We start from the raw sequence: 72,089 nt of genomic DNA on the forward strand, positions 1-72,089 counted from the left end.
TTATCAAGACTTCTTCATGTATTATCAGGAATATTTCTATTTAAAGACAGTTCCCTAGCGAACCATTTGGTTAATCCAAGGAGCAGTTCTTAAGGGGCAAATGCCCTTCACTAGCTTTCAAAATAATGAGTGGTGTTCCTTAGCATTCTCTAAAGGTTATCATTTAAAAAAGATATAATTTACATACCATCAAAATCACCATTTTAAGGTGGTGAACCCAACAGAGAGTGCCTATAATCCAGGAGGTAAAAGCAGGCAGGTCGTGAGTTCCAGGCTAGCCTAGGCTATATAATGGAACCCTATTTCAAAAAAACCAGGAGCTGGGGGAGTAGCTCAATTGTAGAGGGCTTGCCTGAGGATCTAGGTTTGAGACCTGTCACCGAAAAAGAAAACAATCCCCCTAACCTTACCTAGAGTTTACTAGTTCTTAACACTTTTGCTGAGTTGTAAGGCCTCATAAATTCATAAATATATCTGTAACAAGTTTTTTTTCCTGTCCCGCCAGCCAGCTTGCAAATAATGACACAGAGACTTATTAATTATAAATATTGGCCTATATTTTAGGCTTGTTCCTAACTAGCTCTTATAACTTAATGCATTTCTATTAATTTATGTTTTAACACATGGCACGACCTTTCATATCCAGTATATTTCAATCCATAGAAGTTATTATTCTTTTGGTGTTTGAATTTTCTGAACCTTAGCCAGCTGGCCCCTGAGACTTTTCTCTACAGCGTTTTTAAAGCCTGGACACTTTCTTTTCTTGTTTTTCCGGTAGAAGATGTTCCTGGCTCATCCTGTGCTTTTCTATTCTTCAGTCATTTCTCTGAGAAACCCTGATTTCTCCAGTGGAAAATAATAGCGGCTGAAATCTGGGCACGGGGCTGCTGCCAATTACTGCCTTTTGTTTTTAGGCCACTGTATTGATTTTTCCATCTTCAGTGGAGCTAGTTGGTTTGGCATGCCCTATAATTTATTATCCATGAGGTAGAATTGGTGAGTTTCAAGAATTATACAATGTTTTAGTTAACTAATGATTCTTATGAAAAATATTGCTTGAAACATTACCTGCTTGTCAATCATTATTTTAAAATTCTGTTCCCTGGGGTAGGCACGAAGTTTGGAGATTTAAAAATTCTTACTTGGCACTGATTATAGCCAATTGAACTCCTACAGAAGATGTCACTTGCTCGTTAAGTATAAGGATAGTATAAGTAGTTTTAAGGATCTAGTGTCAGACAAGCAGTTAATTTTCATAGGGCCTAATCAGATAAAATATAGCTTTTCTCAAGGAAATTAAAAACTTAAACATTGGAAGCCAGCCGTGGTGGTGCTTGACTTTAATCCCAGCACTTGGGAGGCAGAGGCAGGTGGATCTCTGTGAGTTCAAGGCCAGCCTGGTCTACAAGATCTAGTTCCAGGACAGCCTCCAAAGTCACAGAGAAACCCTGTCTCAAAAAAACCAACTAGCCAAGCAAACAAACAAAAAACCCTAAACATTGGGATACAAAATAAATGTATCTCATAATTTATTCAAGCAAGTCTATATTTGCTCATAAGTCAGTAATATATCATCTTCTGTTTGGGTTTCCATTAGTGACAGATATGAGGTGAATATCAACCACTTCTTTTTGCTCTAATCTTTCGTGGGAGAAATGTTCAAAAGGCCAGAATTTGTATGATTAAAACAGCTGCAAAACATTGACTGGATTAACATACATGAACAGCTCTGAAGGAACAAATAGGTGTTAGGTAGCACACCATCCAAATTCTTTTGACTGCTTTGGAATCAGCCATTTTTGTATTTGTAGTATAGGTTTTGAAATAGTCTGCTCTCCCGTTTCTCCAGATAAAATTTCCTCTTCTTTTGTGTTTACTTAGCTAAGAAAAATGAAAGCACTTTAAGACTGTGTTTTTGTTAGTTGTTTGAGACAGGGTCTGTCTAGCTATGTATCTTATTCCCCACCTTCCTGCCTCAGCCTCTGCAGTTCTTGAGATTACAAGCCTCTACCACCAAGCTGGGCTTTCCAGGAGTGTTTTTATCGTTCCACAGAGCCTTCTTTTGAAAAGTTCTGCAAGGGTAACCACTGCATCCTTGTTGTTCTCTTTCACCAAGATCCCATTCATCTTAGCCAGAGGGCAGAGAAGTGATGCAGAAGATTCTATAGTCAATAACACTATTAGAAATTAAGTACAAGGTGTCTGGTGCTTAATCACCCGAGGCTTGATTGACACAGTAACCTTAGGTACATTCAAGGTTCCAGTGTAGTTTCATAAGTGATGTCATTTTTAATGAAATCTCACCTCCTCCTCCTTTTTGGGTGCAGTTCTAGCTACCAAATCCAGGACCTTGCACATAATAGGCAAGTAAGTACTTTGCCATTGAGTTATACCCCTGCTACTTTTCCTGTTTTGAAAATTAAAAAAAAAAAATAGTTGACTTTATTTGTACAATCATTAATAGGATTTTCATTGCACTTTAATAGAAGTATATCTAATTTAAGCAATAGAACTAGACCATCCTTTCCCTTTTCCTATCAAATTTAATTTTCTTTATATATGCCAAGAAATCACAAAGGGCGCTTTGACACTGTCAATACCCAATAATTTGTTGATCTTATAAATTGAGGTGGCATCTTTTTTTTCTTTAGTCTCCTTGAACGCTCTTTTCTTAAGTGCTTAGCCACTGATAGAGTAGTTGGTGGTAATAATGGAAAAACTGACAAGAATGCTGACATTCCATCTTTCTGTTCTGAACGTGCTGTTTATGGTTGTGTGGCTGATGTAGAGATTCCCGTCTGGGCAAACCTAGTATTAAAGGGAGGCCCATATAAAGTACTTTAAACACTGGTTACCATTTAAATAACTGTATTAATGTGACTACATAAGCTACCTTATCCCCCCCCACACACACACCCTGAGATGAAGTCTCACTATATTGATGAGGCTAGCCTCCAAGACTTATACTGAAAGAATCCTTCCTTCTCAGTTTCCGGAACATCTGGAAATGCAGTGCCTGCCTGCCAACTTTTTTTCCCCAAACCTTTTCAGATTGTTTTCCTGTGTAGTCCAGGATGGCCTGAACTTTTGCTTTTCCTGCTTCAAACTCCTGAGTGCTGAGGTTAAAGGTGTGTGCCACACCTGAACCTTTCTCATTTCTTTACTTGAAGTAATCTTGCTTAGTTTTATTTTATGCGGATACAGCTTGTATCATTGCCTGAAGGAACTATCTATCTACAAATGATGAAGATAGTGTAATTTATATTTGAAAGAAAATTTGTTTGGTGGCAGGAAGCTAACCCCCCCAGAAGAAAGTTACTATCTGGTTATTAGATAGACTTACTAGATTCCAGTAGATCCTTAGGGGGAAAATGATAAAAGAGTTCATAATGTATGCCATTCTTGCCCAGGGTCCATGCTAATTTGTTCCAATCTTAGTGTAGATTCTACCTAAGAGAGTCCCCCACCAATAGCCTTGTCTGGCCAAAATTGTCTTGCATTTCACACCAGTATGCTATTTGCTTTATCATTTTTGTGTGCTTATATGAAAATGTCTTAACTAGGGTAAAAGCTATCAACAATGTCATTGCCAGTATGTCAAACTGGGTGTAGTGGGGGCACTGGGGAAGCTGAGGCAAATTCACTGTCAGCCTGGACTATATACCCATTCTTACCTCTCCCAGTACTCCATAAAAAAGTTATAGCATGTTAGATTCTACATTAATGTACATTATGTATAAAATACACCATTTAATGTGTTCCTGGTAATGTTAAAGTATCGTTTTGGTCTCTTATTCAGTATAGGACTGTAACATAGACTGGTGTGGTGGGACATGCCTTTAATCCTAGTGCTCAGGAGGCAGAGGCTGGCGAAGCTGAGTTCGAGGCCAGCTTCGTCTATAGAGTGAGTTCCAGGACAGTCAGGGCTACACAGAGAAAGCCTGTCTTGAAGGGGAAAAAAGAAAAAGAAAGAAAGGTAACGTAGTAAGCTGGACTGAGGAAAAGACAAAATTCTGATTTTTTTAAGTTCATATTTTGTTGACTCACATTTTCCCTTCTCTATCTTCTTAAACTTTAAGAGACTTGTTTAAGAATTTTATTTTAAAAAATCTTGTTTTCTAGATATTTATGGAAGAATGTATAACATGATTACTGATACATACATAAAAGTTAAAATTTACACACGCCAAACAATGTTAATACACGTGTCTAGAAAGTATACCACTAAAAAAATTCCTGTTCACTGCAGTGTGATAGTCTTTAAAATGTACCCCTACCAGACCTATTTGACCTGACAGCTTATTTATGTAAAAATTTTTAAAGGGTTCGGTAGTTGTTCTAGAGACCCCCCCCCACACACACACCATTCAAATTGGCAAGCCCATTTTCATTTTGTTTGAAAGTTGTTTTTTTAAAAGGAAGACAGGAGACGGCGGGGGTTGCTAAATTTATCTTCTTCCCCAGGCACCGGGGATGAAAAAAAAACACACACATTTACGGCGGGAGGGGGTCTGAGGGCCTGCAAACCACTGGAGCCACCGCCTCAGGCCAGGACCCTCGCAGAGAGGCGGTAGGTCTCCCTGGAGGCCCCCAGGGGGTGGTTGCGGCCCACAAACATGGTGGGGGGCGGCCCGGGCCTCCCGCCTCTCGACGGGGTCGGCGGACCACGGCCTCGTGCGGACTTTACAGCCGAGGCGGCGGTGGCAGCGGTGTGTGTGTGGCGGCGGTGGCGGGCGGGAGCGCGGAGGTGGAAAGAAGGGGGGCGCTGTCACGGAAACTCGGGCCGCCGGAGACCCCGCCGCAGCGAGGCCACTGGGCTCCCCGGTTGCGGGGCGTGAACGGCGCCAACCCGGGGCGTCAGGAGGACCCACCGGGCGGAGGAGGGGGCCCATCTATCCTTCCGCATTTTCCTGGGTCTCTCTCCCCGGCGGTGACGTGACGTGCTGACGGCGGGCCCGTGCCGGGGAGCTGGGCCGCTTTTTGTCAGCTCCGAGCTCGGCCCCTCCTCCCTCCCTCCGCCCGCCCCACCAGCCGGAGCCCGGCCCAGTGCTCCAGAGAAAGGCCGGCCTGCAGCACCCGCCACCGTCGCCGACCGCCGCACGCCCGTCCGGTAAGTCTGGGGTGCCGCTGCGGCCGTGGGGCCTGGTGCGCGCGCGGCGGCCTGGTCCCGGCCTGGTCGGCGGCCCGTAAGGCGCCCTCCCGCGCTAGGCCGGGCGGCGTGGCGCGCGACGCCGTGCAGGCCCCGAGGAGGCCGCAGTTAGGCCTGGGGTGGCGCCCGGGCGTTCAGAACGACGGTTAAGGCGCTCTCTGTAAACGGGCGGGGGCCGGGGCAGTGTTGCCCGGAGGTTGGGGAGGCGGTTGAGGGGTCTTGGGTGGACGACGCAGCCGACCCGGGGCACCGTGAGGGGGCGAGGCCTGGCGAGGAGGCTAAGGCTGCAGGCATGAGGTGAAGGCCGCAGGCCGGCCCGGCCGATTTTCGCTATGTAAATATGGGCGAGGGGGGGGAAAGAGGGACGGGGGACAAGATGGCGGCCGATCGGCGCCTGCTGCAGGGGACGACTGAGGGGGTTGCCGGGAGGGGGAGCCGCCATCTTGAAGGCGGCGTCTGAGGAGAAAATTCCGCTACAGCCCGTGAGGGGGGGTGTGAGAGCGGGCAGCGGCCGCGGCGGCGCTGGCGACAGGCACCGGAGCCCGGGCGCGGCGTCGAGTGTGCGCGGAGGGGCGTGTTCGCTCCCCATGGCGGCCATTGCCCTCGCCGCCATGATGAGCACTTGGATTCCAGGCGCTTGGCGGCAGCGCCACCTTCCTGCCCAGCCTCCCACAGCCCCGTGACTCGCTGCTGTTTCCGCTGCATTTCAGCCTAGCAGCCGCAGGCGGCCATCGCGGCCGTCCTGGCGCCAGAGCCACCTCATCTGTATTGCCCCGGGGCTTCGAGCCTTTCCCAGGCGCTTGCTGCCTCTTCAGGGTGATCCGCACCGGTGGCAGTGGTAGAACCGGAGACATTTTATTATCTTTTTTCCTCAGAGAAAGTAAGACATGGCCGTTAGGGTGACCCTGATGCGGTTGTTTTCCGCCAATCGTTGCTTTCACGAGTCTGTGAATAAAGACAGAAAAATGATGGGAAAGTTCTCACCACTCTTTTGACCAATAGGGGAAAAAGGCATCCTACGAAAGCGGAAGACTAACTATCGGAGGGAAGTTTTTTTTGTATTTCTTTCTGTCGAAACCAGTTTCTTGGGAGGCTGCATTTAAATTTTGGTATATACTTTTTTTTAAATTGAGGAAAACAAAAGGGAAGGGAAGTTATTTTCGTAACGAACAACGAAATGTGATGTATTATTACCTAGCGTACATTGGTCTGCTGTGGTAGATTATTTCTGAAGTTTGAAAGTGGAATTCTACCCCGTGAAAGTTGTCTTGATTGCACCGCGCACAACTTCACTGGTGAACTCGGAGTCCCGTGTTAGCGGTGCTTGGTACTAGGTGCTAAGAAAGATGAAGGAGGTTCTTGTACGTGCTGGCTGCAGGTTTGTTCCGAGGCAGATGAGCGAAGGCTGAAATGCACCAAGTGCTGCGAAGGCTCCGTCCGAGCGCTGTGGGTTTCAGAGAAGGCATGGTTTCCATTTGAAGCATCAGGAAAGGGTTCCTGAAATAGTTGGTATTTTGAGGTTACAGACCGGGGCGTTTTTAGGTGGTGGCCGGGACAGGCAAAGGGCATTTCAAGGGTGAAGTTTGTTCAGAGAACTGCAAGTATTTACTGTTTGGCTGAGATGTGGACAGCATAGGTAGGAAGTGAGGAATCAAGGCTTGGAAAGGTGGTTTGCTTTGTGACAGGCGAAAGGGTTTTCTGTTTGTGGGGGACGCAGCAGGGGAGCCTTCAGACTGGCAAGCTGAACACACCCGGATCTCTGCTCGATAGCTATCACATCGGCTAGGATAAGTTTGAGAGAAGTAGGTTGTAGGTTGGCCAGTGTTTTCATCGAGATGACGATTACAAAGAGTGGTCAGAGCCAGATTTTATTACCTTTTTAAAAAGAATTTCATTACATTTTGAATGATCTGTTTTCATTAGACAGCTGCTCCCTTTTTCTGTACTCGCTGTAAATAACGTTTTGCTCAGGGTTAATATTTCTGTGGTAAATAGAGAAGGGTTTGCTATAATTTAATTCACCATCGTTGAAAATTAAGACTGGTGAAACTTGAAGATGAGAAATGAACCTACAAGTGTTTCCATGGTAATTTTTTAGGAAGTCAGTTTTGGAAAGTAGTTTGGAAGGATGATTATTAAAAAAAAAACAACAAAGCAGTGGCCTTCTGATGCCCTTTGCAATTTGTTTTTCTCCTTGGTGAGAATAACCACCGTTTTGTTTGAGAGGCTAACTAAGGTTATTTGCTAATCCAAGCCTTCCTTCATTTTATTTTTCTCTTTGATTAATATTTGACTTATCTAGATGCACATGTGGGAAATGTGTTTTAGAATTTTATAATACAAACCTGTGAGTTATGTAGTTATTCATTGTTAATGTTTATACTTTTGTAGGCAGCAACAGGTTGGAAATAGTGCTCCCAGAGAGCATGGAGGGACTGGGAGAGTTTTTCATAGAGGCCATACCAAACTTTAAGACGTTCTCTTAAGCCTGGCATGCCATTTGCCCCAGCACTGGGAGGCAGAGGCAGGTGGAGATTTGTGAGCTAGAGGCCAGCCTGGTCTACATAGTGAGCTCCAGGACAGCCCGAGATACATAGTGAGACCCTGTCTCAAAAATTTTTTTGAAAAAATTTTTCCTAAAAAATGCTTTTAAGATGCAGTTCTTGGGTGTGTGTGTGGGGGGGGGGGGTAAGAACAGTCACAATGCATAATATATAGTGTGAAATTACTAAGTTTAATTAGTACAGTTAAGCAGTTCTTTATAAAAATCTAGATAGTGTGTGTTCAAGATTGAGATGAAATTAGATTTAAATTGTAAAAGTAGGAAGATTGGTCGGTATATAGTTTCTATCAGGAATGGTTACATACAAAATTCTTTTTACCTTAAAGGGCAGACCCTGCTAGTCTGGAGAACTGACTGGTGGAACACGATTGCTAGTTTTTTTTTTTTTTTTTAATTTATATGTACTTCGCAGATAGATGCCTATTTCCTTTCTTTTTTCTTTCCTTCTTTTTTTTGATTTCCTTTTTTAAAAAATGTGCTCGTGTGTGCTTTCAAAGACATTTTCCCCTCTATTGCTTGCTGTAAATGTTTAGTCTCCATCATTTAGACTTACACTGTCACTGATAATGTATTGTTTATGCTTGTGCACAGGGACAATTCATTTTTTAAAACTTAAAAAGCCTTTAACAGGCTCCTGAAATCCTTCATCCTCATGAAAGATCTAATTTTTGTTTGTTTTGAAACCCAGTGTCATTAAGTAGCCTGGCTATCCTCAATCTCTTAAATCTCCTGCCTCAGCCTCCCGAGAGCTGGGATTCAGACATGTGTATTGCCATAAGTGGCTTAGATTATTTCTTTTTTTTTTTTTAAACCTAACTGAAAAGCCTAACCCAGTTATCTGGTTGACAGTAGCTCTGTTTGTGATTTTTTTTCTCTGTTGTAGGCTTTTCTCTTTGCCTTTTGTCTCTATAAGGATTGCCCCACCTCTGTCCAGCCTTGCTGCCTGCATGCACCTTGGCCTGCCTTCTTGGGATGGAGCTCTCTTGATTCAGTGTCTTTTTGGTTTATTTTATCCTGTTTGTTTGTTTGTTTGTTTGTTTGAGACAGAGTCTCTCTATGTAGCCCTGGCTGTCCTGGAACTTAGTATGATAGACCAGGGTGGCCTCAATCACAGAGACCCACCTGCCTCTCCCTCCCAGTTCAGGAATTAGCCTTGCCTGATTCAGTCTCCTTCAACTTAGCTGGTGCCTTTCCCTGTCCTTACAAGTACTCTTGTTTTTGCTAACTGTACAGAAACCTCATGTCTTCTCTTTCTTTGCTTTAACGAGTACTTTTCACTTCACCTTTTCCTAAATCCAGTAATTCCCAAGTCAGAAAGTTTCTACCATATGCTAATGGGCTGTCAGATAAAAGTCTTCTGTTTCACATACTCCTTTGTTTTCTTTGTCTCTCACCCATGGTGGGATTTTCCTCAAGGTTTATCTGCTAGCTTCTCTTTGGAATCTTCTCTGCTACTTCAGTGTCTCTTACTATGCCCACATATCTAGTTTCTCATCCAGCATTTGAAGTATCTAATGTGTCTTAACATAGCTGAGACCAAACTTATCTAGCACATAGATAATCAATACTATTTATAGGATTTTTTTTAAAGCTCAGGGCCTCCAAACAACTATTTCTTACTTTTTTCCCCCTCAAGACAGGGTTTCTCTGTGTAGTCCTGGAACTCTGTAGACCAAGCTGGCCTCAAAGATCTGCTTGCTTCTGCATTCTGGATTAAAGGCATGTACCACTACCTCCTGCCCTTCTTACTCTTTCTGTTAACACCACCAGTTTTCCTGAGTTGTTGCTTTGTTCCATAGAACAATGTGGACATCTTTAATTTAGCAGTTAGTCTTTCATGTTTTAACAGTGTGTTTGTATGTATGTATGTCTTCTAAATTGTCTTCTAAATAGAATGTAGAGACAGTTTTTATTTGTCTTTGTCCCCAAGCAGTACCTGGCATATGATCATTATCTCCCCAAATAATTATCTGAATTATTGGGTGCAGGAAATTTGGTTTAAGTTGAATAGTTCCCAGCTATTCAAATTCAATTATCTGTCTACTATTTTCTTTGACCAAGGGATATTCATTTTAAGGCACACCTATCTTGTTAGGACAGCAGGTCAAACCCAGGTGCTGAGTAACCTCTATCCCTATCCCATATCTGATTGGAGTATGGCCAGCCTGCTCTTACTCCTTCCAAATTGTTTTTCCAGACAGCATTTTTAAAATCCATGTAATCTTAAAACTTTTTTTTGCTCAGCTGGAAGTACACTTTAATGAAACTATATGGTCTGGATGCATGAAGTTTTAAATTATGAAATATTTCAAAATTACTAAAAGTAAATATTAATGAGAGTTAACACATTTTAGTGTATTGTGATGTGTGATATATGCACACACATACATTTTTTGGTTAGTGAAATTATTTAACTGATTCAAGGGTGTGCCTCCCTTTATCCCCATTCCTCTTTTCTACTCGTAATCATTGGTCTAATATTTTTGTAATGAAAACAATGTCAAATACTATGTGTTTTAACTATCTATTATGCATTGTTCTATATATTATTACTGTTTTTTGTTTTTTCGAGACCAGGTTTCTCTGTAGCCTTGTCTGTCCTGGAACTCTAGACCAGGCTGGCCTCAAACTCAGAGAGATCCACCTGACTCTGCCTCCTGAGTACTGGGATTAAAGGTATTACCCACTACACCTACATATTGAACATAATTTTTCAGGTTCAATTTATTGCTTTTTCAGTATGCTGCAGGGATTCCCATCGATTCCCAGTGGTCTTATAGGAGGTCCATGAAGTCAGAATTATTTTCATAATACCATTATTTGCTCTTTTCATCCACATTCACCTGTACATTATGTAAGTATCAGAATATATGATTCACAATTTCATAATGGAATAAGTACAGTTGGGATTCATCTTTCCTCTGTGAAGTGAGTCATTAAAGAGATTTGCAGAATTGTAAAAGCAGTTTCATTTTTACTTAAAAACTTAACATTCTAAAATATTATTCATACTTATATATAATAAGATTATTTTTATGAATTACTTTTTAAATCTCGATCTCCTAGGTGGTGCTGCACACCTAATCCCAGCACTCAAGAGACAGAGACAGTTGGATCAGAATCAAGGCCAGCCTGGTCTACGGATCGAGTTCCAGGACAGCCTGGGCTACACAGAGAAACCCAGTCTCCCCCCAAAAAAAGAAAGAAAGAAAAAAGAAAAGAAAATCTCACTTCCATTTCAGAGGTGCCTGAAACGTAGCAGTCCTGCTTTTTAACCTTTCAAGTGCTTAGGTGCCACCATGCTAGATGGGCTCTTAATTTAATTTTTTTTAGTATGAATGACATAATAAATTTCTTGTGGTCCTATATTTTTGAAAACTTAAAAGAGTCCTGAAACCAAAAATTTTGAAAAGTACTGTTATAGTTCATTCTTACTATTTGGGGAGTAAGGCATTCTGGGTATCAGAGCCAGGTCTTTTTGGATGCTAGGCAAGCCCTCCATCATACTGTATGTCAATTTATGAAAACACTGTGATCTGTTTAATATAGTGGGGGCTCAGTAGGCTGTTTGTAGTTTCCAGCAATTTCTAACAGTGCTATTGTGACCATCCTCAAATATCTCTTGAGATTGTATTATAAGTACAGTGCTGTATTGAAGAAGTCTGTGCATTGTCAGTTTTTCTGGGAATTGCCAAAATGACAGATTGCATTTGACAGCTTTACCTGTGTTTCTGAGCATGTTTCTGCAGATCATTGCTAAAAGTTTAGATTTTGCTATTTTCCTGAATCTGTTGGGTATAAATGCAATCTCCTTGCTGTGTTTATTTTGCATTTCTTTGGTTATTATTGGGGTTGGCTGGACTGCCCTCTCCAAATTTAGTGGCCATTTGAGTTTTCTGGGAGTCATTTGTATATACATACATCCTTTTATCAACTTTTATGTTGGACTGTTGCCCCCCTCTCTTTTCTGAGATAAGATTTCTCTGTATAACAGTCCTGGTTGTCCTGCAACTCACTCCAAAGAACAGGCTGGCTGTGAACTCACAGAGATCCACCTGCCAGTGCATCCTAACTTCGGGGATTAAAGGAGTGGAGTGCACCACCACTGCCCTGCATGAAGATTTTGTTGTTGTTGTTGCCTTTTTCTTATAGTTTATGGGAATTTTTGTATTCTGGATCTTAAAGATTTGTGATTATATACGATGAAAATATTTTCCTACTCTGACTTTTCTTGTAGTTTTGTTTACTTTTATTGTAGGTCCTAATGTGGTTGCTGAGAATTGAACTCAGGTCCTCTGGAAGAGCAGCCAGTGCTCTGAGCCATCTCTCCAGCCTTGCTTTTTCTTACATACAATTCATTTGGAAAATTTTTCTCTAGTTTGTGATACAGGGATCTTATTTATGTTTGCATTTGAATTTATCAGATAGTTCAGTCTGTTTCCCCAACTCCGGAGGTATACCATATTCCACACAGCTGTTTTTATTTGTTTAAATTTTAATTACATTATTTATGTGTGTGTGTGTGGGGGGGGTACATCTGGAGATCAGATGACAACCTCCAAGAGTCGGTTCTCTATTATGTGGGTCCTGGGGATTGAATTTAGGTTGTCAGATTTGATGGCAAGTTCCTTTATCCTCAGAGCCACCTCATTGGCTCCACATCTGTTTTTAGTTTCTCTTTCTGTTTGTTGGCCTGTTTGGCTAGTCTATCATTGCCACATCGATTTAATGATGACAGCTTTATAATTAAGTCTTAGTATGGTCCTTCTTTCTTAAGGATTGTTTTAGCTACTTACTTTAGGGTTTGTTTTTCAATTTCTGAGAATAATGATTGGATTTTTATTGGATTTGCATCTACCTCTAATGAAAAGTATAATCTTGGTTGTCATTTTAAGTCAGGTCTTTTAGTTTGTTCTCTGCCATTCTCACTCCTTCCCTTTTCTCTTCCTCTTTTTTTGGCACCAGAGGTTAAACTCAGTGATTCATACATGTTAGACCAGTGCTCTTCTGCCAAACTGTGTCTCTTCTCTTTTCTTCCCTCATGTATCTCAAGCTGTTCCCAAATTAACTGTTTGTAACCAGTGATAACCTTGAACTTCTGTCTTCCAGCCTCCTCTAAACTGCTAGAATTAATAGACATGTACCATTATGCTCAGTTCCTTGGTAGCCTTTTAGATAGCACAGTGTATGGGATGCTGGGGATTGAACCTAGGACATCCATGCATGTTAGGCAAGCAAACTGACTACATCCTCATTTTTTCACTTATTTTTTAGCCCAGGCTGGGCTAGAACTTGAGATTTTCTACCACAGCTTCTGGAATTAGGGACTCTGCTCCTAGCTTCCCTCAGTGGTGCTGAGGATTGAATTCAGAACCTTGTGCATGACAGCTAGACAAATTACTCTGCAACTGAGCTAGCTATACCAGTCTTTTATATTCTATTTCTTTTTCCTAAGCAGCGTGGTGAATTGATCTTACATTGCTGAACTCTTGCCATGGATGTCATGGATTCTGAGATATACTTTTCCTTTCTACATTTTAACATCTTAAAGTAAAAATAGAGCCCCAGTTGATAGTATTGTATAATTATTTTTGTCCAGGCAGGTGTCACCATATAGTTAAAATTGCTTGCACAAGCACAGACTTGGTCAGGACTCTTAATTTTGTCATCACTTTAAAGAATATGTGCATTGTTTCATATTATTTCATGTCCAACAGTGCAACAGAACACAGAAGAAATTGCTAAATGATTGTCTGCCTTAAAAGAAAATCCCACAGATAATAGTAAAGTATTTTAGCAAATGCTGTGTCAGTAACACTTGCTTACAGAATAGTTTTGTTAGGAACAATTGAACAGGTTTGAAGAGTTAGAAGAGCAACTCACAGTAGAGCCCTGAATGTAAATTGGGAATACACTACTAATTTCTTTTGTGCAGTGGTGCATGCGTGCCTGCGTGCCTGCGTGCCTGGGTGCGTGTGCGTGTGCGTGTGTGTTTGCATGTGTATGAAAGCGTAACTGCATAAGCATGCATATGTGCATTCATACACGTGCAACATAGTGTAAAAGTCCTATGTAAGTAATTTCAAAGTTATTTTGGTAAGTCTAAATGAAAGTCCTAGATAATAAGGAAATATAATATTCTATTAATTGATTCTTTTTTCCCTCTATAGGTGTGTATCACTTTGCCAAGGTAAACTTGTAAGGTGAATTGGGGAGCATTCCCTCTTTTTTGAAACAGTCTGTTTAATAGAAGTGATCTGATTATTGAAAGTTAGACAGAACTCTGTAAAACTGTACTTATTTTCTTCTTTTTCTTCCTCTTTTGGATTAATCGATTTGGTTTTTTTGAGACAGGGTTTCTCTGTGTAGTACTGGCTGTCCTTGCTCTGTAGCCCAGGGTGGCCTTGAACTCACAGAGATCCACCTGCCTCTGCCTCTAGAGTGCTGGGATTAAAGGTGTGTGCCTCTACTGCCTGGCTGGATTTGATTTATGAATATCCCCTTCTCTCCCATGGTATATCCTTTTGGCTTTTCTTGAGATTTTTTTTTTTTTTGGTAATTTATAAAAAATAAAAACTTCGTTTTCTAGAAAAGTATAAATTCTCATTTTGATATATAATACAGGTTTCCTTGATGATGTTTAGAAAATTAACTTTAATTTCCATTCTTTTCATGTGTTATTAGTAAGTTAGTAACTAACCTGTACTTACCATATTTCTCAAACTGTTTGTTTTCTGGGTGCTTTGTGCTGTACTCTGGAAGCTATTATTGCCTTTCCTTCTGCTTTGTTTCTGTATGTTCTGGCATTTAAAAAAATAAGTTGGAGGCTTGCTCATTAGTATTTTACCTATATTTTTGAGGTACATGTGTTGAAATTTGTAAACTTTTCTCTGGTAACTAGATCTTGCGATTTTGATGCTATATTTTTGTTATTAAGTGGCTCTAAATACATTGTCCTTTCCTATTTTTTTCTGGTAAAAGTCTCAAGTAGCCCTAGCTGGCCTGAAACTTGCTGCTCAAACTTGCTATTAGCCATAACTCTTGATCCTTTTGCCTCTGTCTCAAAGTGCTGGGTTTACAGACATGTATTACTGTACATATTTTCTGACTTTTCTGATTGTATTGCATCATAGTTGGGGAACATTGATATAAAACTCAATTGTATTTATACCCACTACAGGCAACTTGAAAATCAAATCTAGAGACACAGATAATTTATAATAAGATCAAATAGCATATAATATCTTATAGTAAATCCAACAAAGCATACTGTAACTTTTTTTTGAGACAGGGTTTCTGTAGACCACCATTTTTGAACTTACAGAGATCTGCCAGCCTCTGCCTCCTGAGTGCTGAGAGTAAAGGCATGCGCCACCATGCCTGATCTGAGTCCCTTTTTGAATGATTGATTTTGATCATTATTTGGCTCCTTCCTTTAACACTGCAGTGATTGTGTTGTGTTAATTTCTCTCTGCTTGTGGAGTGGGTATGTACTATTGTTTTTTTTTTTTTTTTTTGAAACAGGGTTTCTCTGTGTAGTCCTGTGTGTCCGGGAACTCAGATATCCACCTGAGTGCTGGGATTAAAGGCACGTGCCACCCAACTCGGCCCTCTATTACTATTTTTTATATGCTAGATCTTATTTAAGAAATATTTGACTTGGAATTCATAATAGCGAAGTTTCTAGTTTGGTTAAATTGTTTTGTGTTTTTAAGTGCCAAATTTTGTAAAAATAATTGAGAAAGGCTTCTTTGTGCTTATACAGTTTGGGAAAAACCTGATTTTTGAAAAAGTTATATGTAACAGCTTTATTTATTTAAAAAATCTTTATAATGATAAGTGTAGTTTTTCCTCCTTTTCCCCTTTTCTTTTTTGTGGCACCTAGGGATTGAGCCCAGGGTCTTACACATGACAGGCAAGCACATTACCACAGAGCTGCCTCTCTAGCCTAGGTTCACTGTGTCTAACAGAATTAATGCTGGTAATTTACATGTCCTCTCAATGTGCTAGCTATAGCTAGCATTGACTTAGTTTTCTTAGATGTTTTCCTTTTTTTTTCTGTATCAGCTCCCCCCACTTTTTTTGGGGGGGGGGTTTGAGACAGGGTTTCTCTGTGTAGCTTTGGCGCCTATCCTGGCACTCCCTCTGGAGACCAGGCTGGCCTCAAACTCAATGATCCACCTGCCTCTGCCTCTGGAGTGCTGGGATTAAAAGCGTGCGCCACCAACGCCCGGCTTAGCTCCCCCCACTTTAATTATCATGTTTTCATTATTTTATTGTCTTTGTACTTTTTTGGAAAAACAAGACAACCTTAGGTTATTCCTTTCTTAAATTAGCTGGTTCCTTAGTTCCAGGGAAAGATTGTGAAGTTTAAAAAGCGCTTGTTGATAGTCAGCTTGGAGCATATTTACTGCTGGTCTTGTATGGCAAACCCAGCCTGTTCTTTTGTTTGATACTCAAGGATTTATTAAGTTATCTGTGCAAAGCCTAATTGCTAATTGCATTAACAGAAGATCAGTATAGAAACATCACAGTTCTGCATCTGCCAATTTAAAAACATTGCTTTAGTTATGGAAAGGCCCAATATTATATTCTTGCCAGTGTTGAAGACATGTGGAGACCATTACTGGTGCTAGTGCTACAATTACAGAATCTCAGAGACCTAATATAACATTTAGGAAAAACAGTAATGGAAATCATGTGTTCAGCTGGGCAGTGGTGGTGCATGCCTTTCATTTCAGTACTTGGGAGGTAGAGGCAGGCAGATCTTAGTGAGTTAGAGGCCAGCCTGGCCTACAAAGTGAGTTCCAGGACAGCCTGGACTGTTACACAGAGGAAACCCCCCCCCCCAAAAAAAAAAGAAATCATGTGTTCACCTTGGTAAGGTATAGCATAGGGTCACTATTAGTTACTTTTAGTGTTAGTGGTATGGTAGGACAGTGATGTTAATAGTGTTCAGAGTTAGTTTAACATGGTGGCGCACGCCTTTAACCCCAGCATTTTCGAGGCAGAGGCAGGTAGATCTCTAGGTCAAGACCAGTCTGGTCTACATAGGAGTTCCACGACAGTCAAGACTATATAGAGATACTATTTCTCAAAAAAAAAAAAAACAAGCAAAAAATAATATATAAAAACAAATAAATTTTCATAGTTTATTTTTGTGTTGTTGAGTGTAGAATTCAGTTTTATACATGCCAGGTAAGCATTCTACCACTGAAGCATACCCCCAACCTTTTATTGTTTGTAAGTATTTTAAATGTTTTAAAAAGCACAGAGTGGCAATATACGATTTTTGTTTTGTTTTGTTTTTTTGAGACAGTCTTGTCCTGGCTGTTCTGGAACTCACTTTGTAGACCAGGCTGCTTCCCAAGTGCTGGAATTAAAGGTGTGCACCACCACCACCTGGCTTTGCTTTTTAAAAAAAAATTAGTTGCCAAACAATTAAGAAAAGATTTAGTTTGAATAAAGTAGTTGAATGTTCGACTACATTAAACTAAAAATGTAAGGCTAGCACCTGCCATTCCAGCACTCAGGAGGCTGAGACAGGAAGATTGTTAGATGTTCAAGGGCAGCCTGGGCTATTGAAATGTGAGACTTTTAAAAAATTCAAAACTCAGCAATAGCAAATGACTCACCAGGTGATGATCTCTGCTGCTAAGCCTGACTACCTGGATTCAGTTCTTGGAAAGCACATGGTAGAAAGAGAGGGCCCACTCAGGCTGTCCTCTGACCTTCAGAATGTGTATCTTGAGAATTCGCATATTCACATGCATGCGCTTATAAACACTAAATAAGTACGTGTAATGAGAAATTTAAAAACCCATCCAACAACACAAAACAAAGCAACTTAAAAATTAGTCACTATGAAGTCAGGAAGGGTTAACCAAAGAGTCGTTATATTTGTTCCATTCTGATAAACAGTAGAATGTTATGTGATAATAGTGAATAGGTAAATTACTGCATGCATTTAAAGGGCAATGTTTTTATAAGAGTTATTGCTTTCTATATCTGAAAACAAGTGCAAAGCTTGTACTAGTCCTACCATCGAGCTAGTCTTAAAAAGCATTTAACACAGCGTGCTATTGTTAGTTTACAAATACAGCTAAATTTAGAGGATTTTTGGCACTTCTTAATCTGAGCAGGAATAGGGGCTTTGGAAAAATAAAGTTTAAAGTTTGTCATTTTAGGGCCATTTTTTAATAGATTGTGAAATTTCAGCCTCAAACTTTAAACAAACAAAAACCTTGAAATTACCAATTGGCACAGAATGGTTTTATGGAAAAACTAGTCTAACAAAAACTTGGCGTTGAATTCGTGAGTGAAGCATACAAAAAGATCCAAGTGGGACAGGACAAAGGAGGACAGGGTTCTTCCATTCACAACAGCGGGCTTTTCTCTTATGCATGTCTGTGTGAGGGTGTTGGATCCTGGAATTACAGACAGTTGCCAGCTGCCATGTGGGTGCTGGGAATTTAATCCGAGCCCTCTAGAAAGAGCAGGCAGTGTTCTTAACTGCTGAGCCATCTCTCCAGCTCCAGAATCAATTTTTAAAAATGTCCATCTCATGGATTTTTTTTAAAACACACTTCCATGCTAATTTTTTTTTGTACATTAAAAAAATCATGGCTTTGAATTTAACATATCAGATACCTTTGCTTTTCCTTTCTGCCAAAATCACTTTGAGGAAAAAAAATAAAAACTGGGAGGTGGTGGAAACCCTGAAATGTACTTTTCATCTGAATATGGTGACTTTCTCCATGAATAAAGCAATTTAGAATCTGTCAGTGGCAAAAACCAAGAGAGTTTTAGTGAATCTGTGGCCCTATGCAAAAAATTGGCATCCTGTAAGAGCAAGTCATGGAGGTAGGCAGGTGATTAAAGCTGAGCCATTTCCCTGTGGCATAGGTAGGTCTATCTCTGGTGGGTTTGCAGCAGGAACTGCATTACATTACCTGAGTTGCACATTTGTTTGTATGAATGAATTTACAAAATGGGTGCTGTGACAAGAAAGGTTGGAGTAGTGTTGGTTTAATTTTGTGATACTAGAGATTGATTATAGGGCCTTGCGCATGATAGGCAAGGTGCTTTACTTCTGAGCTATTTTCCAAGCCCTCCTTTTTAGTTTTTGAGACTGAGTTTGTAGCAGTCAGGCCTCAGTCTCCCAAGTAGGTAGGATTATAGGCCTGTGCCACCAGGCCCAGCTAAGGGGCAGTGTTTTAGGTGGCTTGTAGTTATTCTGCAGAATATGATACTGGACATGGGAAATATAGTACTTTTCCACCATTGCAGGAAAGCCTGGCTGATTACATGGGCTTTTTTTCTTGTGTACTCATACTAGAAAGGATGCTCGTGACTTAGACACTGTTAGAACACAAATTCATTACTTGTCAAAGCAGAACTTTTCATTGGGGCTGAGGAAGGTCTCCCAGCTGTCAGTGTAACTAATTTAGCAACTTGTCTATAAATGTGGGCAATCAAAAGGAACAATGCTAGCTGCGCGTTGGTGGCACACACCTTTAATCCCAGCACTCGGGAGGCAGAGGCAGGAGGATCTCTGTGAGTTTGAGACCAGCCTGATCTACAAGAGCTAGTTCCAGGACAGCCTCCAAAGCCACAGAGGAAACCCTGTCTCGAAAAACCAAAAAAAAAAAAAAAAAAAAAAAAAAAAAAAGGAACAATGCTTTTGAGGAAAACCAGCAGTTTGGAACAACCAACTGAAAAATGAAATAGCAGAGAAGAAAGTGTAATGTCGGGTATAGAGTAAGCATTAGGATCTCAGAAATATCTGGGAAAAGCATTTTGTCTACCAAAAAATTTAGAAGATTGCTATAGGAAAAAAAAAACAACAACAGCCACCTCAGTTTATTTGGGAACTAAAACAGGATCTCTTGCTGGGTGTGGTGTTATGCTCCTTTAATCCCAGCTGAGGCAGGTGTATCTCTAGATCCAAGGCTTGTCAGGACTAAATAAAGCATCTTATTTGTGTGACTATCAAGCTAGCTAGTATAGAAAAGTTGTGGAAAAGTAAATAAAATAAGAGGAAAGCTGGGGGTTGCAGAGACAGATCAGTCATTAGGAGCACATATTACTTATAGAAGACCAGTGTCCATGTTGGGCAGATCACTACCACCTCTAATTTGAGCACCAGAAGATCCCATTTTCTGGCCTCTGGGTACCTGCACTCACATGCACATACCCACACGTAATACAGAATTCAAAAGCAAATAAGAGGAAAGTTAAAGTGATAATAGTGGACAGATTTAGGGCTACTTACCCTGTAATAGAAATTCTAATAGGAGTGACTAGAGACGCCAGTAGAGTGGCACTCAGAAGTTTGAGGCAGGAGAATTGTCACCAGTTTGAGGCCAGCCTGGATCTGCATGAGTACAAGCCAGCCTTTGCTGAGATCCTGTACCAAAAACAAAAACAAAAACAAACAAACAAAAAAGACTAAATAGAGGAAACGGGAGGAGCTGGCTGGGGTCCTCCTAGCTCAGTGGTAGAGCACTTAACCTAGCATGTACTAGATCTAAAATCAATCTTTACTGCTGAAAAAAATACATTAGCAATATCTGAGAAAAAATAAGAAAAATATCTTATATACAAGAATTTAGCTGGGCCTTATGGCATAGACATGTAATCCCAGCTAGTAGGAAGACTGTGGCAGGATAATAGAAAGTTAAAGGTCTGCCTGACATATAGAGTAAGTTAAAGACTGACTTATGCAACTTAGTGAAATTGCTTCAAAAAGTGAAAAAGATGGCTGAGATTCGACACAGTGGTAGAGCACCTGCTCTTTGTTCAAGGCCCTTGAAATTTCTAGTACCAAAAACCAAGAAAATGTCCTTTGTTTAAGAAGGAGTCAAATCTTGATTGAAGAGCCCACTGAGTGTATGTGTGAGTTGAAAAGAGCTTTTTAGAGTGATAGCAGTGAAAATAAATAAAAACTGAGATTTAAGGATATCTGATTTTACCAGGGCATAGAGTGGCTAATTTAGTCTTTGCACTTCGGAAGCAGAGGCAGGAAGATCTCTGGGTTTGAGGACAGCCTGGTCTAATAGTATGATCAGAACAGCCAGAGATACATAGTAAGACCCTGTCTGAAAAAGTAAAAATAAAAAAGAATAACTGACTTTGAGGGTTAACCTAAGAGAAATGAAATAAAATTCTGGATTTGAGACTATTTGGAGAAATGGTTAATATTGAAGCATGTGGCAAGAAATTGGGAAAGAAATCTAACTTTGGAGGGGAGATATTAGGTTTAATAGCTGTAAATTTTCAGTTTCTGAGAAAAATTCTGGACAGGTTTACTTTTGTTATTGTTTGTGAAGTTTGAACCATTTAACCTATCATATATAATACAAATTAGTTCCTGAGTGTGACAGAAAAGATTGTAGTCAGCCATAATGTCTTATTAAATCAAAGTTCTGGGGGACCACAAGCAAAAAGTGATTTTTGTATATGTATGTTAGCAATATACATAACTAAGAGCCCTGTTTTGCCTAAGAGACTCATCAAAGAAGAGTGAAGGTATGCAGAAATAGAACACAGCTGGATTGCCATGTGTTTGAGGCCAGCATGGACTGCATTGTAAGACTGCACCTTGCTTTCTACTTCCCTAAAAGGATTAAAGAAATATAAAACAAGTAAATCACCCCAGATCCTAATTTAAGAGAGAAAATGCCATTGCTCTTCCTATTGACTTAGTGGGGTATTTATTGTTCTATTTTAAAGATTGGGAGGGGAGAAGCTTGGAGGAATTTTGTGGGTTTCACCCAGTTCACTATTTCCCTTATTTTTCCATTGTTAACACTTTCAGAATCATGACTTTTGTACCAGGAGGGGATCTTTTTCCAAATTGGGGTGAAAGAGTCTTGGATGTTTGAGAAAAGTAGTAATAATTTGGTTCTTTGTTCTTTTTTCATTTGTGTTTCATCTTGGTGCTCTGAACCATTCTGTTTATTTGGCTACTTTGAGGGGTTGGTTCCTGCTCCCCAGCCCACAAGACTTCCACAGACAAATGAATCTGTGTCATTATTGGCCCACCCTTTTCAATCACCCTTACGTGAGTCTACTTTTTCTAAGTCATTTCCATTCTAACAACACAGTTTCATTTTGATTATCAGAGGAAATAAGCAACCCCAGAGGAGTTACAAAGCCCTAGGTATAGTCATTTCTGTCTGTAAATACAAAATGTGTTTTCTCCAAACCCTGAGTTTTGTAATGGCCCTCTTCCGTGTTTGCTAGAATATGTATATGATAAAAAGATGAAAATAACAGCAAATAATTCTCTCCTGGCATGTTGGCTTCATATCATAGAGTTTCTGAATGTTGAGGGGCTGCTGAAGTATTCTGAGCCCAAGGGAGTGCTGTGATCAAAGCAATGGTAGGAGGATTAGTCTTCCACAGATAGCAGGAATGTCTCAACTTGGCACCAGCTCCTACTTGTGTTGGGTTCCTAGTCATTTGTTATGGGAGTGGCAGAAAAGAGCAAGGCCACTTGAAAGGCTATTTTCATGCCCCGGGGATCAGGAAGTATGAAGCTGAGAGACGATAATAGGCCTGGAGATAATAAGAACTGGGATGGATTGCTGAGAAGTCTTGTGAAGAAGTAGTTGACAAGATCTGGCACCCTGGACTGACTGTGAGTGGGGAAGAAGGAAAAAGTAATAGTGGCCAAAAGAGTTGTCAGTCTGATGGAAGCATAAAGATCTACTTTTGAGTATATAGATTTTGATGCTGTGTGTACTCGAGACCAGGGAAGTAAAGAGAAAACAGTGAAGTTAACCAAACTGAGGTCCAGTTGTGATTTGGTGATCGGAGTTAGGCCAGCTAGCTGTATAAACAAGGGGAAGGGAGTTGGGATGGCACTTTGAAAAAACGGGAAGGAATGAACTTCAGAATCGGTGGAATTGATTATCTGTCAGAGTCTAGTAGAAAATCTGAGAACGATAAAAGCTGAGTAGTTGTTTTATGAGTTGAGAATTTTTAAGAGTTAGTAGGAATTAGTCTTGTGTAGGGAGTTTTGAGGGATGTGTAAGCCTTAAGAACCTTAATGTATCCCTTTTGTTGCCTTAGTTGGCTTAATTTCACTATGCTTAGAAGGTTAACTTACATTTATCATTTCATAATTGCATTTTAAAAGGGAAAAGAATTCTAGCCAGAGGTGATTCTGATAGGGAGTGGGTGGTGACAGCTCAGAGCATGTACACTTTGTATTTCATGGTTGAACAATCTTTTGTTTATTAATCTAGCCATCCTTTGTTTTAATTTCAAATAGTTTTCAACATAAAACATAGCTATTTCTTGGAAATGAGTAGAATCATTGCTGGCACACTGAAAAACATTCATTATATAAGTTTTGGGTTTCTCGTGTTATTTCTTTAAGAAGTATATGGAATTTAGCTTTTATAAAAATAAGACATATAGGGCTTTGCTCTCTTGGTAACGTGACACTTGCACAAGCGTGACAGTCAAGTTTGGATCCTCAGACCTACCTAAAATCTGGGGGGAGATAGAGACAGCCAGACCACTGGAGCTCATTAGCCAGTCAGCCTAGCCAAATCAGTAAAGGTTCAGTAAGAAACCCTGTCTTAAAAAAGAAGCTATTTGTGGATCCTAGAATTGTATCTTTAGGTTTCTGTGTATAACCTAAAGTAACCATAGATGTTGGGAGAATAGACAGCAGAGAGGGTGAAAATGGGAGCCTGAACTGGAGATGGGGGATGAGGGGGATGGGGCTAAATACCTGAAGGATGTTTGGAAAAAAGCCATAGGGAAACCCACAAAAGTGACTTAAAACAAAACAAGATGGAGAGCAATCAAGACACCCAGGGTTAACCTCTGACCTGTATGCACACACATACAGGCCCACCAGAATATATGAACATGCACAAAAAATAAGACATAAAAATAGCCGTGGATGGGCTGGAGAGATGGCTCAGAGGTAAAGAGCACTGACTGCTCTTCCAGAGGTCCTGAGTTCAATTTCCAGCAACCACATGGTGGCTCACAACCATCCATTATGAGATCTGGTGCCCTCTTCTGATGTGCAGATATACATGGAAGCAGAATGTTGTATACATAATAAATAAATAAAATTTAAAAAAAATAGCTGTGGTTAATAAGTACACTAAGATAACATGCTCTGGAGATTTCCGAGTAGGGAGAAGACATTTTTTTGTGCATTTGTTTTTCAAGACAGAGTTTCTCTGTAGCTTTGGAGGCTGTCCTAGAACTCGATCTGTAGATCAGGCTGGGCTTGAACTCACAGAGATCCACCTGCCTTTGCCTCCTGAGTGCTGGGATTAAAGGTGTGTGCCACCACCATCAGGCCTGGGGGAATACATTTTTAGGGTTTTGTGTTTATGTTGGGGTTATAGGGGAGGACATTTGCCAGGAAAGAACACAGCAGAGATGACATCTTTTTATTTATATTTCTAACAATCTTGCCAGGAAACCAGATTGGTTTAGATTTTGGCAGTCCTCCTGTCTCCTCTGTCTTTGAATACTAGAATTACTGATGGGCCCTAGCATACCAGGCCAGGATTGAGATGTTCTGCCATTTTTGTTTATTGAAGTGTGTGTGTATATGTGGTGCTGGGAGGCCAGAAAAACATGCATCTAATCGTTCTATTTAGTAGGAATTTGATTTTATTGTGCTAAAAATGACCTTTAAAAAAACATTTCATAGCTAGTGATAATCACCTATGTCCAAAAGAGTCAAATACATTGTGAAAATTTAACTTCTCTATAAGTCGTGATCAAGAAAGGTAGTGGTGCATGCCTTTAGGGCTAGCCTGGTTTACAGAACTAGTTCCAGGATAGCCAGAGCTGTTACACAGAGAAACCCTGTCACCAAAATCTAAAAAAAGAAAAAAAACAAAAAGAAAGAAAGGCCACTCACTTACGGTTAACCGAATTTCAGAGTGTATTTTGGTGTGTGTGTGTGTGTGTGTATCTATGATTGTTCAGTATAGTGCAATATAGTGGTTGAAAGAGAGAGTATATAAATTTAGAGAAGTAATGCAAAAATTGTACAGAAATTTTCCACTATAAATTGCAGAATGATCCCAGCACTCACTCGTGAGGCAGAGACAGGTGAATCTCTGTGAATTTGAGGCCAGCCTAGTCTACAGCCTAGTCTACAGATCCAGGACAGCTCCAAACCTACAACGAAACCTTGTTTTGAAAAATGAAAAAAAAAAATACAGAATGAATTTTAGTTGAACCTTAGGAAAACTAGTTGCCAGGTTGGGGGTGGGGGTGGTGGTGGGTGGGGGTGGGGTGGGGTGGTGGTGGTGGTGGTGGTGGTGGTGGTGGTGGTGGTGGTGGTGGTGGTGGTGGTGGTGGTGCACGCCTTTAATTCCAGTACTCAGAGGACCCAGGTTCAAATCCTGAACATTGGTGGTAGCTTATAAGCATCCATAACTGTACTTTTAGGGGGATCTGTCACCCTCTTCTAGCCAAGGGCATAAGGCATGCATGTTGTGCTTATATATAAATGCATGCACATAAGATAAATCTTTTTTTTTTGGAGACAAGGTTTCTCTGGGTAGCCATGGTTGCCCTGGAACTCACTCTGTAGACCAGGGTGGCCTTGAATTTAGAGATCTGCCTTCCTCTGCCTCCTAAGTGCTGGGATTAAAGGCATGCAGCACCACTGCCTGACACTGAATTTATTTTATTAATTTATTTGTGACAGGGTCTTAGACAGGTCTGTAGCTGAGAATGATTTGGAGCCCTCTATGTATGCAGCCCAGATTGGTCTTGAACTTGTGAGTCTTCTGCCTCAGCCTCCCAAGTGCTGGGATTATTGGTGTGTACCTGGCATGTATCTCAATTTATAGTGAGCCTGGATAAAGGTGATCCTTTTGATTTATATATTTATATATTAGATGTTTGTCATATAACTTGAGTGCTTCAGAAATGAAAGTGTGACATTTAAAAAAAGATAACAAAATTAATACTGGCTTCATTTTTCCCCTTGATGTAGGAGTTGTGGCTGATGAGAATTAAAGGCCATGGATGAAGATGGACTTGAATTACAACCACAGGCGCCAAACTCATTTTTTGATGCAACAGGTATAATGACTTGGATTGTACTTTTTGTTTACCAAATTGGGAGTTTGTTATGGGCCTGATTGCTAAACTCTCACAATGTTAGTCACTCTTGGATTTCAGAATCTACAAATGGGAAAGTGAACACATTATCCCCTTCTCACAAATTTGGCTTCCTCATAACCAACTTTAAAATATTCTTGTCAGTACAAGTTGAATATCCTTAATCTGAAAATCCCAAATTCTCCAAAACTTATGAGTGCTGACATTGACACTACAAGTAGAAAGAAATTCCACATCTCACTTCATGGCATGGGGTGAAGTAAACACACATGCATATAAAAAGTACTGTGTAGAATGACCTTTATTTAGGCTGTTGTATGTGTAAGGTGCATATACAAGAAATGATTTTCATGTTTAGACTTGGATCTCCACCTATGATACATTATTATGTATGTGTGAATGTATCAGGCTTTCTTTGGGTCAACAACTAGCTCTCAAATCATGACACAGAGACTTACTATTAGTTATGAATGCTTGGCCTCATCTTATGCTTGTCCCACTGTCTCTTATAACCTAATTTAACCTGTTTCTCTTCATCTACATTTTGCCTCAGAGTTTGTTTACTTTCTTTCATTCTACATGTCCTACTTCCCTGCTTCCTCCTTGTCTGTCTGTCTGTCTGTCTGTCTGTCTGGTAGCTGCCTAGAAGCTACCTCTTCTTCTTCCTGGATCTCCCTCTCAGCCCAGATTCTTCCTACTACTTATTTTCTCTGCCTGCCAACCCCTCCTATCTGTATTGCCTAACTATTGACCATTCAGCTTTATTAGACCAGTCATGTGCCTTGGGCAGGCAAAGCAACACATCTTTACATCATTGAACACATGCAGCATAAATAAATGTAACACATCTTTGCCTTGTTAAAGTAGTAGTCCACAATATGTGAATATTGTAAAAGGTGAGAAAGTCTGATTTGCTAAACACCTCTGTTCTCAAACATTTTGTTTCAGTTTTTGAGATAGAGTGTCTAAAATCTAGGCTGGCCTTGACTTCTCTATTCTGCCTCAGCCTTCTGAGTTATATGGACAACAGGTGTGTGCCACTTTCCTGGCCTGGGTCAGTCTCCAGCATTTTAAATAAGGAATACTCTGACAATAGTATAAAACTCTTAGTGTTTTCTTTACTTATGATCATCTTGCTCAGATATCTCACTGAGTTTCCGTTCCTTGTCTCTTTGAAAAAAATGTTCCTTGATTACATTTGTTCCACTTGATTCTCTTCCTGACAGTCTCTTGTCTCAGTCTTAGTTGGCAGTAACATTGATTGCTTACCCTACAGTTCTTTAATCCAGCCCACTAGTCAGAATACTTAACATGTATATTATATGATGTGTTTGTTCTGTGTCACCCAACAGATAAAGTATAAACCAAGGTCCTCCACGTTCTGACACTGCCCTACTTTCCCAACCTCCTCACAGGTTCCCACAAAGAGCCTTGTTTCAGGAAGACTGTCTTGCTTCACTCTCCAGAGTACAGAAGGGTTTATGTAGTTTTTAACATAGGAAAGAAAATACAATTTTGGATTATCTATTATGTTCTAATTACAACATTGAAGTGGGTATACTTGCTTTTTGAACATAAAATGGTTTATATCAACCTAGCTGATATATCTTTATAATAAAGTGTTAACTATTTTCCTATTGTCCTTTAAATGATCAGGTGTGGTATATTAAATAACAACTTTATAAGAGAGTTACATACTTAGTAGGAAAAGGGCATACATTGTTCATAGGATAGTCTTTCAAGTTTGGTGATTTCATTTTGATAATGATAAATGCATAGTTTATAATTCTTTATTAGAACATGAAGTATAATTATTCTTGAAAAGGAGACTAAACATGTATGAATTTGCTTTTACTTGTGACAAGGAAACCTAGCTAATGCACTAAGTGTTAGAGTGAAAACATGTTTCATTTCAATCCTGATGAACACTTCCAGTATTTGTTTAGCAAGTCACTTAATCTGCCAGGGCCTCCGTTTTTATAACCTGATAATAATGAAACCTCATTACAGTTTTTCAGAACACATCCCGTATATTTCCCATCTTATCACAATCCTGTGAAGTATGCATGGCAAATGCTACTGTCCTCACTTTCCTGATGAGGAAACTGAAACTCAGAGGTTTAGTGACTTGCCAAGGTCACAAAATTATTATGTGTCTAACTCTGAACTGTGATTAACATTTTGTAAACCATGCCTTTGCCACTAAATGCTTCAATCTTCCTGTTGGATATTACTGTTGTATGGCTTCATGATAATGTTGAAAATATTGAAAACAGATGAGCAGAAAGCATTTTATAGAAATTCTATATGAATTAAAGTAAACATACTCTTTGTTATTTCTGGAAGTAATATGATGGGTATTAACTGACTTTAAAGACTTGTTACCATTTTTTAAATTCTTTGGCTTTGATTTTTGTGTTGTTGTTGACAGATACATGGCTTTTATTTTTGTTGTTTGGATTTCTTGAGACAGGTTCTCTATTGTTTTGGAGCCTATCATGGAACTTGCTCTGTAGACCAGGCTGGCCTTGCACTCACAGAGATCTGCCTCTGCCTCCTGAGCACTAGAATTAAAGGCGTGCACCACCAGGCTTTTATTTTTGTTTTGAGTATTTGGCCAGGGATACAGTGATTGAATTAGGTGCCTGCTTAGATTTAGTTTTGTCTTCGAAACAAGCAGAATCACTGATCTACTAAAGACATTCTTTTTTTTTTTTTTTTAAAGTAATACTTTATTTTCTCTGGACTGGCAGCCAAGATACTGGATTTGTTTTTAATTTTATTTTACATTTCTCATAAGGATGTATAATTGTTCCATTTGCAGCATTTGTTGAGAACAATATTTACTGAGCACCATATGCTGTGCAAACTGTGATCTCAGTTAAGTCATTTAATCTCTTTGGGCAAAAACTAATTATCTCCCATCACTCTTATAACTAAAATGGACTCTAGCAGAGTTTCCTGTATTCTGAGGAGCTGCATTTGGGAGTGACACCAGGGAGGAGGCTAGATAGAATCCAGCACTTTGAAGTCAAGGGTAGGTTCCTTCTTTTTTTTTTTTTTCTTTTGAGACATGGTTTTTCTGTGTAATAGCCCAACCTGTCCTGGAACTAGCTTTGTAGACCAGGCTGGCCTTGAGCTCACAGAAATCTGCCTGCCTCTGCTTCCCAAGTGCTGTAATTAAAGGTGTGCGCTACCACTGCCTGGCAAATTATTATTAATTTTTCTAGGCAGAGGATTTAAGAGAATCTAAGTGTTTGAGAAAACTGATAAGCCAGTGTATCTTAGGAGAAATTGAAGAATAGTTTTGCTGGTTGAAATATTAATTTAGTCCTGAAATTCATGATTTTTTTTTACTTATTATCTTAGCCACTATTGTATTGCTGTGAAGAGACACCATGACCAAGGCAACTCTTAGAAGAGAAAGCATTTAATTGGGGGCTGGCTTACAGTTTGAGAGACTGGCCCTAGCATGGACTTTTGAAATCTCAAAGCCCACCCTCTGTGACAACACCTCTTCCAACAAGTCCTTATACTTCTTTCAAACAGTTCCACTCCTTAGTAACTAAACATTCAAATACATGAGCTTATAGCAGTCATTTTTATTCAAACCACCACATTTATCTATGAGTTGTTTTTTTTTTTTTTCAGGAGCTGGTGCTACACACATGGATGGTGATCAAATTGTTGTGGAAGTACAAGAAACGGTTTTTGTGTCAGATGTTGTGGATTCAGACATAACCGTGCATAACTTTGTTCCTGATGACCCAGACTCAGTTGTAATCCAAGATGTTATTGAGGACGTTGTTATAGAAGATGTCCAGTGTCCAGATATTATGGACGAAGCAGATGTATCAGAAACAGTCATCATCCCAGAGCAAGTGCTGGACTCAGATGTAACTGAAGAGGTTTCTTTAACACATTGCACAGTTCCAGATGATGTTTTAGCTTCTGATATTACTTCAGCCTCAATATCTATGCCTGAACATGTCTTGACAAGTGAATCTATACATGTGGCTGACGTTGGTCACGTTGAACATGTGGTTCATGATAGTGTAGTAGAAGCAGAAATTGTCACTGATCCTTTGGCCGCCGATGTTGTTTCAGAAGAAGTGTTGGTAGCAGACTGTGCCTCTGAAGCAGTCATAGATGCCAACGGGATCCCTGTGGGCCAGCAAGATGATGACAAAAACAACTGTGAGGACTACCTTATGATTTCCTGTAAGTCTTGGGGTATAATATTTGTCAGAGGTGCTGCTTTTCTAACTTAAACCAGGGATGGAATTTTCTTTACAAATGTTTATTAAAATTAAATGTAAAAAAATACCTTGTCCAGGTGTGGTGTTGCACACCTTCAATCCTAGCACTTGGGAAGCAGAGGCAGGCAGATCTGTATGAGTTCGAAGCCAGCCTGGTCTATACAGTGAGTTCTAGGACAGCTAAGGCTACATAGCGAGACCCTGTCTCAAACAAAACAAAATAATTATCTCTTTAAAATGAGTTTTAGTTTGGAGTCAGTAAGGTAACTAAAAATTGTGGAAAGTAAAATGGTTGACTTGTTTCTGTATAAAGGTGAGATAGGAAGAGATGGTTTCTTCGGTTACAGTTATAACTTTCAAAATCGTGAAGGATGTGATTAGGACTCTTGGCATTAGGAACCCTCCTCAAACAACTTGGAAAAAATGCATGACCAAACTACTTATATTCCTGCATGCTTCCTATGTACAGGAAACAAACCACTGGACAGAGTAAGCCAGAAGTATGAACTTACATTTTTGGATGTACAGTAATACTTCCATACTTTCATTATATGTAAAATCCTGTTTATGGAACAGATTGGGAAAGTACATAGTACTGAAACGTAATTTCTAGTATGATGAATTTATTAGAGCACTGAAGCAAACTAAGGTGTTTTGGGGACATACCTCCAAATGTTTTAAGTTAGCATCTGGGAGAACAGCTATTTGTTGTTACAACATTATATTTCTTAGTACTACTTTCAGATAGAAAATTCTACGTTGGGTAGACCACAGTTCTAACCCAGTATAAATTCTTACTCCTTAAGGCACTAAACTTGGGTAAATAAAGACTTATACACTATTTATAAACTTGCCTAGTTGTTTTCATATATGAAATTAGTACACCATATAATAGAGTACACCAGCATTTCATAGGAAATATCTTTTGAAAGTTATTGAGGTATTCTAACCCAGGTGTGACGTTTGCATACCTGTAACCTCAACACTCAAGAGGATGAAGAAAGAAGACTTTTTACAAGTTTGAAGTAAACCTAGGCTGCAAAGCAGATACTGTTGGAACAAGTTATGATACAGAACTTTTGAAATAAATAGTCTCTGTACAAAAGGAAGAAAAAGCACTCATTCAACATGTATTTATGGGACTTGTGTGTTTGGCATTGCTATAGGTGGTCCAGTCATTGAAAACTCCTAAATACATAAAATAGGGAAACCATTGTTCCCAGGGGAAACAAAAGTCCTCTCTTCCACTCATGTGCTCCCTACACATACATACACACAATAGTAAAAATTTAGAAGAGTATGTATATTTATGTTTAGTTATATTACCTGAATGTTTCGCTTACTATAATTCCTCCTATGAAGTTTATGATATCTATTTTTTCTATATTCTAACCAATACACAGTGGTATTTTCCTTTTTAAGTTATTGCTGGTCAGCAAGGCAATATATGATGTAGCTTATTTCAATTTTAAATTTATTTTGGAAGGTAGTCTATAGCAGTAGAGTAAGAATAAGTGAATAAGAGACTAGTGATAGACAGTAGCTCAAGTGGTTTATGTATAAGAAAAAAATACCTTAAGTTGGAGTGTGGTGGTGTAGTGCTTGTGACTCTAGCACTCAGAAGATTGAGGGCCAGCAGACCTGTCTCCAAAAAAAAAAGAGCTGGCAGTGGTGGTGCATGCCTTTAGTCCCAGCACTCTGGAGACAGGAGTAGGCATATCTCTGAGTTCAAGGCCAGCCTGGTCTACAGAAAGAGTTCCAGGACAGCCAGGGCTACACAGTGAAACCGTCTCAAAAAAAAAAAAAGAAAAGAAAGAAAGAAAAATAAATGTTCCCAAAACTTTGATGGTAAAGAGGATTGAACAGAATTGAATTCAAGAGATTAGAAAGTCAAATGGATAAGATTTGGTCTTATATAAGATAGGTAGGACTTCGGGGCTGGAGAGATGGCTCATAGGTTAAGACTGCCAGACTGCTCTTTCAGACGTCCTGAGTTCAATTCCCAGCAACCACATGGTGGCTCACAACCATCCATTATGAGATCTGGTGCCCTTTTCTGGTGTGCAGATATACATGGAAACAGAATGTTGTATACATAATAAATAAATAAAATCTTTTTTAAAAAGATAGGCAGGACTTCGATGGAGAAAGATAATACAGAGATGGCCAGTGTTTGACTCTAAGATTTGTACCTTGGAAGATTGGGTCATGATAATCATTTAGGATCTGTTAAAAATTTGAGTTGTTTGCTTGTTGGAGACAGACTGATAGTTGAGATTGTAAATTTACTACTTTGAGAAAGGAGAAATGGGTGAGGTAACAGGATATATAGGAAGTGTCTCTCATGGAAATGATTGGTGTTTCCCAGAGAGTGCTTGCAGAATAACAGTATCAAGTATGTGGTACAGCTACTATGGAGTCAGTATGGAGAGTCCTCAAAAATGTAATAGAATTAATATGTGACTCAGCAATACCACTCCTGGATATCTTTCTATCCAAAGGAAAGACTCAGTGTACCACAGAGAAACCTACACGTCCAATTTTACTTCTACATTAAAATAGCTAAGAAATAAAGCCACCTAGATATCCACCAGCAGATGAATGGATAAAGTGGTAGATATATAGTGGCACTTTTTTTCAGATGAAAGAAAAACAAAATAATTGCAGGAAAATGGATAAAGCTAGAGACTAGCATGTTAAGAGAAGTAAGTCAGACTCAGGCAAATACTGCATGTTTTATCTCTTGGTGACTTTGTAGATTTAAATTTGTGTGTGTGGTGGTAGGTTATAGGTCATAAAAGTAGCAATAGAATCATGAGAAGGGAAGATTTTTTTTCCTGTGACAGGGTCTCTCTGTAGCCCTGGCTGTCCTGGAACTCAAACACTTCAAACTTGTCTCAAACTCTAGATCCTCCTTCCTCTGCCTTCTGAGTGCTGGGACACTGATAGGGAGGAAGAACTTTTTTAAAGATTTACTTTATTTTGTGTATGAATATGTTGCCTGCATGTATGTATGCGTAACATGTGCCCATAAAAGTCAGAAGAAGGTGTTGGCTCCCCTGGAACTGGAGTTAGAGATGGTTGTGAGCCACTGCAAGAGCAACTAGTGCTATTAACCACTGAGCCATCTCTCCAGCCCCAAGGAAGAATTCTTAAAGGAAAGGGAAGGGAAGGGACAGCGGGGGGTGGGGGGTGGGGTGGAGGGTGGGGGGGGGGTGGGGGTGGGAAGTAATGGAATACATATGGCATGAAAGCAGAAGTAGGGAGAGGAAGGCAGCCAGCAATAGCTGGTCATGAGGGTTGGATGAATAACATTATATAGCCCATGTATGAAAATGCCATAATGAAACCTAATACTTTGTGTGCTAACTTTAAAAAGTGTCAAGTATAGATTTTTGGGTGTAAAATGATGTAGACATTTGAAGTTTAGGCTACAAGGTAAGACAAGATCTCCTCGGAAAGAAAAAAGAGGTGAAATGAAAATTGGTGGTTTGCAGAAGACAAAGTAAGAAATTTGGAAAGGCTTTACAATGCTATTGAAGATATAGAGGATTCTTTAAAAGTGTCAGTCGCTGAGAAGAAAAGTTTTTGTTGGGCAATTAGGATGTTGTTGGTATTTAGATTATTTTCAATAAAGTGTGGGTGAGTGGATAGGAGATGGAAGAAATGAACTATAATGGGTTGAGAAATCGGTGAAAGTGAAATTATGGCAGAACACTTTGTGTAAGCCATTAGGGTTAGTCAAAGGACAGGAAGCAATAGTATGGCTTTTGCTGGCTGATGAAATGGTGAATGTGTGTTGGACATGCTTATGGGTGCAGGGACAAACCACTGGACAGGGCCAGTCTGACAGTAGAGGAAGGGACTGATGTTTAGAGTCATAGTGGATAGCTGCTGTGTCCTAGGTAGGAACATAAAATGTTAATAAGAATGAGGACCCTCTCTAGAGACAGAAAGTTAGAGGAATGTTTGGATGTCATAGCTGTTTTCTCTGTGAAGCAGTTTCATCTACCAATACAGAATAAACATGAGGTTGGGCGGAAAGGCAAAGGATAGTGAAAAATGGTTGAAAAAGCTTGGATCTGATGGGGATGGGCCAGGATAAGAGGCTTAGATGTATGTCTAAGATAGATGGAACTAAATTGAGCAGCTAGCAGAGAGTAAAGATACTTAAATTTATAAGTAAATTTATAAGTAAGGTACTCTAGTAAAAAGGTGTTTTGATTTTTATTTTAAAAGTTTTATGAGTGTTTTATTTGCATGAACTTAATAATGCATTTAGTGTGTGCTTGGTATGCACTGAGGTTAGAAGAGGGTGTCAGTCCCCTGAACTGGAGCTATGGATGATTGCTAGTGTGCTGAAGACTGAACCTGGATTCTTTGCAAGGACAGCAAGTGCTCTTGACTGCTGAGCCATCTCTCTGCCCCTTTATTTTATTTTTAAAATTACATTTTAATTATCCACACACATACAGGCACGCACCCATGCCATGGTGCATGGGTAGAGGTCAGAGGACGTCTTGTGGATGTCTATTCTTAACTACTGTGTGGGATGAAACATGATTGTCAACCTTGGTGGCAGCCTTTGCCCATTAAGCAATCTTAGCCCAAAATACTGTTTTTTAAATACTAATGCCAGCTTTCCTATAACAAGACTAGACAACCTAGCACCAAGGCTAGAGGAAATAGTTGGCTTTGTCCCAGACTGTGAAACCAACATCACTCTGGCTTCTCTCTGCTTTCTGCTCTTCTGTCTTCCACCCTTCTAGCTTTCTAAGAGGTTGGTAAGGAGTAAGACTTAACTGCACATTGGCCTTTTACCTTTATTGCTCTTTAAGAAAGTGCACCTCTCCAGTAGACTCATTTTAAAATATACAGATAGATTTAGTAGTGATTGACACCATCATACCAAGTGTAGTATTGCAGAATCCAGACTTTAAAACATCTTATTTATATTTATCTTTCTTTTAGGTACTGGGGGTTCCAATTTAAGTCAGTTTTAATGGTCCTGAAAAAGTGAATATGGATAGAAGTAAACTAGTTTTAGTTTATCTTGACATTTTAATGTTTTATATATAATATATTTGAATATAATATTTATTCCATTCCTGTTAAAAGGCAGTTCAAAGAAAGCAAAGGTGCCATTTAAACAGGTATATATGCTCATGTTATTGTCCTATTTTGCTGTAATGTAGTTAGGTTGTTTTAAAATTTTACTTAGAGACAGAGAACACCATGTTTGTTCTCTATGGTACAGACATTTTTGAACTTTTTCCTCCCTTCTCCACCATCATCTCTTTTTTTTTCCAAAGTAAAGATCGTATTAAACATCCACCTTATTATCTTTGGAATCAAACCATTGTAATGTGTTGGAAAATTGTTAGGGTCTTCTTGGTTTCTACCTCCCAACAAAGATAGTTCATAAAGCTGTATTTTATATTGACTTCAAACCTTTAAGCCTGGCAAAGGTTTTGTTGTAAGTGAATAGAGGAAGAACTGTGTGGTATGGTTACATTGAACAATAAAAGCTTTATATACTTATTTTATTTCTGTTGATAAAACTTATAATCGATTTCTTTAGTGACTTCCAAGTATACAGAACATTGTTATTAATTACAGTCACCTTAATACTTCATTTTAAAAGCTTGTTCAGAGCCTTTTGTGCTCCTCCATCCAAAATTGTGTAGGTAAATTTAACAGATAGAGCTGGTCTTAAATTGCATCTCTATAAAGAAATACATTCATATGCATGCATACTCACACAGAGAGGGAGGGAGAATATTGTATATGCATTCTAAATTAGAGTCCAAAATAAATTAATGGATTAACAACTTCAGTATAATGTAAGTTTAGAAGCCATAGTATCTACTGTCACTACAAGTGATCATTTCCTAGTTCTGTCTTCAGATGGTTTACTGAAACTTCTTGGAGCAATGTGAAGTGTGCTTATATTTACTGTAGCTCCGTTACTACTAATGAGATTGTTCGTCAGAATTTCACTTCAGTTTTAGGTCAAATGCTGGGCAAGGTGTGAAGATGACTTTATAAAGCTTGCTAGTTTCACTTTTTAGAATAGAAGAAAGTACAAAGAAGGTAGTAAAGTGGGAGAATTCCGGGTTGGCTTGGGATTTTATTTATTTATTTATTTGTTTGTTTATTTATTCATTTATTTATCTGTCTATCTATTTATTTATTTATTTTAGTTTTTCGGGACATGGTTTCTCTGTGTAGCTTTGGAGCCTGTCCTGGAACTCACTTTGTAGACCAGGCTGACCTTGAACTCACAGAGATCCTTCTGCCTCTGCCTCTGCCTCTCTGCCTCTCTGCCTCTCTCTGCCTCTCTCTGCCTCTGCCTCTGCCTCCTGAGCCCTGGGATCAAAGGCATGCACCACCACCTCCTGGCTGATAATTTTTTTTAAATACTGAATTTTAGACACCAAACATATCTTTCTTTAAAAACCAGGAGGTGAAAATAAAGACCTGGGTTCTAGAGACAGGCATGTTCTTGCACTTTACTCAATCTTTCGCTACCTAACTGACTTTGACCAAGTTGCATACAGCCTCAGAGCCTTTGTTTCTTTATCTGGAAAGTGAAGTAAGAAACTTACTTGGAAACATGAAGGAAAATGCAATTCCAGTGTAGTTATTATTAGAAGTAATTTTAATTTAAAAAATTATGCACTTCTATTTTGGAGAAACCTTATTCTAAAGTAGTAGTTCTTCATGACTGCAGAAGAAGGCACTTAGCTGGAACCATACATATGATGACTCAATTTACTGAAGCTTTCTTTGTCTGTTTTTAGATATGCAGTTTTAATAGTAGCTTTAAAATTATGGTGAGATTCTGAGTACTTAACTGGACCATCAGAGTGTTCTTTTAAAAAATCTGTAATATTTTATATTCAGAATGATTTCACAGGTTGAGTAGGTGGGGCAAGTTCTCAAGGTGAAAACCTGAAGGTGAATTCTTACTTTGTGTAATAATATAATAGCTCTGTTATCAGGGAAGTCTGTATTTGAAATGTGTTTTCCCAGTGTTTATGAAAAGAAATGGGTTTTTAAACTGAATTATAGTGTATGACACTTTGCATGATCTAAGATGGTTAGATTTTATAGTCGTTGAGGGTTTTATAAGGGTACTGACTGATAAACTAATGTAAAAACAGCAAGCTTGCCCTTGCTTTGTGGAACCAGAAGGACATTTGACTTATTAATAATGGTTAGAATCGGTGTTGGGTTTTTTTGTTTCTGTTTTTTTGTTTTGTGCGTGTATGTCTGTGTATGTTTGTGTGGGTCACATGTGTCCCCTAGCAGGCTAGAAGAGATTGTTGAATTCTTTGGAGCTAGATTAACAGGCAATTGTGAGGTACCTGACTGGAGTGCCTTGTGGAATTGTCTTGTGGAATTGCTCCTAACTACTGGGCCATTTCTCCAGCCCAGTTTTGGTTTTTGGGTTTTTTTATTTTTTAATTTTTGGAGACAGGGTTTCTCTGTGTAGACCAGGCTGGGCTCAACCTCACAGAAATCTGCCTGCCTCTGCCTCCCAAGTGCCGGGATTAAAAGCGTGCATCACCACCGCCCAGCTTCCAGCCCAGTTTTTGTTGTTTTGCTTTTGACTTTGGTTTTTTAAGACTTTGGTTTCTCTGTTGTAGCCCTGACTAGCCTGGAACTCTCTCTATAAACCAGGCTGGCTTCTTACTCAAGAAATTTGCCTGCCTCTGCCTCCTGAGTGTTGGGATTAAAGGTGTGTACCACCTGGCTTTGCTTTTGTTTTTTGAGACAGTTTTGCATTATGTAAACTCAGCTTTCTGAGTGCTAAGATTAGTGCCTGACTTAGGATCAGTTTGTCAAACTTTGTTCAAAGTTTAGGTCAACTTCATTAAATTTGAACTGTTTAAAAATAAGTACTCCTATGATAATCGCCATGTATTCTAGACTCTTCTACATTGATTGGTGAGATTGGCATCATTCTGGTGCTACCCTCTGTTTGAAATTTGAAAATGACAGTTGGTTCAGTTGTCTAGATTGTGAGAATATTTAAATTATTATGATCTTAAGGTAATTAACTATTCACTTCTAAGTGTGTTGGTGCTTGCTTTTGTTGATTTTTGAAATTATATTTCTCCTGCTCCCCCACCCAGTGTGTGTGTGTGTGTGTGTGTGTGTGTGTGTGTGTGTGTGTGTGTGTGTGTGTGTGTGTGTGTGTGTGTGTACGCGCGCCTATGAGCGTACCATAATATATGAGGACACTTTCAGGAGTTGGTTTGCTCCTTCTACCATGTGAAGCCCAGTGACCAGGTCATCAGACTTGGTGGCAAGCACCTTTACCTGCTGAGCCAGAGCCATCTTGATAGCCTAGCAGAGACTTCTTAATGCCAGTATTGTTGAGGCTGAGGCAGAAGCAGGAGGGATGCCTCAAATTCAGGGCCAGCTTAGGCTATAGTGTGAATTCCATTCCAGACTGGGCTACAAAGTGAGACCTGTCTCAAAACAAATGAACAAAAGAATCCTTCCTTTTCGTCCTTTCTCTTACATTCGTATCCACTCAGAATCAGACCTCTGACTTTGTTCCTTTGTTACATTCTTCTCGGTGATTAGGGTACTAGCCAAATCCCCAAGTCCTACTCATCCTCAAATAGGTGTCCAACCCAGCTCTGTTCCTCATTCCTAGTATCTGTTGTCCTTATTGAAGGCCTTGTCACCTGTCACCTGCCATCTACATGGCTAAAGCAGACTCATAAGTGCTCTCCCTGTTTTGTGTCTGATCCATTTCAGCCCACTCACTTTTTTAAGGCTCACAAGATGGTATAACAACGGGCATATGAGCTCATCCCTGCTTAACGATCTCCCATCACTTACAGTGGATGCTCTTGTGCCTTTGCTCAGAGTTAGGGCTTTAGGACCCCTCCCTCTAAATCAGTCTCTCTTTTTCTTACTCTCTAGGCCCCATCCCCTACATTTGGATTATGTAGAACTGCTTGGCTAAAGGCTCACCCCCCACCTCAAGTTCCCCAAGAAATGTTGATGTCTGACCTGATTGAAAAACTTCCAGCTTTCCAGGATCAAGTCTCAGCTTTTCTGCCAGGCACAGAAGGCCCTTTGTGATCTGACTTCAGTTTGGCAGCTGGCTGTATTCTGCATCATGCTTTGTGACACACTTTATGCTCAGTCCTTTCATATATTTGTCTTCTGTACCTGTGTCCATAGTTTCCCTTATAGCCTGAGTGAGATATCCTTTCTTTATCTACATAGACTCTGTTAGTGTACAGTAAGATACTATCATTTTGAATACTAATCCTCTTTCGTGTTGAACTTGTTATTAAAAATTGCATTAGAGAGCTTAGCTTCTCTATCCTTGTAATGTGAGTAAACAGACCTTTGCCTTTTCTCCACAAGAGACCTTCCTTTTCAGTTACTTTAAATTATGCAAGGAAAAGTAAAACAGGTTACCAACAGATTTTATACACACACACACACACACACACACACACACACACACACACACACACACACACACACACACACACACACACGTTGTTTTTGAGACAGGATCTCACTTATAGCCCTGGCTGTCCTTGAACTCACTCTGTAGACCAGGCTGCCTTTGCTCTCAGGGATCTGCCTGCCTCTGCTTTCTGAGTACTGAGACTAAAGGTGTGTGCCACCACCACTGAGCAGACAAGACTTTTGAAATCATAATCTGATTTCTGTCTTGGTTTAATATTGGTTGTAAACTGCAAAAGAGATGATGCAGAATTTAAAAGTTACAGTGATCAGAACTACCACCATGTAGCCTTGGTTACAATACTAACTGCCTAGACTCATACACATGTAAATTTCATTTCTGATGACCAACAAAAGCCTTTAGATAAACACACTATTCTCTAGTTTTTCATGTAAGATAGTTGTTTTTGCCAATATCCATCTCCTACTCTAGAGACTAAAAGTTGGCAAACTTGGACCAAGACTTTTGTGGCTTGTGATTTAAATTCTGTATAATTCCAAATACCAACCTTTCTCGACTTCCATTTGCTCTATTGTAAAATATCAACAGTACTGTACTGTATTAAATAGTACTTAGTCAATAAATGGTAGTTACATTTATTTTAATGCGTTTAAAATAATAACCTGTCTGCACGCACACTGGAGTGGAAACTGTCATATTGGTATCTTCCAGTGTCTAATAATACACAATTGCAATTCACTGTTTGATGAAGTGCTTAAAACATAAATGTCTAGCCAGAAGGAAAACAAATGTGTGAGGACACCGAAAGAGAACTAGAAGGAGAAAGGAAATGGGTTACTGTAGGGGGCATTGGGGCTTCTTTTTGAAGGCCTTGGACCTGTTTCCCTCTGCTGTGGCAAGCTGGGCCATATAGGATTAGTTGGGTTTAGAGCAGAAAGAACATTTTCATGTTTAATAGACTTAAGTGAATCTAACTTCTCTGATAAATTGTCCTAGGTGCTGAGTTCTCATTAACTTTTTTTTTAAAGATTTATTTATTATATGTATAGCGGTCTGCCTGCATGTATGTCTGCAGGCCAGAAAAGAGCACCAAATCTCATTACAGATGGTTGTGAGGTACCATGTAGTTGCTGGGAATTGAACTCAGGACCTTTGGAAGAGCAAGCAGTGCTCCTAACCACAGAGCTATCTTTCAACCTGAGTTCTCAGTAACTTTTACCATACTTTGTGTTGGCAGAGATGCCCCTGAATAAAATGTGTGGTACAAGGTTGCTTGCATAGCAATTACATTTTTTGGTCTTTATTCAAATCTAGACTGCTTGACATCACTTTTCTTGTATTTTATTTCTAAATCACACACAACATGATTACTTTGGTGACTTCTATAAAGCTTTTTAAAATTGTAGTGTTTGGCTGGGCAGTGGTGGTGGTACACACCTTTGATCCGAGCACTTGAGAGGCAGAGGCAGGTGGATCTCTTGAGTTTGAGGCCAGGCCGGGCTATGACACAGAGAAATGCTGTCTCAAAAAACCAAAACCAAACAAAATTTTAGTGTCCTCTCTATAACACTTTTCTACTTTTTGCCCTCTTTTCCTTTCTCTCTTCTGTTTTCCACATGGCCCCTCTTTTTGTCTTTAAAAGACGGCAAATGTACATTTCAGAGTGTGTTTGAATTTATATATTGCTGTATTTACCACCAAGGACCTTGCCTTAAAGTCACAAGTTAAAGTTGTATATATGTGTTACTTACATGTAAGATGTGTTGTAAGTTTGTTTGTTTTTTGTCTTTGGGGCAAGGTCTCCCAGGTAAACTAAATTGGCCTCTAACTCAGAGATCTGCCTGTCTTTGACTCCCGAGTATTAAAGGCATGTACCGAGCCAACATTTGTTGGTCTTAAGAAGATTGAATTAGAATTTGCATTCCCCATCTCATTGAGGCATACTTTTCTGGCAGTCATGCTTTATTTTTAAGTGTATTATTCTGATGAAAATAGATCACATCAAATGATACTCAAGAATAGTAACCATGAAGTACTGCTTTCAAAATATTCATATGAGCATATGAGGACCGTGCCTTTTCATTTTATTACTAGAAATTATTTAAAGGTCTTCACCTTAAATATTCAAAGGTAGCTGGGCAGTGGTGGTGCACGCACTGGAAGGCAGAGGCAGGTGGATCTCTGTGAGTTCAAGGCCAGCCTGGTCTGAGCGAGTTCCAGGACAGCCAGGGCTACACAGAGAAACCCTGTCTCAAAAAAAAAAAATTCAAAGGTTATTTTAAATGTAGGAGTCCTTTTACCTGTGGCTTAGCAAAGGATAAATATATCCTTATAATTTCTATGCTACCAGGCATTTTTTTCTCTGAGTAATACTGTTAATATCTGTTCTCAGTTTTAAAAGTCTCTAGAAGTGTATTTATTGAACCTTCTACTTGCCTAGTTTAAAGTCACCCAATTTTATGTGAATCAAGTTAAAGAGAAAGTTTGTTAACCAGACTCTCAAAAACAGTAACTTTCTATTTGAGCATTTTCTATTATTACTTGAGATGTATTTTTCTCCTTATTTAGTGGATGATGCTGGCAAAATAGAACATGATGGTTCATCTGGACTGACCATGGACACGGAATCTGAAATTGATCCTTGTAAAGTGGATGGCACTTGCCCTGAAGTCATCAAGGTGTACATTTTTAAAGCTGACCCTGGAGAAGATGACTTAGGTGAGAGGGAAGCCTTAGCATCTCTTTTTTTTTTCCAGACAGGGTTTCTCTGTGAAACAGCTTCTGGCTGTTCTGGAACTTGAACGCAAAGAGATCTGCTTCCCAAGTGTTGGGATTAAAGAAGTGTGTCACCACTGCCCAGCTAGCCGTAGCATTTTATACATCTTGATCAGTGTTTCAGTCTAATTGTTTTGAGTTATTTAGATTGAGAAGATAGGATTTTTCTTTTTCTGAAAAATTGAATTTTTTTTTTTTTTTTTTTTTTTTTTTTTTTTTTTTTTTTGGTTTTTCGAGACAGGGTTTCTCTGTGTAGTTTTTGGAGCCTATCCTGGAACTCGCTCTGTAGACCAGACTACCCTCGAACTCACAGAGATCTGCCTGCCTCTGCCTCCTGAGTGCTGGGATCAAAGGCGTGCACCACCAACGCCCGGTGAAAATCAAATAATTTGAACATAGTGTCAGAAAAAATATGTTTAAGGGCTGGAGAGATGGCTCAGCTGTAAGAGCACTCACTGGCTGCTCTTCCAGATGTCCTGAGTTCAATTCCCAGCACCTACATGGTGGCTCACAACCATCTATAATGGGATCTGATTCCCTCTTCTGGCCTGCAGGTATACATGAAGACAGAGCGCTGACATGTAAAAAAAATTAATTTAAAAAAGAAAAATACCTTTTAAAAAAGGAAGAAGTGGAAATGAAATTTTAAAATAAATTCTTGAAGCTACTGTTTTCCTTGATAGGTGGAACTGTAGACATTGTGGAAAGCGAGCCTGAGAATGATCACGGAGTTGAACTGCTTGATCCAAACAACAGTATTCGTGTTCCCAGGGAAAAGATGGTTTATATGACTGTTAATGACTCTCAACAAGAAGATGAAGATTTAAGTAAGTAGATGGACTTTCTGGGGGAGAAAATAAATGTGTTTCTGAGTTTTTTCTGTCTCCTTCAAATTGTCAGTATTTGAAGAAAATAAAAGCATTGTTTTAGAAATTATTATGTTGGCATGTTTTGAGGGAATTGTACTGACCCATTACATATGTTTAGAATGTTTGTGACTTTAAAACTAAATTATGGTGAAACCAAGAAATGAGTCATTCAGTAAGTTTGTTGAGTGCTTATTATACAAAAGCTGTGTTCTAGGAATTTAATGTTTGGACTTCTTCCCGTTTGCATATTAGCTGAGTTAAAAGTATCTTTCCTATGGTCTCTCTAAACCTTGTCAGAAAAGTTTGTCTTTTTTCTATTTAGATGTTGCTGAAATTGCCGATGAAGTTTATATGGAAGTGATTGTTGGGGAGGAGGATGCTGCAGCCGCAGCTGCAGCTGCGGTGCATGAACAACAGATAGATGACAATGAAATGAAAACCTTTATGCCGATTGCATGGGCAGCCGCTTATGGTAAGTCACAGAGCAGCTCTTTGGATATGAATTTGTGATTGAAAAATAGGTTTTGTAGCCAGGTGGTAGTGGTGCATGCAGAAGCAGGCAGATCTCTTAGTTTTAGGACAGCCAGGGCTACACAGTGAAACCATATCTGAAAAAACAGAAACAAAAATCAAGCGGCCCCCCCCCAAAAAAAAAAAGTTTTTGTGGTTTTAGGTTTCAGAAATCTGAAATGCTAGTACTGTATTTGGATTACTTGATTTAAACAAGAGTAGAGGAAGATTATAAAGTCTACCTTTTGTCCTGATTTTTGTTTTGTTTTGTTTTTCGAGACAGGATTTCTCTGTGTGGCTTTGGCACTCGCTCTGGAGACCAGGCTGGCCTTGAACTCACAGAGATCTGCCAGCCTCGGCCTCCCAAGTGCTGGGATTAAAGGCCTGAGCCACCAATGCCTGGCCTTGTCCTGACTTTTTGTGTGTGTGTGTGTGTGTGTGTGTGTGTGTGTGTGTGTGTGTGCTGGGATTAAAGGCCTGAGCCACCAATGCCCGGCCTTGTCCTGACTTTTTGTGTGTGTGTGTGTGTGTGTGTGTGTGTGTGTGTGTGTGGTTAAGATGTCATTTATTAGAAAAATGCCAGCCAAACGCAAGCCAGAGCATGCCAGGGGCAGCAAGGCAGGGAGGCCAGAGAGAAGGGGCACCCATGTGCCTTGTCTGTTGCTTTAAACCCTCTTCTCCTGACTTTTAACAGACGCTTTCTTTATGTGTGTATTACATAGAAGGAAATACACTGTATGAAGTATACAGGCTTTCAAGCTGGAACTTTCTGGAACTTTTCTTTTTCTTTTTCTTTTTCTTTTTTTTTGTTTTTTTCAAGACAGGGTTTCTCTGGCTTTGGAGGCTGTCCTGGAGCTAGCTCTTGTAGACCAGGCTGGTCTCGAACTCACAAAGATCCACCTGCCTCTGCCTCCTGAGTGCTGGGATTAGAGGCGTGCGCCACCAATGCCCGGCTTAGGCTGCAACTTTTCATCTTAACTGTTTCAGGCCCATGACTTTAAAATCTGGGGAGATAGCATGGGTAACCATGGGAAAATACTGACATATGTTTTAGTTTTTGAAGCTGGGCATTTCCAATGGTCTTACTGTTAATGAAATGTGCTCATAAAACTCCATTACCTAGAGTGGGTTATTTCTGTCATTCATGAGTATCATGGCTTTTCATTGTTGTAATTAATAAAGAATTTCTAATTCTTTATAATTTATAATACTGTATGATTTTTTTTTAATACACATTGTTAGGTAATAATTCTGATGGAATTGAAAACCGGAATGGCACTGCAAGTGCCCTCTTGCACATAGATGAGTCTGCTGGCCTCGGCAGACTGGCTAAACAAAAACCAAAGAAAAGGAGAAGACCTGATTCCAGGCAGTACCAAACAGGTGAGGGCGTGCGAGTTCCACGGTGCAGCGTGCTCCGCAAGCTCTCAGGAAATGCTAGTATGCATCCACAGGGGTATTGTGATGGCATCTTAGTGGCTAGACTACATGTAGCTTTTGTATATTGAATTTTAAAATATAATTTTCAGAATTCACTGATATTCATGAATGATTTTCTTAATTAAAATGAATGGAAATGGATCAAACAAGGTTGAAAATAGTTAAAACTTGGATTACATGAAAGTGAAAGGCAACCATATTGGCAAGTGTTAATTTTGGAAAAATATAGTTAAAGGACAATTATTTTAGTGTAAAATGTGCATAATTTACAGAGCAGCAGGATATGTACTTGAGTTTGTATGATGTAGCTTACTTCTTTTATGCCAATTTGCTTATTAAAGATCTTACTGGTATATTTAAGCTCTGGTATAAGTTAATATAAATTAAAGTTTTTTTTTAATAAAGCAGGAATTCTAATTTAAAACTTTATGAATAATTCCCTTGGGTTTCTAAAATGATATGGGTTAATCACTTTTCAATATAAATTACATATTAATTGATTTCATTGAAGTGGAAGAGATTAGTATAGACCAAGTTCTTGGGGCCAGATTGCTTTATCTTGTAGATTGAAAATGACAAAAGAAATGTGTGGCATGTAACCCAAATTAGGAGTCCCTGCCTGTAGTGTTTAGAGCACACATTCAGAATTTGAAGAAACCCAAACCAGCATGTTTTGATCACTTATGCTCCTTTCGTTTCTTAGCAATAATTATTGGCCCAGATGGACATCCCCTGACTGTCTACCCTTGCATGATTTGTGGGAAGAAGTTTAAATCGAGAGGTTTCTTGAAAAGACACATGAAAAACCATCCTGAACACCTTGCCAAGAAGAAGTACCGCTGTACTGACTGTGACTACACTACCAACAAGAAGATAAGTTTACACAATCACCTGGAGAGCCACAAGCTGACCAGCAAGACAGAGAAGGCCATAGAATGTGATGAGTGTGGAAAGCATTTCTCTCATGCTGGGGCTTTGTTTACTCATAAAATGGTGCATAAGGAAAAAGGAGCCAATAAAATGCACAAGTGTAAGTTCTGTGAATATGAAACAGCTGAACAAGGCTTATTGAATCGCCACCTATTGGCAGTCCACAGCAAGAACTTTCCTCACATTTGTGTAGAGTGTGGCAAAGGTTTCCGTCACCCATCAGAGCTCAAAAAGCACATGCGAATCCATACCGGGGAGAAGCCCTATGAATGCCAGTACTGCGAATACAGGTCCGCAGATTCTTCTAACTTGAAAACACATGTAAAAACTAAGCATAGTAAAGAGATGCCATTCAAGTGTGACATTTGTCTTATGACTTTCTCAGATACCAAAGAGGTGCAACAACATGCTCTTATCCATCAAGAGAGCAAAACACACCAGTGTTTGCATTGCGACCACAAGAGTTCGAACTCAAGTGATTTGAAACGACACATAATTTCAGTTCACACAAAGGACTATCCTCATAAGTGTGATATGTGTGATAAAGGTTTTCACAGGCCTTCAGAACTCAAGAAGCATGTGGCTGCCCACAAGGGTAAAAAAATGCACCAGTGTAGACATTGTGACTTTAAGATTGCAGATCCGTTTGTACTAAGTCGCCATATTCTCTCGGTTCATACAAAGGACCTTCCATTTAGGTGTAAGAGATGTAGAAAGGGATTTCGGCAACAGAGTGAGCTTAAAAAGCATATGAAGACGCACAGTGGCCGGAAAGTGTATCAGTGTGAGTACTGTGAATATAGCACTACAGATGCCTCAGGCTTTAAGCGGCACGTTATCTCCATTCATACAAAAGACTATCCTCACCGCTGTGAGTACTGCAAGAAAGGATTCCGAAGACCCTCGGAAAAGAACCAGCACATAATGCGACATCATAAAGAAGTTGGCCTGCCCTAACAGTAGTCTTCACAGATGTTGGTAGAGAAACTGGCCTTGAAACAGAAAATTCATTTAAAAGCCAATCAGTCTTGTTCACATACAATACTGTATATTGATTTATGCTGTGTACAAATAGAATTATTGCTTCTAGTTGACTTTTTTTTTGTTTTTACATTTTGTTCCATAGTGTGTTCTGAATTCTATTCAGTTTGTTTAATACATGGGGAAAAGCAGCAACAAGTTAGTTGCTTTTACTAAAGTAATCCCTGATTCTATACTGAAGTTTTCTATCTTAGAAGTTTTATATTTATTTTAAAATATTTACCTTGCTTACCTTGATGGTACTCTTCTAAGACCATTTAACTCACGGTAACTTTGCATTGGTAACTGAAAGTATTCATGTTGACTTTTTTTTTCTCACAAATTTCTCACAACAAAATTGTCAGAGACATCTAATAGGAACGGGAGATTTTTACAGTGAGGTCTCGTGATCATAACATGGAAGTCATTTACTTGTCTTGCTTAGTATTTGTAGACCGTATGACAGTGAAAGTTTCCATGTGAACTTTCGTGTCCCTGGCATTGCTGAGTAAAAGAACAGTGGCTGGGTTTGTGTTTACTTTTCTTTCTTTTTTTTCTTTTTAGTGAACAAAATATATTTCTTTTTTCTTTAGACTATTTACATCTTTTGTCAGTGTAGCAAACTTTTAGAAAACCTTGTTGGAAATTTTTGCTTGATCCTGTTGTATTTTGATTATTCTGTCTGTGCTGCTTTGTCTTGGAATGGTTGTGTGCTACAAATGAAATTTAACTGAGGACTGCATTTTTGGAATCTCCTAGGGGTAACTTGTGGCTCATAGGATCTTTTTCAACTTTATATATGTAAATGTACCCTGAATTATATATATCTATCTATATATACACATATATATGTAACATGTATCTGTGTGTATTGCTTATTTTACATACTTATACACACAACCCCCAGTAGTAGTTGCTTAAAATCTATAATGAAAAGTATTAAATTTACAGTAACGTGAAAGATCCAGGGATGCAAGAGAGAGCATTTTGTAAGTCTTGCTCTTCAGAGAGACTACTCAGGTGAAGAATTAGAAGGAAAATAAGGACACTAGTATTTTTAAAGAGTAAAGGTATTTTCTTTTAAATATCTTTGGTAATTGAAAAATAATTGAAAAAAATAGAGGTTAAGATGTTTATAGATACAATGCTTTCATACAGTTTCAACTCCATGCCTTTATATTTTTCTGAAAAGCTAATGGGTATCCAGACAGGAATCCCTCAGTTCTCTCTGAGAAGCTGGCGAGAGAACTCTTGTCTGATCAAGCGAGAGGGACAGAAAGGGAGTGATGGCTCCATGGACCAGAGAATGGGTGCTAATAAGGACTTAGACTTGGCAAATTGAGCCTGTTCTGCTAGTTCTTAGTTAACCTGAAAAACTTAACACTCGGTTGGCTTGGATTACATGATATAGGTGTGGTCCAAGTATGTGAACAGTCTGAGGCTTCACTTGGATCCTCACCAAGTCTTTCACAGTTTTGTTTTTGAGAGCTGGCAATTTGTAACATGCAGGTCTGATTGCTGATAAAATTTGTAAAAAGTTGGATGCTAAGATTTTGTTAAGATGTCTTCTGGAAAACAGTTTCTAGAGTCCCTGGAATTGGCTGTTGGCACACGGGTCTGGCACATCATGGGGAGACTTAGAAATTTTCTTCCCACTCGATAGCTGCCTTGCTGCCTCATTATGGTGCTCCATCCCTTTCGTGCCGTTAGGTTTTTACCTTTCATCTTTCTCTTAGTCATCAATATTTGTATTCAAAAGTTATATTTTTGGGGTTAGATGTCTTGAATATTTGGTGTATGGCAAACCTCTGAAGTGCTAGATTGATTTAGTCTAGTTCTAAATCAAGTTCTTAAGGCTGGTATAAACTCCATCCTCAGTGCCAGTCAAAACCAAGGCGTAGATTCCCTAGCCTTTCCATCCGATAGGGAATTCTTTTGCCTTTGTAGCCTCCGCAACGTGCTTTAAAAAATGCATCACAACTATGATTTGATTTATTGCCCTGTTAACTTTGAAAGCTCTGTCTTTTCTTGTGAGAACTTTTAAAATCTACTTTATTATTTTCCCCAGAAGTAATGTAAAACACCTAACATTGAAATTTATAAATTTTAAAAATTGTCTACAATCAGTACAGGAAATACAAATGATTGGACCATTCAACATATTTTTTTAAATAAACTGAGAGATAAGGAACACAACACTTTACACACTTTATATTTCTCTTTACATAATCTGGAACCATACACAGTTCTTTTCTTTTTAAAGCACAATATTGAAGCCTTTAAAAGGTATTTAAGGGTTTGGTCAAGTGAATATAAAATGTGTTTGTCTGTATAAAGAGAAAATGAAGTAGTCACTGTTATGTACTGACATTAGTTACAACCTAGTTTTAATTCTTAAAACAATTTTGATTAGCAAAGCTAAAAAAAGGATGTTTCAGTTAAATGTTTTAAAGAGGTACAGATTTTTACAAGGACATAATATAAGTTATTGTTCTGTAGAAATATCCTATTAAATATTGTATGTCCCTCCCTCTGTATACTTTGTAAAAAAAGTAAAATACATAAAAAGAAAATCATATAGGGGATGTGTGACATTATTGTAATTGTGTACTTGAGAATAACGTGCAAAAATAAAAATCAGAATATTTTCCTGTTAACGAATGTTCAGTCTATTTGATACCAGTACTAAGTTAATGCTTTTTCTTAAGAAAGACAATGTACAGTTTTTGTAAACCTAATAAACATCAAAAGCAGTGGATTATTTTCATCCCCCTATTTCTTAATTCCTTTTATGCAGCAGTGGAATGCAAAATGCTTGATTGCTTTGAATTTTGTGACTTGGATGCAAATACTGATATTTCAGTCCTGTGAATTTGCAAGTAACATTACAGAGAAGTTAAAAGGTGATTGGTGAGTCCTTTGATGAGCATGTCCTTGAAATTAATTTTTTCTTTATCTTTGTAAATGATTTGTTTTATTAGCATCTCTGATTCCTGTTATAAATTACCTGCGCATAAAGTGGGTTTTGAAAGCACTTAAAATTTGTTTTATTATCAATTCACAACACATTTAGTCTGAGGAGACTATCACTATTCAGAAGCCCTACCTTTGAGTTTACCCATTTGTGCCCAGGTTGGAGGCCTCTAGTAGACCCCAGCATACTGGAGGATTGTCACTGTAGTAGTGAAAATTGCAAGTTGGGTAAATGTCAGGAGTCAAGAGAGAGATTTACAGCACTTTTGATTTAACAATGAGATTCTCTAATATAGAACCAGTGTTGGCCTAAGAGATGAGATAACAAATAACCAAAATTTGAGGTAAATGTCCAAGAGAATGGTGGACATCACAGTCAGAGTCATAAGTCTGACAAAACCAGTACTTGCTGAAAAACGTTATCCACCCATTCTACTAAAATATGTCAATGGGGGATCTCGCTGTTAATTTCCTGCAAAATCTTAGATTAGTTTAAGGAAAAAGCAGGATCGATGCATCTTAAAGAGGATTGATTACCTGGCAGCATGGTAATCTCCTGGGACTTGGTCAAAGATGTAGATTCTCTGCCCTAGGCCAGTCCCCAGTGAACTGGGACAAGGCCTGAGCCCCAGTAGCCTGTGTTTAGGAAGCTCTCCCAGTGATTCTGGCACATGCTCAAGTTTAGTGAAAGAGATCTTAGAGCACTTGAGGAACCTAAAGATTACTTGGTGTGACATTTTGTGTAGTCAGGAAGCTCACAAAAAAAGCAGCTAGAGATGCACAGTGAGAGTAAATTTGAATCCAGAGACTTTTGCTTTCTCCTTTCTGTAAAAGTCTGAGCCAGTTAGTCACTAAGTATATCCTTCAGTGCACCTCCTACTCTTACATAGTCCCCCAATGTTGCATTCCTCAAAGGTAGGAAGACTTGATAAGTAAAGAGAAGGACTGAAAATTGTGTGTTCGTGTGTGTGTTTAATTGGCCCAGAGTTACTAAAGTAATTCATATTAAAAAGGACATTTTGCTGCGTTTTACAGCTTTTTAGGAGGTCAAAATTAAGTTTGCCCTATGGATTTTGTTTTATCTTTTGTTTCATGTATATATTGTTTGCCTTTTTCATAAAATAATTCTTGGATTTGTTATATATTGTTCCTGTTATTTTTGACATCTTTGCTATTGTAAATAAATTCCTATTTTGTTTTAAGTTACCCTAGTGGAGTGTTGGCTATAGACAAGGCATACATGGACACTTGTGTACACATCATACACATGCACACAGAAATGAGACTTGAATCACACAATCATCCCCCTGTTGTTACAAGCCCATTGTGCTGTGACCCCTTCACTTAAGTACGTTTCACCACCAAGGGAACCACTGTTGCTTTAAAGCACAGCTCCTGTAACGACTTAGATTTTATTTGGCTAGACTGGCTAGCCAGAAAACCCCAGGGGTGCTCCTGACTCTGCCTCCCCCTTGCTGCGATTACAGGCATGTGTCATCACATGACTTTTACAATGGCTTTGGAGACTGAGTTCCTGTCCTCACAGATACATAGCAAGCATTTTATTGGCAGCCATCTCCCCAACCCTACTTGGGTTTTAAAATTGTTTTCTGATCTCTGATGGAAATATTTGATCCGATTGAGGATACAAATGAAAGCTTGTTTTCTTTTGCTTGGTTTTCCCTATCCAGTTCCCTCTCATTTTACCTGTCATGCTGGTATTGGGAAACACAATTTGACACTAGTAACCTGCTGATACTGTAAGGCCACCAGGATACCTTGCTACCAAGGCCCTTTGTATGAGGTCTAGATGGCATACAGCTATGTGGTTTGCCACAGGAATATCTGAACACTTTGACTAAGATTATATAGCAGTGAACTAGACTTGTGAAAATTATTTTGCTTTCCAAGAGGAGTCAGTTTGATTGCTTCATGTTTCTGTTTGACTTAATGCAGAGTCCATTTAGCAGGGATACATGTTGCAGTTTAATTCCACCTAGTGGAAACCCTGTCTGCAGCCAGTCATCCCAAAGACTCATACAGAGCGTGCCCTAGCCACCCTGACTGGGACCTGGAAAGATAGAGAAAGGGTTCCCTTGTGCCATCCTAGGTTGTCATCTGGCACTAGCACATGAATAAGTGCAAGATTTTCCCTTTTAGCTGTGGATGTTTGTGTCCACTCTTGATTTTTACTGCTTCTAAGGCAGGGTTTGTGACACAGAAATAGTTCCTATTTCTCCCAAGCAGCATTTTTGATAGTTCTTCAGAAATTATGTTTTGAAAGAGGGACTTAATATATAGCCTAGGTTGGCTTCAATTTAAATACAATTTTATTAGTAGCCATATTTGTACATACCACATTGTATGTGGAGATCAGAGGACAACTTTCAGGAGTCATTCTTTTCTACCTTGTGGGTCCCAGGAATCAAACTCCAAAGTTGTCAGGCCTGGCAGCAAGTACCTTTATTTACTGACCCATCTCACTGGCCCAAGGTTGCCTTCAAATTTAAGAACATGCTATCTCTGCCTCCTGACTGCTGGGTTGCAGGCATACAATACAGTTCTTGGCAGAAAAATAATTATGAAAGGCAAATTTAGGGCTCAGGATTTATCCTGGCAGTAGAGCACTGAACTAGCATGAGTAAGGTCCTGAATTCAGTCTTTAGCAACACACACACACACACACACACACACACACACACACACACACAAAAATAAAATGGGCCTGGATCTACTACATAGCCGCTGGTGTTGTGTGGTGTGTGTGTGTGTGTGTGTGTGTGTGTGTGTGTCTGTGTGTGTGTGTCTGTGTGTGTGTCTGTGTGTCTGTGTGTGTGTGTGTGTCTGTGTGTCTGTGTGTCTGTGTGTATGTGTGTGTATGTATACACCTGCTCTCTCCTTCCTCCCTCCCTCCCTTTCTGTCTCTTATGACTCATTCACTATCTAGTTGAGGATGACACTGAACTGATTCTCCTGTTTCCACCTCCTGAGTGCTGAAACTACAGATGAGGACCATCACTCCCTGTTTTATTCAGTGCTGGGGATCAAACCCAGAGTGCCATCTCCATGTATGCTCGGCAAATACTTAACTGTCTACACCTATCAGCCCAGCTACCTCTATTAAAGAGATTATTCACTTCCAATTTTAGACCATGACATAAATCTCTTATCTAATTTCTAGCCACAACATTAGTTCTATTTTATGTTCAATAACTCTCCCCCTCCTTCCCTGTCTCCCTCTCTGCCTCCCTCCTTCCCTCGTCCCTGTCTGGAGATTGAATTTAAGGTCTCATATGTCTAACTGTATGAGGCTGAGTATGATGACTGAATTTACTCAGCCTCAACCCCCCAAGTGCTGGGAATACAGACACATACCACCATGTTTGTTTTGAACTTGGTCTTGCCTGTTCTCAGTCGGTGCTCCAACACTGAACTACATCCTTAAGGTCTTCCTGTGTACTCAGACTAGCCTTCAAATCACTGTAATTCATACTAGCCTTAAACTATCAATCCCAAACTGGGCAGTAATGGCGTACACCTTTAATCCCAGCACTCAGGAGGCAGAGACAGTGGATCTCTGAGTTTGAGACCATCCTGGTCTACAGAGTGAATTCCAGGACAGCCAGGGCTACACAGAGAAACCCTACCTCAAAAAACAAATCTCATTTCTCTTGCCTCAGCCTCCCAAATGCTGGGATTATACATGTGTATCACCATGCCTGACTGATACAGTTTTCTGTTTTTGTTTTTCTTTTTGTTAAACAAGTGAATTTCTGAATTCACTGATTGCCTTTAGACAACTTATAAAGTGCTCTTCTTTTTGGAGGAAGTACAGAGTGATGTAGCAACAAAAACAAAAACAGTCTTGTCTCGTCAACTCCATTACCCAGAACCATGACTGTCCTTTAAAAAATAACCTATCTGGCCAGGTAGACAGCTCAACATGTAAAGTCACTTGTCGTGCAAGCCTAGTAACCTAAGTTCAACCCCCTGAATCCACATTTTAAAAAGCTGGATGCAGTGACATGCACCTGTAATCCCATTTTTTTACAGCAAAATGAGAGGTGGAGACAGGGAAAAAAAAAAAAAAACCCTACACACACCATGAAACCTGTGGGCAGCTAGCCTGGAGTTTGTACACAGCAGAAACAGGTCCTGTCTCAGTGAGGTGGAAGGAGAGAGCTACTGAAAAGCTTGCCCTCTGATCTCCAAATGTATGTCATGGCACCGTGTCCTTCCCCATCTCGCATGTACACACACACACACACACACACACACACACACACACACACACACCTATCAGATTTTTTCCAATTGCAAAGTGAGTGTAAACCTGGACATGGTGGCACAGAGCTCTATTCCAAGCCCTGGGGGGGGGGGGCAGAGGCAGGAGGCTCAGGAGTCCAAAGTCATTTTTGGCTATGTAGGGAGTTTCAGGCCAGCCTGAGTTGCATGAGACCTCTCAATTTTTTAAATGTTATTGAATCAAATATACAATACAGAACAGCTATTAAAAGCAACTTACCCTCATGCCCCCTGCAAACTGATTTCCTTGAGGGAGTCAGAGTACACAGCCTGTAGCCTTTGCCTCCATCCACACACAAACGTGTACAAACCTGGATAACCAAAAGAAAGCTTGAGAATGTCAAGAATTTTTTAATTGCTTGATAATTTCATGCATATAATGAATTTTAATCAAATCTCCCTACTCCCATCTGAATCCTTCCCTACTTCCCTATCACAGTCCTCCCCAATTCCATGTGTTGTTGTTTTTTTGACAAGGTCTTCTTGCTACATAGCTTTGTCCTTACCTAAACTTGCTATGTAGACCATTCTGGCCATAAACATACAGAGATACACCTGTCTTTGTCTCCCGAGTGCTAGGATTAAAATTGTGCCACTGTGCCTGGCTCTTTTATTTTTTAAACTCATAGATCCCTCTTGGAGCTGTGGTCATGTGCGTAAGTGTAAGGCCTCTCAGGGACCTCAAGAAATCTTACTCTCCCTCTCCCAGCAATCATGGATTGCCAGTAGCTTCTTGGCTAGGGGTGGCACTTTAGGAGCCCCACCCCATCAGCTCTGGGATTTTTGTCTGACACAGGTCTTGCAGTCACATCTGCTAATTCATGTGTTTACCTGTGTTGAATGCCAATGGCTGCATCGTAACAGTGATTTCAAGGCATATTTATAGATTATTTTTAGATAGTCTCACTTTGTAGACCTTGAACTAACACAGATGTGCACCACTGCACCCAGCTATTTCAAGTTTTTTGACAAAAAATGAGATTGTGCATCTTTACATATTACTTACTATATTGTATCCATTCTTCTGGGGGCAGTAGGCGAGGCTTAGTTTCATTCTCTTTAACAGCTGAGTAACTTTCCATACATTGACTCAACCATGATTTAATCAGCTAGCTCCTGTTTGATAGATATTTGCTTTCAATTTTTCTTTTTGCTCCCCTTGAAAAATGTTGAAGCAGTAAGTAAGCATTTGCTGTGAAAGCAAGAGGACCTGAGTTCAGATTCCTGGCACTCATATAAAATCTGGACACAGCCACATGTTGTGGATTAGGATATTTATTTAACTATGTTAATACATTTTATTAACATTTGCATTTGTTTATGTTGTGGAATATTTGTTTAGCTATGCAAAGATGTGTTGCTGTTTTACCTTGCCAATGTAAGGCACCTGATTGGAATATTAAAAAGCTCAACAGTCAATAGTGAGGGAGGAGATGTAGGTGGCACTGGAAGCCAGGGAATAAGTGGGAGGAGGAGCTTAGGCTGGGAAGAGAAAGAAAAAGAGATGAAAGGGATTTGCCAGGGGTCAGACAGCCAGAAACAGAGGAAGCAGGAAAAAAAATACAGAATGAAAGAAACATAAAAGTCCCTGAGGCAAAAAACATAGATGAATAGAAAGAGTTTAGATTAAGTTAAAAGAGCTAGTGGGACAAACCTAAGCTAAGGCCGTGCATTCATAGTTAATAATAAGTCTCTGTATCTTTATTTGGGAGCTGGTTGGTGGCCCAAAGAAAATGATAATTACAGCCACATGTGCCTGTAGTCCCAGCACTGGGGAGGCAGAGTTAGGCAGGATCCTGGTAGCTCGCTGGCCAGCCAGTCTAGATGAAGCACCATACCTCAGGTTCATTGGAAGACCCTGTCTTGAAAAAAACAAGTTGATGAGTGATAAAGATACTTGATATCCTCCTCTGGGCTTCCCATATATGTGCATGGGTGTGAACACACACACACACACACACACACACACACACACACACACACACACACACACACACACACACACACAAAACTGTTGAAATAACTATCTTTGTGTGTATGATCTGTGCATACTTGAGTGTTTTCCCCAAGGTGGGACTGCCAGATGATTTGTTAGTGTCCTGTTTTAAAATGGAACTAGATTTTGCTGACTTATTTTTCTAAATTGTAAATATAAATGCAGAGATCTATGTTGTTTTGATTGTTGCTGATCATATAGAATACAGTGATCATATAGATCATATAGAATCCTCCAGAGTGCTAGGATTAAAGGCATTCGCCACCAACGCCTAGTGTTTTTACTCACATTTTTTATGGTGAATTTCACATCTTTTTCATCATTTTCTTGACATTTATTCTTCCAAAGGAACATTAAAATATTTTAACTGGTTCCCTTAAAAGGCCCATTGGGAATTTTTATTATTAAACTGAGTCTGAAATGTTCATCATATTGCCCTCACATCTGTTTCTCCATTTAGTTTTGTTTTGTTTTGTTTTAATTCTTTCATAAAATGTGCTTTCACTGTGTAGATCATACACTTTTTGTATGTTCATGATACTTTTTAGAGCTATCTCCTGCTAGAGAATAGAGAAAAGCTACCGATATATCTCCTTCTGGTGTGTGTGTGTGTGTGTGTGTGTGTGTGTGTGTGTGTGTGTGTGAGTGTGAGTGTGTGTGTGTGTGTGTTTGCACCAGAATTTCTCTGTGTAACAGCCCCAGCTATCTTACAACTCACTCTATAGACCAGGCTGGCCTTGAACTCACAGAGATCCACCTGCCTCTGCCTCCCAGGTGCTGAAACTAAAGGCTTGCACCACTAGTCCTGGCATATATTCTTTCACATTTATTTGGGGTGGGGTGGGGTGAGTGGGGACGGTGTATGTGCCTCAGCATGCAGGAAGCAATTTATGGGAATCAGTTCTCTCCTTCCATCCTGTGGGTTCCAGGGATCAAACTCAAACTCAGTTTGTCAGGCTTGGCTGCAAATGTTTACCATCTGAACCATCTCATCAGCATGCATATATATAGAGAATAATTATTTTACCATATTTTTCTATCAATTTTAATTATGCTCTAGAAGTCTTTTGAATTTTAATATATAGTCATATCAGAAAAAAGATGTGAATTTGGCGGCTGGAGAGATGGCTCAGTGGTTAAGAGCACTTCCTGCTTTTCAAAGGACCAGAGTTCAGTTTCCCAGCACCCATGTCTGGCAGCTCACTACTGTCTGTAACATAAGCTCTAGGGCATCCAAAACCTCTGGTCTCCTCCAGGACCTGCTCTTATGTGTGCATCCCCCATAGAGGGAAATACTAAAATTAAATGTTAGAATATGCTGATTTTCCCCTTTGCATCCTGAATCATTTACAGTAAAAATGCTGACTGATACAAGTATAAGTATTTCTGTTACTCCTGATTTTGTTCTTTTTCTACATTGTTTTGAGACAGGGTCTCTCTAGGTTGCCTTGTTTTTTTACATTTTGAGAAAGGGTCTCATTGTTACCCTGGCTGGCCTGGAACTTGTTATGTGGCTCAGGTTGCCTTCAGACTCACAGATGTCCACATGCATGTGACCACCAAACCTGGCCAAGTTTTTAATTTTTGAAAATAAAAAGTAAAATATTTGCTGTAGTAACAGGCCCAGTTCTTGGTGCTGTTTTCTGTCTTAGTCTGTTTTTCACAGCTATAACAGAACAGCTGACCTGACCAAGTGGGAGCACACGTACCCCAGTCATAAAGCTGGGGAACCAGCATTGGACTGAACCAAGCCCTCAGAATGTGGGTGTCAGTTAGGAGGCCTGGGCAGTCTATGGGGTCTCTGACAGTGGAATCAGTCTTCATCCCTAGTGCACAAATGGACTTTGGGAGCCCTATGGAGGGATACTATTGCAGCCCAGATACATGGGGAAGGCCTAGGTCCTCCCCGCAAATGATGTGACAGACTTTGAAGATCCCCCATGGAAGGCCTCACCCTCTCTGGGGAGTGGGTAAGAGTGGGATAGGGAGTCAGTGGGGGGGCATGGGAGGAAGGGAGGGAGAGGGAACTGGGATTGATATGTAAAATAAGATTGTTTCTAAATTAAAATTTAAAAAAGATAAAAGAAATTAGAACTAACTGTACTCCAACTGAGAAGTCATGTGTGAAAATGGCAGAAAACTAACAGGATTGGCACAGGGCAAATTGTAAACTTGATTAAGTGTAATTGAGGAAATGAAACTTCCCTTTTACAGAATGATAAAAGACCCTGATCAGATCTGACACTACTATTTCTCAATAAAACAAAGAGAGAAAGAGAAAAAAAAACAGAGCAGCACCCACTGGGTAACTTAAGACAACAGAAGTTTGTTTGGCTTGTGGCTGGGAAGTACAAGACAGAGGGACCACACTTGGTGTTACAATGTGGAGAGATAACATGAAAGAGAGCTGGAGACAGAGGGAGAGAATAGGAGGAAGGGAGGGGAAGATAGAGGGGGAAAGAGGGCGTGGGATTGAGGGAGAGACAGAATCCTTAAGGACAGACTCGCCAGAACTAGCTACCTACTCCTGCGATGTTGGGACTTTCTCAGGATAATCTAAGGGCAGAGTCCTCCTGATGAAACCAACCTCTCAAAGGCCCCACTCCTTAATATGGTTATAAAAGCAATTGAGTTCAACATGAGTTTTGGAGGGAACATTCAGACCACAGCACCTCCCAGTCCCTCTGCGACCATTGGGAGCTCTGCATAGTTCCTGTGTATGACTCATCACCTTCTGCTAAGCTCCCAGCGTCTCAGCTGCCTTTTAACGTCCAGAGAAAAGCAACAGTGGATTTGGGTCCTGTACTGGCTCTCAAGTCTCCTTTGCACTGATAGCTTGCTTGATACTCTTTAAGACATTTTAAACACTCTCTTGCTTGTTTGTTCTGGTTGTGTTTAGTGGGAGAGCTGGCATGCAAGAATTCAGTTCACTCTTGCCGAAGCCGCAAATAGAAAACTCAAGATTTCAGTTTTTTTTTCTTGTTTCTTTGACTTCATCAGGGTGTTTGAAATTTGCATTTCGTTCTGTAATCCTAATTTCCACAGTCGCATAGTGTACGTTCTAACTTTATGTGGGCAAAATGTTCACCCCAGTCACTGCACTTTTTCTTTGTTGGTCTTGATTTTTAGCTCTTCATTGTGAATCAATATTTGGTTGGGTGGATTTTAGTCGCAAAAATGCTCCCCCTCCTGGGATCCTCTTTCTCCTCTTCCAACTGCCTTGATTTCTTTCCAAGTTCCTTTCTGCAGCTGCTCTGCTGGAATTCCTGCTTCCTGCCTGCATTACTGTTTCTTTAGGGTTACACCTTTCCCTTTCTAGGCTACGTGTTCTCTCACATGCTGGAGCAGATCTTTTCAATTCCTGAAAAGGGTTTGGGGAGGTAAATTTGAAGCCCTTGCATGTCTGAAAATGTCTTCCCACTGTTCTCGCCCTTGATAGTTCAAGTTACATTATCCCAGTTCTTGCATAACATTTAGAAATACTGATGAGAAATTAATCGAGGGTATTCATATTCTTCTTTTGAAACCATGTGTTTTTCTTCTTTGGAAACTTGATTTTTCTTTAGTTTTGCCGTTCTGATGTTTGACTTTAGTGGGTCCAAGTATTTACATTTTTTTTTAAATTTACTATTGTGTGGTGTATGGATGATGTATGTGAGAGGGTTGGAGGCACATGCCGTGCCTATATATACAGAGGTCAGAGACAACTTTGTAGCATTAGCTCTCTTCTGCTATCTTTAGATGGGTTCTGTGAATCGAACTAATGTCATCAGACTTGCTCAGCAAACGTTTTGCCCAGTGAGCCATTCTCACTGGCCCTATATTTAAAATCATTATCTTCCTTGGATTTTATTGACTCTATAAAAAAAAGAAGATTGTGTGTGTGTGTGTGTGTGTGTGTGTGTGTGTGTGTGTGTGTGTGTGTGTATGCACACGCTCGTGTGCGCTCGTAGGTTTCCATGGAGATCTCCTGGAACTGGAGTGACAGTTGGGAGCCACCAGACAAAGGTGCTGGGAACCAAACCTGGGTCTTATGCAAAAATAGCAATCACTCTTAACTGTTGAACCATCTCTCTAGCTCCCTCTCCCACTTCAGTGGCTCTCAAATAGGAAAATTGATGTTCATTTTTCATTTCCTGGGCAATTTTTCATTTCCCTGAAAACTTATTTTTTTCCCTTTATTTTCTTTAGCTCTCCTGGAAGTCCCATTAATTCAGTCCTGGCACTACTCAATCTGTTCTTGTTCCCTCAACTTTTCTCTCACGTTTTAATCTCCTTTGTTTCCTGTTTGCTTGATGTTCCAAGAAAGTGACTCAGACAAACTTCTCCAGCCAGAGTTTGTGCTATTCAAATTTTATTTTCTATATTTAATAGATTTGTCCTCAACAGTTAATTCCTGCTTTATGAACGAGATAGCCTCTCTAATCTTTCTCCAGATCTTAGTTATAATTAATTCTAAGTCATCTTTTATTTGCTACATGTACCCTCTAGAACATTCATATAAGTCAGGGCCTTATGTGATTCGTTCATTGAAAGGCATCCATCCAAAGAAATCTAGGTCAGAGTCTAAAATTCTTAACAGGTCATTTTTAGCTTTACTTTAATCTCTTGAGAAGAACCAAAGAAATACATTTTTAATTCCCACCTAACTTCTCAAATGTCCCCCGCCTCCACTGTCACCTCTCTAAAACCTGTCACACCACGGAGAATCCATCTCTGAAAAACATCTCTCCATCACTTTCCAACCCTCCTGAAAGCCCTCAGAAAGCCCATCTGTGCAGGCTCACTCCTCCACCCTACCCCCACCCTTTATCCATTGTCTTCCTATTGGAATATACAGGGTTAAAAAAACCTGTCTTTTTTGGTAGCTTTTCCTATATATCCTCTACAATAAAGGAAACCCGGGAGCAGGAAGAAGCTTTTTCCTTTAGAAACTGAATGCAATGAGAAGGGAAAACGTGAATATTCATACTACAGTTTCCCTCACTTATACTTTTCCAAGGAAATATTCGAAAATCTGTCTAAATATAATTCCAGTATTCCATAGTGGCTCCCAGAAAGCACTTCTTCAGTTGAGTCCTCATCTTGTTCCCTCTGGGGTGAGCTTAAATGCTTGTTTATTGATTTTCACATCCTGGAGTTCCTGCTGAGCCTCACTGAATTCGCCAGGAGTTCTTGCCATAAACTTTAGAGCCAGGAAGTTGCAGACATTCCATACTTTCTGCCCAGTGTATGCGCTGGGGTTGGGGGGGGGGGAGTCTGCTCACCAAGTTTACATGTTTGCAGGCTCTTGTCAGATGGCTTTTTTTGTTTGATTGTTTTTCGAGACAGAGTTTCTCTATGTAGTTCTGGCTGTGCTGGAACTCCTCACTCCGTAGACCATGCTGGCCTCGAACTCACAGAGATCTACCTGCCTCTACCTCCTGAGTGGTGGGATTAAAGGCGTGTGTCACTGCTGCCCTGCTTGGCTTTTGTTTTTAAGTTATTTCATTTATCATTATTAGCGTGTGTGTGTGTGTGTGTGTGTGTGTGTGTGTGTGTGTGTGTGTGTGTGTGTGTGTGTGTATGTGTACACTCGTGCACTCATGGCAGCCAGTGTGTGCAAGTGGAGGTCAGAGTCAACTTTTGGGAGTTGGTTCTCTCCTACCTGTGTCCTGAAGATCAAACTCTCAGGCTGTTTGGCTTATATCTCTCCAGTCCTTGTTTTGTTTGTGATTTTCTTTGTTTCACACAATGGTCTCACCATGTAACCCAGGCTGGCCTATAGTTAACTCACACCCTTTGATCTCTTGTCTCCTTGTGTTCTGGAAATACAAGAGCAGGCCCCATGCCCTGCTCAAGTGACCGTTCTTGACAACTTGAAGCAAGTCAGGGCCTAGAGAACTGCTTAGTGCTTGGAAACAGTGTTTTAGGTTTCATTTCACATTTGTCTGGGTTTTCAAAATATTTCATAACTCATCCCATTCAACTGAAGCAAATCATAGGGGGCAGTCTTCCAGCTGAGCTCTTGGGAGGACATGTGATGTCTTAGTTTGCTTCCTATTGGTGTGATAAAGACACTGACCAAAAGCAACTTGGAGAGGAAAGGGTTAATTTCAGCTTAGATTTCCACTCTATCACTGATGGGAGTCAGGGCAGGAACTCAAGCAGGGCAGGATCCTGGAGGCAGGAACTGATGCAGAGACCATGGAGGGGTGCTGCTTACTGGTGTTTTCCTCCTGGATTGCTGAGCCTGTTTTCTTATAGAACCCAGGAACCCCTGCCCAGGGGTGGCAAATGGGCTGGGCCCTCCCACGTAAATTGTAAGTAAAGAAAATTACTCTCAGGGCCTGGAGAGATGGCTTAGAGGTTAAGAGCACAGACTGCTTTTCCAAAAGATTTAAGTTCAATTCCCTGCACCTTCATGGTGGCTCACAACCATCTGTCACTCCAGTTCTAGAGGATCTGATGCTCTCTTCTGGTCACTGTAGGAATCAGGCTTGCTCACTGTGCACATACATACATGTGGGCAAAACAAAATAAAATGATTAAAAATGCTTTTAAAAAGAAAAGAAAGTGACTCTCAGACTTACCTCCAGGCCAATCCGATGAAGGTGTTTTCTCAATTGAGTTTCCTTCTTCCCAGACGACTCTAGTTTGTGTCAAGATGACAAAAAAAAAAAAAGCCAACCAGTACACATGAATATAGGTTTATACTTTCCTTATCCACATCGCTACCATCTGTCTCATCTTATCAGTCCAGTCTGTAGCTATGGTTTTGAGATAGGGTCTCAGTAAGTAATCCAGGCTGGCCTCGATCACACCATCCTACTTCCTTGGCCTTGTAGCTGCTGGGATTCATGAGCTTGAACTACCAAGCCTCTCTCCAGATCCTTTACTCTAGCTTTATACCACTTTAATATTTTATCTTGCTTTTGGAGAACATAGATAAAATGGTAGCCTCAGATTAGCTACAGCAATGGGAGAGCTGTGCAAATTGAAATGAGATCTAAAATGAATAAATAGTCCTGATTACAAACCGGTCTGTAATTGTCTGTAGAGATTCTCAACTCTAGTTGCACATTAGATTCTCCTGGAGTCATTTAAAAAGTTCCCCTGTGAAGGAATCATCTCAGACCACCAGAACATGACTCTCTAGGAAAGAGGCTCAGGCACTAGTATTTTCTTTTATTATACTCCCCAGATGATTGAATGTGCAGCCACACTGAGAAACCAGTGTTTGCATGGGTATGGTCCTAATAAGACTTTGAGAGAGTGGGGAGTGGGATAGGGAACGAGTTCCTGGTTGATGCTTCTGGTCCTCCTCACCTGTGGCCCTCTTCCCAGTAGATAGATGATGAACATTGAGAGTTGTTGCAGTCTGCTCAAATAGGGAGTATCCTCCATTCTTCTCACTGACACACTGATAAACGGGCATGTGGATTGCAGCCATGGTCCCTGTTGCTGTGCTCTCTAAGGGTATAAAGCAGTCCATAAAACCTACTTTTGCTGACATAAGGGCCCATGGACAAACTCTCCTGACAGTCACTTAATGTATGCCCAGTTCTCTGTACTTCTTCATTGGCATCTCTAGCCACAGAATGAAGTCTTTTGACCTGGTTCCTTTAGAGCTGTTTCTCACACACTTCTTACGTTTCTGGTAAGCCCACATTGTCACAAACCTCACAGAGGCTACTGAGCGACAGGAGCTCATGGTGCCATTGGAATCATGGAGGGTCTTGAGGAAAGGCAATCATTGTTGGTCATAAATTTCCTGTCTCCACCCAGGGACAAGTTCAGTTTCTTAAGAAAGTGAACATGGATAGGGTGGAAGTTAGCCCCCCCCCCCTCTCTCTCTCTCTGTGTGTGTGTGTGTGTGTGTGTGTGTGTGTGTGTGTGTGTGTGTGTGTGTGTGTGTGTTGCATGCATGTGATTGTGTTCTCCTGCATATGCATGTTGAGCACAGAGCAGATGTAGGGTGTCTGTCTTTCTCTTTCCCAGTCTGCCTTATTGCCTTGAGACCTGGTTTCTCACTGAACTGGAAGTTTGCTATTTGGGCTTGGTAGGTTGGCTAGTGAGCTTCCAGGACACCACCCCTGTTCTAGCGTTACAAGCACGTACAGCTGTGCTTGGCACTTTCCTTGAGTGCTGGAAATTTGAACTTGGGTCCTCTTGCTTACACAAGTGTTCTTACCCACTGAACTATTATCCTGGCCCTGGGGGTTGGGTTTTAAAGGACATGTGAATTACAATTTTGAATTTTAAGACTTGTATAATGCACATAGGTTTGGTTTTCTGTCTGGTATGTACAGTTGTAACAACGTTCTCCCCAGCTTCACCACTCTGACTTCATGAGGTCTTAATTCTTGAGGTATCTGGGGTTAATGTAAGATCTGTCATGGCTTGGGTTTGGATATCTTCTGTTTTTTAGCATCATTTTTTGATAGCCTGATGTTCCTAGTAAGAATGTTTTCTGATTTAGGTTTAATGTGAAAAATTTAATCTGAAGGCCAGTTGCATGTAGAACCCCAAATGTAGTTCAGGTCCTACCCAGAAAGGACAAGACAACCAACAGCTGTTTTATATGTGACATTTTTCTCTATTTATCCTTTGTTTTTGACAAGATTTCACTGTGTATCCCTATCTGTACTGGAACTAGCTATGTAGATCAGGCTGGCCTTAAACTCAAAAGGATCTGTCTTTTCTTTCTTCTTCTTCTTCTTCTTCTTCTTCTTCTTCTTCTTCTTCTTCTTCTTCTTCTTCTTCTTCTTCTTCTTCTTCTTCTTCTTCTTCCTCCTCCTCCTCCTCCTCCTCCTCCTCCTCTCTCCTCCTCCTCCTCCTCCTCCCTCCCCTCCTCCTCCTCCTCCTCCTCCTCTTCCTCCTCCTTCTTTTTTCCAGTCAGGGTTTCTCTGTGTTGCTTTGGAGGCTGTCCTGGAACTTGCTCTGTAGACCAGGCTGGCTTTGTAGTCACAAAAATCCACCTGCCTCTGTCTCCCAAGTGCTGAGATGAAAGACATGTACCACCAACGCCTGGCTGTTCTGCCTGGTTCTTAGAGCTGGGATTAAAAGCACGTACCACCATGCCTGCCCTCTCTCTTTAGCTTTTTCTTGGGAAAAGGAAGTTATGTGGAGATTCAGAGAGAGAAGAGGTGAAGCATGTACACTCAATCCTCAGCCTAGCAAATACACAGGTGTGTGTGTGTGTGTGTGTGTGTGTGTGTGTGTGTGTGTGTGTGTGTGTGTAAGTGCTCTCCCATAGCCTCCTACCTCAGCTTCCTGACTTCTGGGAAGCACTGTCCTGGCTAGTTTTTTGTCAATTTGGCACAATCTATAGTTATTGAGAGGAGGGAGCCTCAATTGAGAAGATGCCTCTTTAAGGTTGAACTGTGGGCAAGCCTGTAAGGCATTTTTTGTGTGGTTTGTCAAGACAGAGTTTCTGTGTGTAGCCTTTGCTGTGCTGGAACTCACTCTTGTAGACCAGGCTGGCCTTGAACTCACAGAGATCCACCTGCCTCTGTCTCCTGCCTCCTGAGTGTTTGGATGCATTTTCTTAATTAGTGATTGTTGGGGGAGGGCCCACTGTGGGTGTTACCACCCTGGGCTGGTGGTCCTGAGTTCTATAACAAAGCAGGCTGAGTAAACCAGTATGCAACACTTCTCTTTGGCCTCTGCATCAGCACCTACCTCTAGGTTCCTGCTCTGACGTCTTGCAATGATGAACAGTGATGTGGAGGTACAAGCCAAATAAACCCTTCCCTCCCCACCCCAAGTTACAACTGGTCATGGTGTTTCAGCACAGCAATAGTAACCCTGACTAAAACAGCCACCATGCCCAGCTAAGCAATCTTTGCATTCCTATGTTCTATGGGCTCGGTATCCATGTCTCACCTTTTGTCACAGGCTGCCAGTTACATGGCATTTGGTTCCCCTCATGTAAGGAGGTCAGGCAGAGGAAGCAACAGATTAGTTGTCACTGAAATATATTTTGGGCCTAGTTGTATCCAAAGATTTCATGTCTTCTTTTCATCTTTTAGTTACATTTTGTTGTCATTTTTGAGACAAGATATCACTCTGTAGACCAGTCTGGCCTGCAGCTTACTGTGTGGGGTAGGCTCATCTCAAGCACAGTTTTCCTGCCTTAGCCTCCAAGTGTTGTGACAAGCTCATGCAATCCTATCAGCATTAGTTGTTTTCCATGCTGGGGATAAAGCCCTCTCTCATCGTATCAGCCTTGACCTGGGGTAGGCTCCTCACAATGGGCTGCAAAGGCAAAATTATACAAAGCTCTCCTTCCTTAAGCACCGATGGCAATGTGGGTATTTCTTGTGTTGATTGAGCTTGGTGTCCATCTAATGACCCTGAGTATTTTCAGATCTTCCTTCATTTTCATCCGTGGCCTCCCACTGGTGTTTGAGAGCTCCTGCTTGTGTGACTGTGGGTTTTGTCTGGATTATTGGGCTGGAGTGGAAGACGGTGACAGGTCATGTGGACTGTCTGCTCCTGGGGAAATTTCAGGCACAGAGTAACTCTTTCTGCTGTCCACTGCTTAGACAGGCAGACAGACAGAAAGACAGAGAGAAATTTGCAGGTAGTCTTCAAATGAACTACCTGGAAGACTGCACTAGATCCCAGCATGTCCCCCATAGTCATTGCTTTCCGACTCTGCGAGTCCCTTCTTCTTGTCTTGTGTATGTGTGTGATCTTGCCTTGTAACTTTTCTTTAAGAGTACTTCAACATGTCTGGTTCACAACGTTTCACAACGTTTCAGGCTTTTAGAGGAAATTTAGTTATTTCCGATCAGTCTGCAATTTTTATTGGAATGCTAGGAGGCTGCCTGGAAAGGGAGTAAGCTCTCTGTCAATACAAGCTTTTCTGTTTAAATAGAGGGGAGATGGAGAATATTCAAGTGTGTGGTAGGGCATTGCTCGGCATCAATGAACGTCACTCACTTTTGAGTATGGCCTGTCCAAACAACTGCAGTTATCATGAAAATGCATTCTGTGATGTACACCTCGCTTATACAAGAGCTTTATTAATGCTTATCCTGTGTGGCCAACTGTGATTTTTCTATTGTGTTTCATTAAGTCATTTGTCTAAATGTGACACAAGAAACAGAGGAAACAAAAGAAGAAATGGGTGAACTGGACTGAATAGAGATTAAAACCTATTGTGAAAAGGACTCTATCAAGAGACTGAGGCCAGGCGTTGGTGGCTCACGCCTTTAATCCCAGCACTCGGGAGGCAGAGGCAGGTGGATCTCTGTGAGTTCGAGGCCAGCCTGGTCTCCAGAGCGAGTGCCAGGACAGGCAACAAAGCCACAGAGAGAGAGAGAGAGAGAGAGAGAGAGAGAGAGAGAGAGAGAGAGAGAGAGAGAGAGAGAGAGAGAGAGAAAGGTTGGATCATAGTTCAGTGGGTAGAGTGCTTGCCTAGCATGTCTAAGGTCCTGAGTTCATTCCTCATCATCACAGAAACTGGGCATGTGTAGGCAAGAAGTTCGGAAGTTCAAGGGCATTCTGTTACACTGAAAGTTCAAGGTCTGACAGACTCTATCAGAGAGAAAGAGAGACAAATGACACCTCACAAAGTGAAAAAATATTTGCAAAGCATAGATCTGATGAGAATTAACATACAAAATACAGAAAGAACTCAACTCCTAGATTCTCCCCATCTTCCATGAGCTGGAAGGAGTTGGAGAAGGGGAAACTGTGATCAGAATACTCTATGAAAAAAAATTCTTCTATAAAAAAGGAAAAAGAAAGCTAAGAACTCAACAGCAAGCAAGCCAACAACCCAATTTTAAAACGGGCAAAGACTTAGACATTTTCTGAAGGCAATACATAAATGGCCAACAGGCACATGGAAAGATGCTCAACGTCATTAGTCATTAAAAATGCAAGTTGAAAGCACAGTGAGATCCTACTTCATACTTGCCAGGATGGCCATCATGCAAAGCATGGGAGATAACAAGTGTTCGGAAGGACATGGAGAAATTGGAACCGCCAGGCATTGCTGGTAGGAATGTAAAAGGGTGCAGCTGCTGTGCAAACAGTTCCATGGCTCTCAAAAAGTTAAACATAGAATTGCCATATGATCCAGTGATTCTACCTGTAGGTAAATACCCCAAAGAATTGAAGCCACAGCCCAAAAGGGCATTTATGCACCAACGTTGATGGCAGCATTACTCACAATAGCTACAAAAAGATACATAATTCGAATGATGGGCAAACAAATGGATTAAAATATGGGATCTTTCCATATGCTGGAATATTGTTAATAATGAAATTCTGATATATTGTTCAATGTGAATTAACCTTGAAATGTCCTGCCAAGTGAAACAAGCCAGTTGTGAGGAAGGGCAACCGCCATTATTTTACTTACATGAGACAGAGACACAAAGTGGATTAGAGACCACCAGATGCAAGTCATGGCAGTGGGACACACCCAAGCTCCGAAGGCTGAGGCAAGAGAATCGCAGTGACTTAAAGGCCAGTTTGGGCCACACAATAAAATTTAGCACTGGGATACAGAGTAAAACCCTGTCACAATAAAACTTCACAATAACTCTCTTCTCAACTAAAAAAGGAGGACATCAGGGGCTGGGGGCCAAGAGTGGGGGGATATTAGGAAGTCTTTGCTTAAGCTACAGTTCCTGCTTGGGATAATTAGAATGTTCTGAAAACAGATAATGGTGATGGTTAAATAATACTGAAAATACATAATGGTTGAATAACACTTCAAACATACATAGGACCATTGAATTGTAACTTAAAATGTTGGTAATGATAAATTCCAATATATGTTTTTTTATACATATAATTTCATTGTGATATAAAACATTTATCATGCCGGGCATTGGTGGCGCACGCCTCTAATCCCAGCACTCGGGAGGCAGAGGCAGGCAGATGTCTGTGAGTTCAAGGCCAGTCTAGTCTCTAGAGCGAGTGCCAGGATAGGCTCCAAAGCTACACAGAGAAACCCTGTCTTGAGAAACCCTGTCTTGAAAAACCAAAAAAAAAAGAAAAAAGAAACTCCCCCTCCCCCCCAAAAAACCATTTATCACAACCTACCAGATTGATTTCCTGGCCCACTAATATGGCGCAAAGTTTAAAATGAAAAAGACCTCTAGATGGTGATTGATATTTATAACTGGTCAGATATTTTAATTTATAACAGGAAGAAAGGGTTAAAAGTTGATACCTGATGCACTGTGAATTATCCACCCATGGGGCAAGCATAGAATTTTATGAGGCACAAATAGTATAATGCTTTTTGAATCTATCAATGCTGATGCTGCCTGAAAGGGCTTTTCCTTTAAAATGGCTGCTCTCTGGGTAATACAGAATAATGTAAAAATGTACATGTTGTTATGATATGATTTGTCATCATGTCCAAATCTGTGACTATTTAGAAAAGAGAAGCATACCAATCGCTCCGAATGGTAGTCGAAGTGTTTTTTTTTTTTTTTTTTTTTTTTTTTTTTTCCAAATTAACCATCGGCACTAATCTGGTCATTCCCATTGACTAGAATGTTTGGTGCCAGATGTTTTTATTCCCAGCGTATGCTGTTTCTGAAGAGGAAGGGATCAACTCACAAGGAGGATGGATCTGGGAATTGGCTAGTATTCTCACTAGGAGCACCAGGAATTCCCTTTCAGGAGTTTTTGGGTGCTAATAGTTCCTCTATTCATAGGGTATTTCCTTCTCCCCACTCCACAAGCTTCATTTTAATAGCATAAGCAGAGTGTAGCATTTCCACGAGGCTGTGGCAGAAAGTTTCTGGACCAGATTCCAGTGATCCCTGTAAAGCCTGGGTGTGAGCTACACTAACGACTTGCCTCTGATGATAAAAATCATGAGATGTCCCTTCTGAGATTACATTACAAAAAAACAAAGACTTCTGTCTGGCTCATGACTTGTCTCTTGCTTGTTTGTTTTGAGTGGGGCTAGCTGCTCTGTTGCCACCTATTTTATGGAGCTGTCCCCATGCTGAGAACAGCCAGCTGTGCTCACCAGTCCATGAGAAACTGAGGCTCCTGGGGAGCCAACAGCTTGTGAGAAACAATATCCAGCCAACAACTATATGAGTGAACTTGGAACTTTCCCCCATGGTGCCTTTGGATGAGACCACAACCCTGGCCAATACTCTGATGGTAACCCCCGAAGTAAAAGACCCTGATACTTGAGTCACAGAAACTGAGAAAATGACATTGTTCTGTTCCATTACATTTTAGAATTATTTCTTGTGCAGATAATATAAATAGGCAATCCAGGGACCACCATCAGCTCACTTATTTAGACAAAAAACAAATTCAAACGCTCCAGGAGTTTCCTGTGTGAGTTTGACTTCATAAACTTCAGGAAAGATTTTTCCACTGTGCTCATTTATTGAACTTGCTAGACTTAGCCTTTCCAGAGAAGTAATTCTAGAAGCTTCTGGGGCCATTCACAGTTTGTGTTCTTGTGAAGAGTCTATCACAAAAGGTAGGTCTAGCTGAGCATGGTAGTACACACCTGAAATAGCAGCACTTGGGAGGCCGAGGCAGGGGGATTGTGAATTTGAGACCAGCCTGAGCTTTGTTAGTATTAGAGCAATAAGCTATTACTCTCTCACAACACTAAATAAAAAGGCAAATCATTTTCATACATCTTGTAAATGAGCATTTCGCTGTTACGCATACTTCCCAGAGCAGCACACATTATTTTTAGATTAATTTGTAGTTGTAGGAATATAACACGAACACATTCTCTTTATGAAATAAGTATGTTATAAATAGAATCCTCTTTGACAGTAACCTGATCTAGGGCCCTCTTCTTCCCACCTCTCCTTGCCTGCACTTATGAATTTGGAGTCAATCTTTCCACACCCAAAGCAAATGTATGTGTTTAATGTTTTTGCAAATCTGATCCCCTCCTGCCATAACATTCACTTTTTTCACTCAGTACTTTTTTCCACTTAACCATCTCATCTAGTTTTGAAAAGAATATTACCTAAATCATGAGATGTCCATTTGGATATTAGGTTACAAAAAACAGGGCCTTGAAACACACTTCTATCTTAACTATCAAGTGAGAACCGTACATTTTGCTGTTTTCCTACTAATCACCTTTGGGGTGTTTCCAGGTGCTCTTCATTCTCCCGAATGCTTCAGTTAAACACATCTCACCTATCTGTTCCAGAGACTTTTTCTAGGGCAGACACTTTCAGTCATATAATACGTATATTTCAAAGTCTTACACACACTGTCAAGTTGCTCACCCAAATGGCCATGCAATATATACTCCCTTCAGTAATGAAAGTGCCTGACAGCTTTAAGCCTGGCTGGGCTGTCCTATTTTTCCAGTCTAGTAGGTGAAACAGGATTTCTTGTGGTTTTTAGCTTGCATCCCCCTGTTCATACAATTAAAAAAAGAACCCATGGGCAGACCCTCTCCCTTTCTATAGGACTTCTGTGAGAGGAGTTTAGTGTACCCGGCCCAAGTGAGGGTGGGGAGCAGGGAGTGGGATTTCAGCCTTGGTGCCAACTACTCAGGGAAGTCCCGTACCATTCTGAGAACACCAGCTGCCTGGTGTTGATAGCACTGGGACAGCTTGTGAGAAACTGAGCAGCCTGTCGCTCCCTCTGGGGTGATGAAGAGCTGCTGGGTTCAGCCAGGCCATTAATCCAGTGGGAGTCACTGGGTTTATCCAGTAGACCTGCAAGTGAAAGATAAAGCCTTGTCTCTGATTGATA

The 72,089-nt window shown here is 40.2% G+C and overlaps 1 protein-coding gene across 6 annotated transcripts; it reads left to right on the forward strand.

Moving 5' to 3' along the window:
- The first annotated feature begins 4,775 nt into the window (after window positions 1-4,775).
- Zfx (zinc finger protein X-linked) lies at window positions 4,776-50,365 on the forward strand. Of its 6 annotated transcripts, none has more exons than XM_027431915.2 (8): window positions 4,792-5,110; window positions 25,708-25,796; window positions 29,487-30,056; window positions 42,129-42,278; window positions 43,019-43,162; window positions 43,527-43,676; window positions 44,957-45,097; window positions 45,858-50,365. In XM_027431915.2, exons 2-8 carry the CDS (start codon window positions 25,736-25,738, stop codon window positions 47,039-47,041), a joined length of 2,400 nt encoding a protein of 799 aa, XP_027287716.1. In that variant the 5' UTR covers window positions 4,792-5,110; window positions 25,708-25,735; the 3' UTR covers window positions 47,042-50,365. The 6 variants fall into 6 exon arrangements, with proteins under 6 accessions (XP_027287721.1, XP_027287720.1, XP_027287716.1 ...); XM_027431917.2 differs by lacking the exon at window positions 4,792-5,110 and adding an exon at window positions 5,896-6,029 and having other exon boundaries at window positions 45,858-49,871; XM_027431918.2 differs by lacking the exon at window positions 4,792-5,110 and adding an exon at window positions 6,066-6,258.
- Window positions 50,366-72,089: the final 21,724 nt, after the last annotated feature.

Source organism: Cricetulus griseus, chromosome X (assembly GCF_003668045.3).
Source record: "Cricetulus griseus strain 17A/GY chromosome X, alternate assembly CriGri-PICRH-1.0, whole genome shotgun sequence".
NCBI lineage: Eukaryota > Metazoa > Chordata > Mammalia > Rodentia > Cricetidae > Cricetulus > Cricetulus griseus.

What these genes read in the sequence shown, in the direction of transcription:
- Zfx (XM_027431915.2), top strand. Translation starts at nt 25,736, where the DNA reads ATGGATGAAGATGGACTTGAATTACAACCACAGGCGCCAAACTCATTT. An exon ending in GGACTACCTTATGATTTCCT is followed by an intron (nt 30,057 to 42,128) that starts GTAAGTCTTGGG and finishes CTCCTTATTTAG; the next exon opens with TGGATGATGCTGGCAAAATA. An exon ending in CCCTGGAGAAGATGACTTAG is followed by an intron (nt 42,279 to 43,018) that starts GTGAGAGGGAAG and finishes TTTCCTTGATAG; the next exon opens with GTGGAACTGTAGACATTGTG.